The 69,184-nt window shown below is 47.9% G+C and overlaps 5 protein-coding genes across 10 annotated transcripts in view; 3 read left to right on the top strand and 2 right to left on the bottom strand.

Annotated features, from left to right (window-relative positions):
* The window catches only part of Arpc1a (actin related protein 2/3 complex subunit 1A), a 25,488-nt gene extending 17,983 nt beyond the window's left edge, over positions 1-7,505 (top strand). Inside the window, exons 7-10 of the mRNA XM_057765865.1 lie at positions 3,451-3,526; positions 3,696-3,889; positions 5,830-5,920; positions 7,133-7,505. Of these exons, the coding sequence (XP_057621848.1) occupies positions 3,451-3,526; positions 3,696-3,889; positions 5,830-5,920; positions 7,133-7,171 (400 nt within the window). The 3' untranslated portion in view covers positions 7,172-7,505. The remainder of the gene's footprint in view (positions 1-3,450; positions 3,527-3,695; positions 3,890-5,829; positions 5,921-7,132) is intronic.
* Positions 7,506-13,983: 6,478 nt separating this feature from the next.
* On the top strand, positions 13,984-29,275 carry Arpc1b (actin related protein 2/3 complex subunit 1B). 2 transcript variants are annotated; one of them, XM_057763593.1, is made up of 10 exons: positions 13,984-14,075; positions 22,466-22,542; positions 23,286-23,390; positions 24,217-24,439; positions 25,307-25,414; positions 26,320-26,526; positions 26,623-26,698; positions 27,683-27,888; positions 28,315-28,405; positions 28,599-29,275. In XM_057763593.1, exons 2-10 carry the CDS (start codon positions 22,479-22,481, stop codon positions 28,635-28,637), a joined length of 1,119 nt encoding a protein of 372 aa, XP_057619576.1. In that variant the 5' UTR covers positions 13,984-14,075; positions 22,466-22,478; the 3' UTR covers positions 28,638-29,275. The 2 variants fall into 2 exon arrangements, with proteins under 2 accessions (XP_057619576.1, XP_057619577.1); XM_057763594.1 differs by having other exon boundaries at positions 22,421-22,542.
* A 1,229-nt stretch (positions 29,276-30,504) lies between these two features.
* On the bottom strand, positions 30,505-41,128 carry Pdap1 (PDGFA associated protein 1). Its single transcript, XM_057763595.1, has 6 exons — positions 41,005-41,128; positions 37,109-37,200; positions 35,739-35,846; positions 33,229-33,350; positions 31,701-31,852; positions 30,505-30,726 (listed from the first exon to the last, which is right to left on the bottom strand). Exons 1-6 carry the CDS (start codon positions 41,015-41,017, stop codon positions 30,668-30,670), a joined length of 546 nt encoding a protein of 181 aa, XP_057619578.1. The 5' UTR covers positions 41,018-41,128; the 3' UTR covers positions 30,505-30,667.
* Positions 41,129-41,375: 247 nt separating this feature from the next.
* On the top strand, positions 41,376-50,318 carry LOC130870780 (protein BUD31 homolog). Of its 4 annotated transcripts, XM_057763598.1 has the most exons (7): positions 41,376-41,455; positions 42,455-42,591; positions 42,934-43,028; positions 44,096-44,212; positions 47,041-47,163; positions 48,319-48,485; positions 50,096-50,318. In XM_057763598.1, exons 4-7 carry the CDS (start codon positions 44,119-44,121, stop codon positions 50,144-50,146), a joined length of 435 nt encoding a protein of 144 aa, XP_057619581.1. In that variant the 5' UTR covers positions 41,376-41,455; positions 42,455-42,591; positions 42,934-43,028; positions 44,096-44,118; the 3' UTR covers positions 50,147-50,318. The 4 variants fall into 4 exon arrangements, with proteins under 4 accessions (XP_057619581.1, XP_057619580.1, XP_057619582.1 ...); XM_057763597.1 differs by lacking the exon at positions 42,934-43,028 and having other exon boundaries at positions 50,096-50,317; XM_057763599.1 differs by lacking the exons at positions 41,376-41,455; positions 42,934-43,028 and adding an exon at positions 41,468-41,584 and having other exon boundaries at positions 50,096-50,317.
* A 16,312-nt stretch (positions 50,319-66,630) lies between these two features.
* Positions 66,631-69,184, bottom strand: part of Znf655 (zinc finger protein 655) — a 17,363-nt gene continuing 14,809 nt past the window's right edge. For both annotated transcript variants that reach the window (XM_057763744.1, XM_057763743.1), the window contains exon 4: positions 66,631-69,184. This exon is cut by the window's right edge and continues 1,186 nt beyond it. In XM_057763744.1, the coding sequence (XP_057619727.1) occupies positions 68,995-69,184 (190 nt within the window). In that variant the 3' untranslated portion in view covers positions 66,631-68,994.

The following is a 69,184-nucleotide window of genomic DNA, read 5'->3' as shown; positions in this document are numbered from 1 at the left end:
CATTCCATGAAAGCTCTCAGCAGCACACTAAGGCCACTTTCCTAGTATCTTTTGAGCACCCAAACAGCTGTAGCTGCCTTTAAAGTTATAGGCAGGTGGGTGTTAAATACCTGTTGGGAGACTTGAAGGAGTTGGGACTTCCTTCCAGGAACACTTCTTGGTAAAAGTACTGGTAATGTCCCTTTGAAGACCCTCCTGGTGTGCTGTTAATAAGGGTGCCTTTGGAATAGCCAGGTTATTCTGTGTCTTGTGAGCCTTTACCAGGGGAGGTGTGAACAAGTACCTCCTCCCCTGAGGCAGTGTGCATACAGCAACCAAAGGATGATCCTACTGAGGTCCAGCTTCCCAGGCAGTGAGCTTCCTGGGCTTAGGCACAGAGCGTGGGCGACTCCAAAGCAGATAACAACATTCAGCAGTCTCATCTGCCAGGGATGACTTGTCCATAGAGGCATAGATGGGATTCCCCCACTTTACCTAGCCCTCCACACTCAGTAGACTCTAGCCTCTCCCTAGACTACCTGCAGCTAGGGCAGAATTGTATACAGCTAGCTGAGAGGCACAGGATAGAGCAGCTGGGACCCCAGGTGAGGGTCCAGTAACTCTGCCCCCTCCTATGAGGCAGTGCCAACAGGCTTGACCTTGAGGGTCTCTGGAAAATAGTCACAGATTCTCTGATGAAGATGAAGGCTGTTAGGCTTGGAGGACAGCACTAATAAGTCTGTGATTGTTTCCTAATGTCAGTGTTACCTACCATCCTTAAGGGAAATCCCAGTGAGGTATGGTGGCACATACTTAAAGCACTCAGGAGGTAGAGGCAGGAGGATGAGTGCAAGGCCAGCCTGGGTTACGTACTGAGACCCTTTCTCAGTAAATAGGACTGAGTCTGTTGAACCTGCGTGGTATGCACACACCTTCAATTCCTTTCCCTTACACCACCCAAAAAATAGAAAGGCGATCCATTCTTATTCCACACGGTTGGAGAACAATGCTGCCTTCATGCTATTTGGGAAGTCTGCTGGAAGAACCCAAATTGCAATGACTCATTCGTGAGGGAGTCACCCCCTCAGCCTTGAAGCACTATCAGATATGGGAGTAAGTTTGCTCAGTAGCAGAGGAAGAAGCCTGGAGATTCCTCTTAGGAATCCATTTCTTGCTGTGAGCCCTTCCCCATGGTAGCTGAGGAAAGTTCATTGTGACAGTCTCCAGACTGGCCACTCTGTGTCATGGGGGGAGGCACAAAACATGACATTGCAGAGGTGACATTTTCTCTCCTAAGCTGAATTACTATAGGAATTCTTTTGTGAAAGCTCACCCTTGTTAAAAATAATGTTTGGAACTTGCTATGTATCCTGGACTGGTGTCAAGCTTATGATCCTCCTGCCTTAGCCTCACAAATAAATGTAGTTTTTTTTTTTTAAGTATATATTTATTATGTATACAGTGTTCTGTCTGCATGTATGCCTGCAGGCCAGAAGAGGGCACCAGATCTCATTACAGATGGTTGTGAGCCACCATGTGACTGCTGGGAATTGAACTCAGAACCTCTGGAAGAGCAGTCAATGCTCTTACCCTCTGAGCCATCTCTCCAACCCGAAATGTAGTTTTATAAGCTAGGCATGGTGGTACTAGCCTTGAATTCCAGCGTTCAGGAAGCTGAGGCAGGAGGGCCATGAGTTTGAGGCCAGCCAGGGCTATCTTAAAGACTCTCAAAACAGCCGGGCGGTGGTGGCGCACGCCTTTAATCCCAGCACTCGGGAGGCAGAGGCAGGTGAATCTCTGTGAGTTCGAGGCCAGCCTGGTCTACAGAGCTAGTTCCAGGACAGGCTCCAAACCACAGAGAAACCCTGTCTCGAAAAACCAAAAAAAAAAAAAAAAAAAAAAAAAAGGATTCTCAAAACACCAAACATGTGAAACTGGGGAGATGGCTCAGTGGGTAAAGGTGACTGATGACCTGGGTTTGGTCCCTGGAGTCCATCCACTTCGTGGAGGAAGAGACTGACTACCACAAGTTGTCCTGTCACTGCACACATTCTATGATGCACATGCACTCAAATATGCATACATATGTGCGTTCGCATTTAGTCTTTTTACTTTGAGTGGTATTTAATGGCAGTGCTGGTTCTGGATTGGCTGTTGAAGCACTGCGGCTCTCAGCACTTGTTACTGTTGCGTGTCTCCTCTGCACTCATTCTCCCTGGTAAGCTGACTGTTTCAGCTCTGTCCACTCCACCCCTCCCCTTCTCTAGTGTAAATATGCCACAGCTTGAGCTTCTGATAATGTGTTAGTCCTTTAATTCTATAGCTGCTTGATTAAGGGGCCTCCTGAGACACAAGCACTTAGCTGTTCTATGAGGTATGTGGATGTGTTCTGGGACAGGGTCTTTTTGAGCCAGGCTGTCCTCAAGCTCACTATGGCATTTAGACTAGGCTGTCACCCCAGGTCCACCTGCATCTGCCTCCCAAATGCTAGTATTATAGGTGTGTACCAACCACCTTTCCAAAATGCATCCTGTAGTCTGGGGATGTGACTCAGTGGGTAAGAGCCATTTACAAGGATCTGAGTTTAAATTCCCAACACCCATGTAAAAGTCAGTCATGACCATGTGCCTGTGACCACAGCATTGAGGGCAGAGGCAGACAGACCCTGGGAATTTGCTGGCCAGCCTGTAAGCCAAAACATTGAGCTTCTGGTTCAGTGAGAGATCCTTCCTGAGGGTTTCAGACAGAAGAAGATAGAGCAGGACATCAGGTGCCCTGCCCTGGCTGCCACATGTTCCAGCTTTCACGTTTACAGTAGGAACATTTATCAGTAGGTGTTTTTCTGCCACAACTGGTTATGCACATCTGTACACGTGTGTACACACACACACACACACGGCTGTTGAGTGTGAGCTGGCTAAGATGAAGAGTCATCTCATAGTGGTGGCTCTCACAGGGCATGGCTGTCAGCAAGGGTCTCTGTAGTGCCAGCAGCTGACTGCACTCACCAGCAGGAATGACGGCAAGAGCTGTGGTGGGTAAGAAAGGAAAAGCCATTGTAGGCAGAGGCAATGGTCAGAGCCAAGGTTTGAGGACTTAAAACCTTGGATGGACAAGGCAGAAAGGAAGGACTCCTTGGGGGCCATGAATAGCAATGCCTTAGCAACGGGCAGGGCAAAGGCTAGAGAGAGCCAGTCCTTGACTTTTATCTGATTGATTGATAGAGAGCTAGGGGTCAAACCAGGGCCTTGCAAGTGTTATATTCCCAGCCTCAAGGCCTCAGTTCCTGAAGGTCACTTTGGGGTCACCTCATGTTTAAGATTCCTGCAAGGAGAGGTCAGGGGGCTCTTTTTAGAGAAGTGTTGGCTGGTACAGCAGAAACCACTGTGAGAATGGGGTCTTTGTTGTCCTCTGTCTGTGAAGAAGCCATGGGCTGTGGTTCCCCAGTGTAACAAGTGTTCTTGTGTTCAGGGTTTCTACTCTGAAAACGGAGTTCCTGCCACTGCTGAGTGTGTCGTTCGTCTCAGAGAACAGCGTTGTGGCCGCTGTAAGTATCTGTTGTCCTTGCAGTGTGCCACGTGCATCTCCAAGCCAGGAATAATGCATGCTCTGTGACAGGCACAGAGCACACTCCTTCAGAGAAAGAGTGACTGGGAGCACTCTTCTGGGGTTGGCAGTGGGCAGGGCTCTCTGGACTGACTGACCTTCCATTTCAGGGCCACGACTGCTGCCCGATGCTATTTAACTATGACGACCGTGGCTGTTTGACCTTTGTGTCCAAGCTAGATGTCCCAAAACAGAGCATCCAGCGCAACATGTCTGCCATGGAACGCTTCCGCAACATGGACAAGAGAGCCACAACTGAGGACCGCAACACAGCCTTGGAGACGCTGCACCAGAACAGCATCACGTAGGTGTCACCAGTTGCCTGGAGCCAGGACACTGGGCTTCTGTAAAGAGGTGGCTGGCCAAGGTGCCCACTCCTTGTCATTTCATTACAGAAGCCCTCTGTGCTGCAGGCCCCAGCTCCCTGAAGGAATGAGGGCAGTGCTAAGCCTGTGCTTCCCACCTAAGGGCTTATTGTAACAGAGAAGAGTTGGCTGGACGTGGTACCCAGGCCTTTAATCCCTCCGTTAGGAGGCAGAGGCAGGTGTGAATCTGTGAATTCAAGACCAGACTGGTCTACATAGCCTACATAGTGAGTTCCAGGAGAGCCAAGACTGCATGGTGAAACCCTGTCTCAGCAACAAAAAGTGAGCTGCCACCACCTCATCATTGTGCCTTCAAGATGCTGTTAGCACCAGGCATGCAGAAGGAGGAGTGTGACCCCTATCAGAGAAGGCCTGGCTGGCTAGTAGTCTCCCAATGTGTGTGGGAGGTAGGTTCATGCTGGGCATGGTGGCACAGACCTGTAGTCCCAATACCTTGGGAGGCTGAGGCAAGAGTGCCAACAAGATGGCTCAGTGGATAAAGGTGCTTGCTGCCAAGCCTGACAGATTGAGTATGCTCCCAGAACCTACATGGCGAAAGGAGAGCACTGACTCCCGGAAGTTGTCCTCTGCCATCCATGCACACAGGCAGCTAGCTGAAGAAATAGTAACGGGTGGAAAGCCATCCCCAGCTCCTAGGCTGCACACGTAGTCCTTTGCTGTAGTGTACTGTGTCCTTAGAGGGCAGACTCTCGTCTGGACATTTGAGATGGGAGAGAAGCTGCATCTTGGAAGGTTTCCACATGATTAGCTCACGCAGGTTGTTTCCCTTATCTGCTGGGCTCTGCTGGAATCTGGAGGAGTGACTGCCTGCTGCTGGCGTTGTGATGAGTCAATTTATTTGTGTATTCTTTGGTGTTTAGGACTTGGGACTGCACTCAGGACCTAAGACTTGCTAGGCAAGCACTCCACCACCAAGGCACAGCACCTGCCCTTATAAAGACAGATTTAAAATGCAAGGGAGGCGTTGGGCCTTGTGCCCTGGCTGTCCTGGAAGGTTGATTTGAAAGGGCTTGTTGGAGACCAGTTGGCTTCAGTCCTGCTCTGGTCACGCCTGTATCTGAAAAATCAAAACAGTTCCTTACATCTGCATCACTACTGAGTCCCTGCCCTGTTGTACCATCACATGCTGTGAGGCCACTGTCTCTCCTTCTGGTCTCCTCTTTCAACTTTTGCCTTTCTCTGACGTTCAGTAACAAAATCCCCCCCCCCACACACACACACACAACCTATACAGCACCTTGGCTGGCCTGGAGCTTGCTTTGTATACCAGGCTGGTCTGTAATTCACATATCTGATGACCTCTGTCTTTTGAGTGCTAGGATTAAAGGCATGTGCCAACATGTGCGCCCCCCCCCCCCATTTTTGACATAGGATTTCATGTAGCTTAGGTTGGTCTCAGACTCACTAAATAGGCTGGGGTAGGGGATTGGGGGGAATAGGTGGGTAGAGGATTGCTGTGTTACTGAGGATGGCCTTAAACTTATCTTCTACCTCTACCTTCCAAGTGCTAGGTAGGGTACATAGGCATAGGCATGTACCAACATACACAATTGATGTTAATGGTGATCCAACCAGGACCTCTGCCAACTGAGCCACATCTCAAGCTAGTAAGGGCCCTCACCTCCTCCTGTTTTGAGACAGGGTCTTGCTATGTCACTTTGATGAATCTTGAATTTGAGCCCAACTATCTTTGGGATATTTTCTGACTCTGACTGTTATGGCCCAATGCCGATGGACATGTTACTATTTGAGAGTAAGAAGTAAGTGCATTTCCTTTAGTGGACCTTACAGTAAGTGAAGAGGATTGGGCTCACTTCCACACAGACCTCACAATCTCTTGATTTTGCTTTTCTTTTAGTCAGGTGTCTATTTATGAGGTGGACAAACAAGACTGTCGAAAATTTTGCACTACTGGCATCGATGGAGCCATGACAATTTGGGATTTCAAGGTATTTCTTCTTGATACTGGTTTATGCAGCATTGGGAGTGGAACCCAGGGCCTCAGACTTGTTAGGAGAGCTCTCTTCTACTGTACTACCCTAGCCCTTGATTTCCAAGTGTTTCTACTCTACATGATTGTGCTCAAACTCTTCCTAAAAGAAAGATTTCTTCCTTCAGTGTATGGAAGCAGCACTGGCCCCAGATCTTTAAGCATGAGGGGGACCACCATTCCTAGTGGGTGGTTGATGTCTCCTAAATAGTATTTGATTTCAAGAAACCTTGAATGCCATCGTTGAGACAGGCCCTGGGCTGGCCACTAGCTTACATTTCTATGTGTAGACTGATTTTCATAGTTTACAGAAATTTATTTAATAAATACAACTAGCATGGAGCTCATTCCTGTAATACCTACACTTGGGAAGCTGAGGTAGAAGGATTGTTTTGAATTTGATGCCAGTCTGTGCTAGAGAATAAGACCTTGCTCCCCCAACCCCCAAATAATGCAGTGAGCTGAGAAGATGGAACACACACACAACCACACACAGCATGTATGGTAGTACAAGAATAGTATAGGGGTCTAGAGTGATGGCTTGGCAGTTCACCACCAAATGTAACTCTAGTTCTAGCATCCAGTGCCCTCTTCTGACCTCCACAGACATCAGGCACACATGTGACAAATATACATGCATTCAGGCAAACTTTATACACATAAAAATACATAAGTGAATCTTTGAAAAAAAGTACGTAGTGATGCACATTTTTAATCCCAGCACTCAGGAGTCAGAAGCAGGTGGATCTCTGTGAATTTGAATTCAGCTTGGCCTGGTCTACAGAGCGAGTTCAGGACAGCCAGTACTACACAGAGAAACCCTGTATCAAAAAAAAAAAAAAAGAAAGAAAGAAGGGAGGGAGGGAGGGGGGGAGGAGAGAGAGAGAGAGAGAGAGAGAGAGAGAGAGAGAGAGAGAGAGAGAGAAAGAAAGAAAGAAAGAAAGAAAGAAAGAAAGAAAGAAAGAAAGAAAGAAAGAAAGGAGTGAGATGGTGTGAGCCCATTGGGAACAGAGATGTCCAGGCCTGGGGAACCAGCCTGGAGCCAAGGTCTGGAGAGTACAGGATGAGGAAGGTCGGCTTGTGTACCTGCCAGGGAGGGGTGCAGCAGTGTGGCACCTCAGGAAACGGGCAGCAAATCCTCAGGACTGACCAATGTTCTGCTTTTCTCAAGACTCTGGAGTCTTCCATCCAGGGCCTCCGGATAATGTGAAGCTGCGTGAGCCTCTGCCACCCAGCACGAGGAACAGACGGGGCTGCGCACACTCTGCCGTTGGCATGCTGGTGAGGACCGCCGGCCCATGGAAACACTGTCAAACTATCAAGCAACTAGCGTGTGTTCGTGTGGATGTTGTGGGTGAAGTGTGGGTTTAAAGACAGCAGGGGTTTCTTTTTTGTTTTTTCTTTTCATTTTGTTTTGATTTTGCTATCTCATTCCATTTTTGACCAAAGCTTCTCTTTAAGTAGTTTATTATGGAAGATTGTCACACTAACTTAAAGGGTAAGGGAAGTGTGTATTGTCTGCTAAAAAATTAAAAACCCAAGTGCGCAAATGTGTTTTTTTTTTTTTTTTTCCCTTTCATACTATTTGTGGTGTTAGTGGGACAGATCCATCTTCATTAGGTTAGTTCATTTTTAGGGTCAGGCCCTAGACTTCAGGTCCCAAAACTGCACTGTCCTCTACAACGTTCAACCAGGGAGAAGTAGTTATTGAGGGCTGAGACAGGAGGATTGCAAGTTCAAGGCACAGAAACAGTGTATCATGTCTCACAGGAGATAGAGTTGTCTGTTCTGGAAACACAGCATTCCTTCCGCAAATTGGTGCCCAGGACCCTATACTGGATAGCTGAAGAGCCGTGGAGCATCCCTCTTCCTCTGCTGGGCAGAGCCAGTTAGAGGCTGCTCTGGAGACTGTGGCTTAGCCAGGCTCTTTCCTGTGCTCCACCCATGAGCAGAGAAAAAGGAGCCGCTGCCATCTTGGCTTAGAGATCCCTGTGTCCAGCCTGAGCTATTTCCATCCTAACTCAGTATCACATTTGATGGGGCAAAACTAAGGATCATTCTAGATGCAAATCTAAATGAGTGGCAGGATCACTTGTGGGGTGGAGGCAGGAGGATTGCCACAAATTTGAGACTGCTCTGGTCTACATAGGTTCTGGGCCAGCCAAGACTACATATTAAGATCCTGTCTCCCAACACCAAAATCAGTGAATGAATCTGGAGCACTATAATGTGACCATCTCTTCATTCCACTGCACAGGGCAAACCAGATAGGCAACTAAACATGGTCTCATGTAGCCCAGGCTGGCCTGGAACTCCCTATGCAAGCAGGAATAACCTTGAAGAACTGTCGTTTACACCTCCAGAGTTGTAAGGTGTGCTGGTGGTGCTGAGAATGGAATCTAGGACCCTGTGTGTGCCAGGCCAGCACTCTTCCAACTGGACCATAGCCCCAGGCCTCTGGGCGGCAGTTTGCTCTCTGTTGGGGACTGGTTAGCAAGGGTCTAAGAATGTTAAGAAATTTGAAAGAAAATGACCCTTTTGATGGCGCATGGCAGACCTTACTATCTCCAAGAGAGGGTGTGGCAGCAGCACCTGAGAGCTGGCCTGTTGGCCCTGTCTCAGTCACCCCTGACATCAGGAACTCCTCCGTCAACACAGCCTTGTGTGCTTGAATATGCCAAGGTAGGTGCTGAGTGCGCACAAGACCTCTATAGTTGCTGTTCCTGTTACACTTGAGGGCTGACAAAACTCATGTGCACCGGAGGAAGTGAATTACCAGAACCCCAGCAGTAACCACTATACATGCTCCCCACTGGGCAAGGCTAGGCATCCTCCTGCCTCAGCCTCCCGAGTGCTGGGGGTATAGGTGCTCACCACCACACCAGGCTCTGAACCTTCCTAAGGAACACACTTTGAAAGGTTTCATTCTAGACCTGAGTTTCTCAATTGTCAGTGTACTGTTCTGACTGAGAAGGTGGGTGTGCAGGTGAGTGCCCTTGAGAGCTGGGCTGGGATGCCATGGCTGCAGGTGGTCATGCCCCCTCTGGACCTTTGGCCTTGGGTAGCCAGAAGTTTCCCTTCTCTTCTGCTGACAGTTTTCTGACCGCAATCGCTTGCTCTGACCCTTGAAACAAAAGGGAGGTTAAATGGAGCTGCTGTGGAAGGCCTCCCACTACCTTCTTGGCCAGTCCGGTCCACTGCGCAGGAGGCAGCAAGGCAGGTGGGGGTGGGGTGAGAGCCAGCACGTGCTAATGGAAGATGCTGTAGCAGCCCCACCCGCTCCCTCTTCCTAAGTGCGCATGAGGCTGCATTTTTTGGAAACCAGAGATGCAGAAAAAATAGAGCAGGTCATCATCATTCCCAAGGCACTGTGCAGATTCCTGGAAGAGACAGAAAGCTGCCCAAGATGGAGTCTCCTGAGCTCCTCCCCACCAAAGGCTTGCTTCATTTAAGGTCCTAAAGTTCCCCCTCTGGTGCCCATGTCAGGATAACCCCAGCACCAGGGAGCTTGAGGCAGGAGGATTTTGAATTCTGAGACAGGCTGAGACCCTGAGGTGGAAGGTGGGGAAAGGGGAGGGGAGGGGAGAACAAGCCTCCTATTGCTTTGCAGTCTGAAAGTTCGTTTCTGTGTTTTTGTTTGTTTATTTTATATTGGGGGCGTGCATGCCACAGTGCATACGCCGAGGTCATAGGACAACTGGCAGAAGTCATTACCATCTGCACCACCTGGTTTTAATGGCTATGATAAATGACAAGAACAAAAAAAAGGGGCTGGGAAGATGGCGGAGTGCTTGTTTTGCAAGGATCTGAGTTCCAGCCCCAGAAGTCGCTTTAAAAAAAAAAAAGGCCAGGTGTGGTGATGCACACCTTTAATCTCAGCACAGAGACAGAGGCACAGGGATCTCGGTGTGTTTGAGGCCAGACTAGTCTACATAATGAGTTCCAGGAAGCCGGGCGATGGTGGCACACGCCTTTAATCCCAGCACTCGGGAGGCAGAGGCAGGCAGATCTCTGTGAGTTCGAGACCAGCCTGGTCTACAGAGCTAGTTCCAGGACAGGCACTAAAACCACAGAGAAACCCTGTCTCGAAAAGCAAAACAAAAAAAAAAAAAAAATGAGTTCCAGGACTGCCAGGGCTATGTAGAGAGACCCTGTCTTGGGAGAGAGAGAGGGCGGGCTCGGTGGTTAAGTGCATTTGACTTCTCTTGCAGAGGACCTGAGTTTAGTTCCCAGCGGCAGCTCACAACCATCTGTGACTTCACTTCAGGGGATCTGATGCCCTCTTCAATCCTGGTGTGTACTGTATACATGTGGTGCACATACATGCAAGCAAAACACCTATACATATAAAAGTAATCTAAATATAAAAAAGCAGGGCTGGAGAGACGGATCAGGGGTTAAGAGCACTGGTTGCTCTTCTAGAGGACCTAAGTTCAATTCCCAACACCACATGGTAGTTAACAACCATCTATAATAAGAACTGGCGCCCTCTTCTGGTATGCAGGTGGAACACTGTATACATAATAAATGTTAAGAAAAATAAATAAAAGCTATCTGGGCATGGTAGCACACATCTTTAATCCTAGCACTCAGGAGGCAGAGGCAGGCAGATCTCTGTGAGTGCAGGCCAGCTAGGGCTACACTGTGAGAACCTGTCTCAAAAAATAACAAACAAAAGCCGACTTAGTGGCATGTACCTATAATCCCTCCACTGGGAGGTGAAAACATTCCTGGGGTGCAAAGGCCTGCCAACCTAACACTCAGTGAATTCCAGGCCAGGGAGAACCTCAAAACAAGCTGTCTGAGGGAGGCTGACGCCTGGCATCTGTGCACGAGCACACACACGCACGCTCACACACGCGTACACATGCACAATCTGCTTTGATCCATCACTTCGACCCCTGATCACTCAGCTCCAGGCAGAGTGTGACGGCACAGAGAGTGTAGTGGAGCCCAATTGCTCACCACACAGCAGGTAGGAAGCAGAGTGAGAGCCAGCAGGTGAGGATGGACTCTTCTAGGCACTTCCCCGGTGACTTTGTTCTCGTGTTCTGGCTGCTAGCATTGAATTCAGCTAAGAACAGTGGACTCACCTTCCTGATCCAATCACATCTCAGTAGCGCTATCAGCAGGAGACCCTTTAACAGAAGGCTTCAGAAGTTGCTTAATATCTAGTATTTCCTTCCAGGATGCAGGGGTCAGAGGCAGAGCCTGAAAGCCTCACTTTGCAGATGTGGAAACTGAGGCAGAGCAAGGGTTAAGTGGCAGAACCAGAATTCTTTTTTTTTTTTTTTTTTTTTTTTGATTTTTCGAGACAGGGTTTCTCCGTGGCTTTTGGTTCCTGTCCTGGAACTAGCTCTTGTAGACCAGGCTGGTCTCGAACTCACAGAGATCCGCCTGCCTCTGCCTCCCGAGTGCTGGGATTAAAGGCGTGCGCCACCACCGCCCGGCTGCAGAACCAGAATTCTATTCCGTTTTCTAGCACAGCTTTATCATCTCCTCATTTTCTGGATGGTGCTGAGTGAATCCGACCAGCAGCTTCTCCAGGAGGGTCTGAGGATGGGAGAGCCAGTGACACGAACACGGCTGCTGCAGCACAAATGAGTTTCTTCATCCCATCAGACTACCTCAGCTCAGGTCCATTTCCAGAGCAGGAAGAAACAGTCCTCAGGGATTCATAAAAACCTGCAAGCTGCCGGGCGGTGGTGGCGCACGCCTTTAATCCCAGCACTCGGGAGGCAGAGGCAGGCGGATCTCTGTGAGTTCGAGGCCAGCCTGGTCTACAAGAGCTAGTTCCAGGACAGGAACCAAAAGCCACGGAGAAACCCTGTCTCGAAAAATCAAAAAAAAAAAAAAAAAAAAAAAAAAAACCTGCAAGCTGACTCAAAGCAGATAGGGGCCGGGGTGTGGCCCAGTGGTAGAGCCCCTGCTTAGAATCCCCCAGTGAGAGGTCGGGTGTGGCTCAGTGGTAGAGCCCCTGCCTAAAATCCCCCAGTGAGGGGCTGGGGTGTGGCTCCATGCATGTGCAAAGCCTTAGGTTCCTTACCCAACACCACCAGAGAGAGAGAGAGAGAGAGAGAGAGAGAGAGAGAGAGAGCTTGGTCCATGCCTCTCAACTCTCCTGAAGGCAGCTTGAACTCAAACTGACTAGAGTTTACCGGAGCTCTGGTTTTCTCCGTGGGATTGCCTTGTTCTGTGTTCTGCTTTGAGGTCTCATCTCCTCTTCCAGGCTCCTGTCCTTCGCTCATACAGCTCACCCAGAAAGGGCTTCTCTGCAGTGGGTCACTATCTAGAGTGGCTTGGCTTTACTTTGTTCATCCACTAAAGACGCTGGGTCATTTTAGGTCACTAGTTCAGGACAGAGGATGCCACAAGCTTACAGAGTCAGATCACTCAAGGCCTCCTGGGGCCATTTCCAGGCTTTTACCCTGGGCTCTTACTGAGCTGAGCAGGAACAACAGAACGGAAGCCAGGGAAATACTGTCCCATGGGAAGAATGTCACTGGTGCAGTGTTTTTTCCTAGCCAAACCAAAGAAACCTGACTTTGCCAAGGCTAAGGAAACAAACCTACAGGAACAGCAAGGTGGGGACCCAGGATGAGGGTTCCTCTCTTGGTGACAGGAGCAGTCACTCATGAAAATCTGAGCTAAATTTTCTGGTGGCACAGGGAGAATGGAGGCAGGAGAATCACAAGTTCAAGGCCTGCCTGCCTGAGTTCAAGTCCAGCCCCAGAAATTTAAGGAGACAATGGAAAAAGTGAAAACTGGGGATGTAGCTCAACAGTAGAATGCTTGCTGACTGTGTAGGGTCCTGAGTTTGAATCCCAAACCACAGTAAAAAAAAAAAAAAAAGAAAAAGAGTCACTGGGCTTGGGCTGTGGGAACCACTCCGAACTTAATTTTCTTTTTATTTCACCAGACATAGTGCTTTGATCTCAGAACTCAGAGGCAGAGACAGGTGGATCTCGTGAGTTTGAGGCCAGCCTGGTCTAAAAGTGAGTTCCAGGACAGCCAGGGTTACACAGAAAAACCCTTTCTTGAAAAACAAAAACAAAAGCAAAAAAGTATTACACATATTGATTTACTCTGTGTGTGTGTGTGTGTGTGTGTATTTACACTATAGTGCACTATGGCATGTGTGAAGGTCAGAGGACAACCTGAATGAGTTTATTTTCTCTTTCTACCTTGTGGTTTCTCGGGATCCAATTGAATTGGTCCTTAGGTTTGGTGGGAAGCACCTTTGCCATCTGAGCTATCTTGATTGCCCCTTTGCTTTTTTGAGGCAGGGTCTCGAGTAACCCAGGCTGGTCTTGAACTAGTTATGCAGCCAGTGATGAACTTGAACCTGATCAGGTGTGCGTCGCCACAGGCTTAAGCACCTCTAACCATGATTGCCATTCCTTGAGGAAGTGCTCAGGATCTTCTAAGTGTAAACGATGCCAGAATTAGTGACACAGGATACTGCTGGGAGTCTAGGGAGGGTCTCTCACAGGGTGGAGGGCAAAGTGACCCCAGAAACCACCCGCCTGGATGACCCTGGAGCACCCCCTGGGTGGCTTCAAGGCAGCCCAGGTAACTTGCAGGAGTGAAGTGTGACAGAGCAAGAAGTCACCTGGGGTGGAGGTGCTCCCCTGCCTGGACACCAGCGACTCTGCTACTTTGGGACACTGAGGATCTGCGGGGCGAGGCCTCTAGTTGGGTGCCAGGGGTGGCTCCCAAAGTGCGAGGGGCGGAGGCACGCAGGGGTCACTAAGTTCCGGGGTGCCTGCGTGTGGTCTGAAAGTCTCTGCATTCTTGGTGACCCGAGCTCGGGCTCCCCTCTCTCCCAGCCTCAGTTTCCCCACGCAGAAAGTAGTTAGGAGAGACAACCTGCGCTCTCCAAGCGAATCTTGAACTGAGCAGGACTTTACTGCGGTCAAACGGGCTTCTTACCTCGAGGGGTGGGCGTGCCCTGTGATCTGGCCACAGCCGCCCGGGTCCCGCCCCCGGTCCCTGCGGGGCTGTGCCCGGAGGCCCCGCCCCCCGCCCACGAGGAAGTGGCTGCTGCGCTACGCGGGTCTCAGAGCCGGTTCGGCGCGTCGACTGTCCAGAGTCCGCGGCCGGGGCGCCCCGAGGTGAGGGGCGTGGGATGATCGCGCGGTGTGTGTGGGGTGTAAGGCCATCTAGAAGTCAGGGGATTTGAAGCTATGTTCGACGGTGAGGGGGATGGGGGTAAGAGGAATGAAGGGCCGAGTGCTTGGGGGCCTTGATGGGACTCCCGGCGAGAGTGGGACTGGAGAGGAGCTATTGGGGGCGGCGTTCTGGGGATGCAGGGCGCGGTGGGAGAAACCGCAGAAATTCCCCGCGCACTCGACGCCATCAAGGCGGCACAGCCCCAGCCCTCGCGCCCCCTCTCCACTTTCCTGGGTCAGCTTTTAGATCCCAGTTCCCCGTGTCGCCCCGTTACTTCGGGTGCAGGGCCCCACGCCCAGCCACTTCCCCCTTGGTCCGCAGCCTTCCGGGTTGTTGCGACCGGGAAATGAGCTGGCGCCCCCGCCCCGCCTCATCCCTCCGCCCCCAGTGACCATGCCCACCCCACTAGGATTCAGGGCTTCAGGTCTCACCCTGTACGGGGCGAGCGGACCCCTGCAGCACGAAAGTAGCCCAGCCGGCCACTCGGGACTGGGCAGGTCCAATTGGACTCCCGGGAATCCCAAACTGGGAGTTAGCCCAGGTGCTGGCCTTAGAACTTGTTCCCTCAGGCAGCTCCAGTCTGGGGCGGCGTGGTCGCTGTCGCGGGCGAGCCACCCAGCCTCTGTGGAGCTCAACTTGTCTTGCCTGGAAAATGGGGACCATCCAGATCCGGAGGCTTAGCGGCCAGATGTGGCCAACACAGTTGGCAGTGTGCCTGCCTCTTGCTGCCGACCTCATTCCTGCACCCGGCTTAACCTGGCCTTGTGTGGCTGTAGGGTGGGGTGGGGTCCCAAGCTGCAGCCCTGCCGGGTGGCTTTGAGAGGAATTAAGAAACAGATTTACCAGGCAGGCAGACTTCGGTTATAAGAGAATGTGTGGAGCTGGGATGGCGCATAAAAGCACTAACCGTTCAAGTGTGAAGACCTAGTTCGAATCTCCAGCATCTACAAGAAGCTGGGGGTATGTCTGTAATCCTAACGTTCCTATTGTGGGGATAATATAGCCGAGGTCTCACCCTGTACACACCCCAGAGTGTAATGTAAAGTTCTGTGTGAACGAAATTTTCTGGCGATCCTTTTTTGCTTTGGGTTTTTGTTTTTTAGACAGGGTCTCATTATGTAGACCAGAAAGGCCTCGAACTCTTAGAGCTCTGCTTACCTCTGCTTCCCCAGTGCTGAGATTAAAGGTGAACACACATTTGCATCATTTAAAAGAAATTACCTCCACATGGGTGTTTTGGTCCCAGGGTCTCAACAATTGTTAGGCAAGTGCATTATCAATGAGCCACACCGTCCAGCGCCCTCCCCCCCCCCCTTCCGCAGTGATGTGTGAGCTTTTCCACTCTCATTGGTCTGTATGTGTGCGCGCGTTCCTAATCAGGGCACCTTTTCAGCCCCTGTTCTGTCCCTTCTTATATGAGTTATTGGAATTTGGAGTTAGCACATCAAGCTTCAAATACACAGAACACATGAACAGCTGAGGATCTCTTCACAGCCCTGCCAGCACTGAATTTTATGTGTTTTGGGGGCGTTTTGTTTTGATTATTGTAAAACTAATGTTTTACAGTATTTTATTTTAAAATTATTTTAATCTGTGTTGCTGGATTTGACTTTGCCTAGCTCTGTAAGACTTCAAGTGCAGCCCAGAGGAGGAGGAACTGGGGGTTTCGAGGGCTGCTCACACCACCCAGGCTCCAACCCACAACAGGAAGTTGAGTAAGGCTTAGCACCATAAAAAAGAAAAATAAAATGCTGCTGACTGCCCCGAGCAAGCGAGCGCCTGAGCTGGGCGGGGACTTCCTGGATTGCCTGTGGAGCCAAGGTTCTTGCTGCAGGCAAACTGTGGATTCAAGGAAACAGCCAAGAAAAGTCAACTGAGCAAGGCAGAACCAACAGGCTGTGTCTGTGGGCGGAGGATATCTAGCCAGGATGGAGAGAGCTAGAGTGTGTGTGTGTGTGTGTGTGTGTGTGTGTGTGTGTAGGTAGGTAGGTAGGTAGATAGATACGTTAGAGGACAGGAGTTGGTTCCCTCCTTCCACTATTCAGGGGATCAGGCTTAGGTCATCAGACTGGGCAGCAAGCACCTTTACCTGCTGAGCCATCTTGCCAGCCCCTATTATTTATTTATCCGAGACAGGTTCTCACTATGAAATCCAAGCTGGCTTCAAACTCATGATCCTCAGCCTCCTGAGTGCCGGTATCTCAGTGTGGCACCACACCCTCTTTTATTTAACCCAGCACTCTTAGAAGGAATTCTGAGACCCAAGACCTGGAAGAGTGTCCTTGTCTGCACGGCAGCTGAGGATGTGCGGGAGGGGAGCTGTCTCAGCCCTCCCCAGCCACAGGAGATGGCCTAGGGTAAAGGCTTCTGTCTGATTTTTCTCACCAGTCGTTTCATTAGGAGAACATAGCTCCCCTCCCCCCATTGTTGATGCATTGCTGTGATGCAGCAGACTATGTTCCCTGCCTCACCATCCCTCAAGACAGACGGCAACACCGGAGTGGAAGGCATTCATTTAGCAATGGCTAAAAAGTATTCCTGGAGGGCTAGGGTGTGGCTCAGTGGTAGTGCACCTGCCTAGAATGCACACGACTTTGGGTTCCATCGCAATACTGTGAAAGGGGAAAAACCTGAAGCTAGCCTCAAATTCATAATCCTCCTGCCTCAGTCTCTAGACTACAAGTGTGTTCCACCAGGAACAGTTTAAGAATTCATGTCTAGCTCAATGATGGTGGCACACACCTTTAATCCCAGCACTTGGGAGGCAGAGGCAGGCGGATCTTTGAGTTTGAGGCCAGCCTGGTGTACAGAGCAAGTTCCAGGACAGCTAGGACTACACAGAGAAACCCTGTTTCAAAGAACAAAAAATAATTAAAAATTCCTATCTAAGAAATTAGGGTCCTGTCAAAGACCCTAGTTCATGTTCTTGGGCATTCTCAGGATAAAAACAACTCGCCTTGAAGACCCAAAGACCATTCCGTGCCCCTGCTCGTAACTCAGAGGGAAACAGACCTTTCCTCAGGATGACATGCCACTGTCCCTCCCTTGCCCTACGCAGCCCTGGGTCTGCTGGCAGGGAGTAATCCTGCATGGGCAGGGCTCCTGGGTGAATAGAGAGACCCACTCCCTCAGTCTCCCCCAGTTTCCAGGGCAGTAACAGAGCAGGAGCCCCCTCATAGCCACCCTCCACAGCTCCCTTTGACAGACGGATGAGTCTAGCTCAGCAATAGAGCACACAGGTCCTGGGGTTCATCCCCAGCAGCACCAAAATAAGTAAGTTAACCCCCTCTTCCACCTCTTAAATACCAAAGTTACAGTTGTATCACCCCACTCCACTCCTGATTGCGTTTCTGTTGCGTTTGGGTTTTTTTTTGGAACAGTGTTTCTTTGTTTAGCTCTGACTGGCCTGGAACACACTATGTCGACCAAGCTGGCCTTGAAACTCACAGAGATCCCCCTGCCTCTGTCATGAGTGCTAGGTTTTAAGGGGGGGGGGTGTCACCAAACACAGCTTTTGGGTACTTTTTACACCAAGGTGGATGGCAGGCAGTGGATGACGCTCTCACAGTCCCTTTTGTAGGTCTGGGGTCTTGCTAGTTTGCTTGCTTTCAGAAGCTGTAAGAAGAGGGAAATGGGTCTTCCCTTTCCCCATTTGGTTTTTGGCTCTCTCCTGTTCCCTTTTAGGGTGTTGGTGCTGTCAGAAGTCCTGTTCGAGTGTCATTGGTTGGTGGATGTGTCCTCATTTACCAGTCACCTGTGCCTATGGTTAGCGTTACCAGCTTTTTACTGCTCCTCCACACAACCTTTAGGTTCCGGGAAACTGGGGCCAGGGCTCCTCCAGTTGTCTGTCTTAAATTACCCACGAGGATACCCAGAGCCTGCTGCTGCGGGTGGTAGAGAGATGGGGTGATGCTCCTACAGCCCTGGACTTCTGGCTGCCACGGGGGAGATGGCCATCAACTTCCACTGGAGTTAGGGGCCAACTAGAGCTCAACTGGGCTTTGGAGCAGGCTTCCTCTGCTGATCTTTTTGTTTTTTGAGACAGTCTCTGTGTAGCAGTCCTGGCTGTCCTGGAATTCCCTCAGTAGACTAGGCTGGCCTCGAATTCAGAGATCTGCCTGCCTCTGCCTCCCGAGTGCTGGGATTAAAAGTGTGCGCCACCACCGCCCGGCTGTCTTGTTTTTTTTTTTAAGGGAAGATCAGTGAGGATTTATATAATTACTGACAGGGTAGCCCTGGTTTCCAACACTTGAGTGTGTCTCCTTTCAGGGCGCATATCCTCTGTGAAGTCTTTTGTAGTGAAGGGAGCCCTAAAAGACTGACAGAATCACCAGCGACAGTGTCTTGGTCCAAACTGGAGTTTCTACTTTAAAACAAAACAAAACAAAAACCCAAAAAACAACTTTTAATTGTGTGTTATCTCTATGTGGGTATGTACATGTGACTGTAGTACCTACAGAGGCCAGGAGAGGGCGATGGGTCCCTCAGCAGGAGTTATAGCTCCTTGTGACATCTGATGTGGGTCTTCGGAACCAAACTCTGGTCCTCTACAGGAGTAGATGAACCGCTAAACCATCTTTCATCCCTCTTCTACTTTTTTGATAGGTAGCAGATGTACTCAGGAGATAAATAAGATGGACTCTTTTGACAGAAGACACTCAGCATAACTGTTTCTACTTGTTTTTTTTTTTTTTTTTTTTTTTTTTTTTTGGTTTTTCAAGACAGGGTTTCTCTGTGGTTTTGGAGCCTGTCCTGGAACTAGCTCTTGTAGACCAGGCTGGTCTCGAACTCACAGAGATCCGCCTGCCTCTGCCTCCCAAGTGCTGGGATTAAAGGCGTGCGCCACCACCGCCCGGCTCTGTTTCTACTTGTTTAAATGTGAATAGAATCTTTATCTCTATTGTGATAGCTCTGCCCTCCACTCATATGTTTTTTTTTAAAAAATATTTATTTATCTATTATTTATACAATATTCTGTCTGCGTGTATGCCTGCAGGCCAGAAGAAGGCACCAGACCTCATTACAGATGGTTGTGAGTTACCATGTGGTTGCTGGGAATTGAACTCAGGACCTTTGGAAGAGCAGGCAATGCTCTTAACCGCTGAGCCATCTCTCCAGCCCCCATATGTTTCTTAATATTTATTTAAACATATCATGCTGGTCATGGTGGTGCACGCCTTTGATCCCAGCACATGGGGCAGGTAAGTGGAAGGTGGGCAGATCTCTGAGTTTGAGGAGAGCCTGGTCTATGTAGTAAGTTTCAAGTTTGCCAGAACTACACAGTGAGACCCAGCCTAAAAAAAAAAAAAAATTAAGCTGGGTGGTGGCGGTGCACACTTTTAATCCCAGCACTCAGAAGACAGAGGCAGATGGATTCTCTGAGTTCGAGGCCAGCCTGGTCTGGTCTACTGAACAAGTTCCAGGACAGCCAGGGCTACACAAAGAAACCCTGTCTTGAGAGGTGGGGATGGAAGAAAGAAAAATAAAAGCAAACAACGAGATTCAATACCCCCAGTGAGCTTTTGATTCTATGCCTATACTCTCCTTTCCGCTCGGGGAAATCCCCTTCTAGCCTGCAGGCTGAGATGAGGGCTTCAAGGTTGTACTTCCCAATTCCTCCCTTATCCTAATGCCTAGGAGATCAGGGAGGTAGGGTCGGCTGCTGTAGCAGGGGCCCTGTGATTGATCTATAAAAAGAATAGGTATGTATGCTAAGTGTGCCTTGCAAGCCTGAGGACCAGAGTTTGAGCTCCAGAACTTCTGTGAAAAAGCTGGGTGTGGTGTTGGAGAGGGCTCACAGCAAACTGTAATTCCAGTTCCAGGGAATCAGACGCCCTCTCCTGGCCATTTTGGGCTTTGCACTTGTGTCCTTCCACTTCACATAATTAGAAACAACAACAACAACAAAAAAAACCAGCAGGGTATATGGTGGTGCATGCCTTTAACTCCTCTGGGAGGCAGAGGTAGACAGATCTCTATGAGTTCGAGGCCAGCTTGCTCTACAGTGATGCCAGTTTTGAGGAGAGAGACAGGTGGTTTCCTGTCTCTGAGAAGCAAGATGGATGAAATCTACAGATGACGCCTGGCCTGTGTGCAAGGCTTTGAGTCCTTCCGTCTAGCCCGGGCCATGTGTGCAACACACCACTCGCTGGACACAAGTTTTCTGAGAGTTCACTGGGTCCCCATTCTGGGCATGGGGAGCCAGATAGAGTCCTGGTTTCTGCTGGGATATGTGTCCTGCCACCCCAGGAACTGTCTAGAATGTTCCTGTTGTGTCTGGAAACAAGAGGTTTTCACCAGCTAAGCAGGCCATGGGCAGGGATTATCAAGGAGTACACTGTGGAAGGTTCATGATGCAGCTGAGCCCAGATGAACTGACAAAGGGAGTAGGCGCGAGGCGTGTGTGTGTGTGTGTGTGTGTGTGTGTAGGTGTCTGAGTGAAGAGTATTACAGGCTGAGCAAACAGCTAGTGAAGAGGCCCGAGGCAGGAGCATGCCCATGTGGCTGAGGGTTAGCTTGTAGGGTCAGAGAAGGTATGTCTTAGTGAATAAATTGAGGCTGGGCATCATGCATATCTTGGAACAAAAGCATGGTTTGTCGCCTGGCTTCAACGTACCTTAAAAAAAAATGTATCTACTTACTAGATTGTGTGTTTATGCTTGTGCCAGGCATGCATGTGGAGGTTACAGAACAACCTGAGGTTCTCCCGTTCCATCATGTAGGTCCCAGGGATTGAACTCTGGTCGTCAGATTTGGTGGCAGTGCCTTTACCCACTAAATACATCCATCTAGACTGACGGACCCCTTCCTGACCACCCCCGCTGTGCTGCATCTTCTGTTGGTATTGGACAGCATCTCTTGTAGTCCAGCCTGGGATTCACTATGCTGAGGGCTTTGAATTTGCGATTATTCCCCTGCCTTTGCCTCTTGTCACCACACCCAGTTTATGTGGTCCTCATGAATGCTAGGCCAGCCCTCTGCCAACTGAGCTACATCCCCAGCCCTGTTTGTTTTCTGAGACAAGTTCTGGGTAGCCCAGGGTGGCCTTGAACTCATGACCACCCTGACTTAATCTTACCGTGGCTGGAATTACAGGCATGTGCTGTCAGGCCGCAGAGGGGTGAGGGCGGGGTGGGCAGGGTTACTGTTGTCTTATGCTGATGAGGAAATGAGGTTCAGAGACAGCAGGTGGAATGCTCTGGGTCACACGGCTGGCAAACAGGGCCATGATGCCCGTCCACTCTGGATCCCTCCTGACTCTGGGGAGATGACTGCGGGATAGGCGGAACAGGGCTTGGGGGCAGTGACTTCTGGGTATTTGGGGATGGGTATCTTAGTGGAGAGAGAATAGAGGGGACAACAGAGAAGCTCTGAGGCATGAAAACGTGGATAGGAGTGGCACATCTAGCAGGATGTCTGAGAAGCATGGTGAGTGCCCAGGGGGAGGCCAGGCAGGACTGGTAGGGAGCTGGAGGCTGGCCTCAGAGACCTCTGAACCCAAGTGGGGATGGGGGTGGGGAAGCCCTAGAATGTCATCTGTTTTATCTGCCTGGCCTGCTTTGTGCAAGGCTTGGGAAGGGAGGACCAGGGCACTGACAGGCCTAACTGCTGTGAGCTAGGCTCTGTTTGAAGTGGATTATGGGACTCTTTAATTTTTATGACGTGTGTGTGTGTATGCTGTGAAGAAACTAAGGTGATTGATGACAAGCCTGTTGGTTCAGGGTCCCAGCCCCAACTCACATAGTGTCATTGCCTTCAATCCCAAGCTCTGTTCCAAACCCATCTTTTGTTCTCTAGAGCCCAGGACATTTGTGACACCTGCTTTTTTGGGATGAGGGACACTGGGGCTCAAGGAGAGGGTGTAGCATGCTTGGCCAGTCAGGAGACTAGGGTGACCCAAGCTGCTTCTCTACCTGTTGTAATATGAGCGGCGGGGCTGCGTCCCCGGCACCCAGCCGCCCGCATGGCTAGCTTATGCCCCGAAATAATTACATGGAAACTGTATTCTTTTAATCACTGCCTGGCCCATTAGTTCCAGCCTCTTATTGACTAGCTCTTACATATTGATCTAACCCATTTCTAATATTCTGTGTAGCCCATGAGCTGGCTTACCAGGAAAGATCTTAACCTGCGTCTGTGTCTGGTGGGCGAATCATGGCGACTCCCTGACTCGGCTTCTTTCTCCCAGCATTCTGTTCTGTTTACTCCGCCTATCTAATTTTCTGTCCTATCAGGGCCAAGCAGTTTTCTTTATTAATTGAAAGTAATTCCTCCATCATCTACCAAGACAGGGCACAGCTGACGCGCATTCTGTCCCCTCCCCTGGGTCCAGGAGACAAGTGACTATGGCCTACCACAGCTTCCTGGTGGAGCCCATTAGCTGCCATGCCTGGAACAAGGACCGTACACGTGAGTGCTCACTTCTGCAAGGGTGGCCTCTTGAACTGGGATTAGTTGGGATGAGTTGGGGACAATGGGGTGACAGAGCAGTGAAACAGCTTTGAGGGGTAGGGTGCAGTCAGAATCCACACCTTGGGCCTCTGTGCTTAAGGCAAGTGCTTGCTCCTGGAATGGGGTCAAGAACTGAAGAGCAAGCGTGGGGGGTGGGGGGCGGCAGGTAGAAAAGGAGATGTTGGCATATTGGGTGGACAGTGGTTTAACAGCCTGGATCTCCTGGAACAGTCTGGAGGGTAGTGGAAAGAATTAGGATGAACAGCACAAAGGACAGGGTGTGGTGGTACACACCTGTCATCCCAAAATTTAAGAGGCTGAGGCAGGGGGGTTATAAGTTTGAGGCCAGGCTGAGCTACATAGTGATACCTTTCTCCTTTCTCCAAGCAACAAAATGGGTCAGTGGGATGGCTCCGCATTGCTTGCCAAGCCCAATCAGTTTGCTATCCAGGACCCACGTAGTGGAAGGAAAGAACTCACTGCTCTCAGTTGCCCTTTGACCTCCACTCACGTACTGTGCATTCCCATCCGTACACACATGCACGGCTGTGGGATGATGAATGAGCAGCTCCAGGGTCCTGAAATTGCTGTGGGGAAGTTCAGGGGATGGGTCCAGGCATGGGGTGGCCCAGCAGGACATGAAGTGGGAAGGGTGGGCACCCATGCCACTGCCTCCCTAAAATTATGCCTCTCTCCTACAGAGATCGCCATCTGCCCCAACAACCATGAGGTACACATCTATGAGAAGAGTGGTGCCAAGTGGAACAAGGTTCACGAGCTTAAGGAGCACAACGGGCAGGTGACAGGTGGGTGAGGACCCCCTCTAGAGGAGGCAAAGGGACAGAGCAGGTCCAGGCAGAGCTAACTACTCACTCGCTCTATTAGTGGGAGTAGTCTGGGTTGCAGAGAAAACCACCCTCTTCAAACTGACTTAGGGACCATAAAGACGGCTCAGTTGATAAAGGGACTTACTTGAGTTTCATCCCCAGACCTCACAAGGAAAAGAACCAGTTGCTGCACGTTGTCCTCTGACCGCCACAGACTACTGTATACAAATACAAAATAAATACATTTCTAAAATTAAAAGTCAAATTGGTGCCAGGCAATGGTGGCGTCTTTAATCCCAGCACTTGGGAGGCAGACGCTGGTTGATCTCTGAGTTCAAGGCCAAGCCTGGGCTACAGAGGGAGTTCCAGGACAGGCTCCTAAGCTACAGAGAAACCCTGTCTCGAAAAACCAAAACCAAACAAAAAGTCAAATTGGCTTCAGTGGTAAAAAGATTGTAGACTTCCCAAGAGGCTAGATCCAGCAGCTCAGTATTACTAGGACGTATCTCTTGGCTTTATCTCCAGAATGTCTGGGATTATCTTGTGGAAATTGGTAGTCCCCTAATAAGCTTCAGTAGTCACCCCTAGAGTGTGTTAGGGGAGGGGGATGCTAGTGAGTGGAGATGTGGCTCAGCAGTCGGGCACTTGCATAGAATTCGCCAGTCGGGCAGGGGGCTAGAGGCATGTCTTGGTAGTAGCATACTTGTTAGTCAGAGCAAGGCACTGGGCACCATAGTTACACGGCTAGGCATGGCCACTGTAGCTTGGGTGGCTTTAGCTTGTGTCCTCTGACCCTGTCCTGCAGGTATCGACTGGGCTCCTGAGAGTAACCGCATTGTGACCTGCGGCACAGACCGCAATGCCTATGTGTGGACACTGAAGGGCCGCACATGGAAACCCACACTGGTCATCCTGCGGATCAACCGAGCTGCCCGCTGTGTGCGCTGGGCCCCCAATGAGAACAAGTTCGCGGTGGGCAGTGGCTCCCGTGTCATCTCCATCTGTTACTTTGAGCAGGAGAATGACTGGTGGGTGCTTTGTTGGGGCCAGGGGAGGCTGGGGGTGGGAGAGTCCAGGGTGGGGTAGGGGTGCTGCTGGAGCTTGAGACTGCAGGGGTGCAAGGTCAAAATGGCCCCAGAATGAAGCAAATGAAACACGAAGACTCTTGCTCCCATGACTCCAGGGAAATCTGTCCCGAGTCTCACTGGGGAGGCAGATGGTCTTTACTGTGGTCCCACAGCTCTGACTTGACACAGAGCACACCAGTGCTACTTCGGGGGACACTCCAAGCCCTTTGCACACACTGCCACCCACAAACACCAAGCCCGATGGTTTCAAGTTCAGTGTAGAGCCAGGGTGACCCTGAACTTGTGGTCCTCCTGCCTCTGCCTCCCTAGTCCTGGGATGACAGGCATGCACTACCATGCCTGATTTATGCAGGGACAGGAATGGAATGGAAGACTCCATGAATGCTGGACAAACATTCCACCATTTGAACTACATCTCCAGCCCTAGGGAATTAAAACCTAGGGTCTCCTGCATGCGAGATAAAAGCTCTGCCACCGAACCACATTGCAAGCCCTAGTTTTGGTTGAGACAGCATCTTGCTAGCTAAGGCTGCCCTTGAATTCAACTCTCTAGTATTTGTGTGCACCAGATGCCTGTGCCAGCTAGTGTCGGAGGACAAGGACAGCTTTGAGTCTGGAAAACCAGAATTCAAATCCCACCCTAGCCACAGAATCATGTGATCTACAGTTGGTGGTGGCAAGTTCTCACCTCAAAGGAACCCAGTACATCACTGCCTGGAGTAGGCACTCAAGTGTTGATGCAGTAATGTCCCCGGACACTGCTGTCCATGTCACCCACCTGCCTGCCTTTCTCACCCATGTGTGTAGGTGGGTGTGCAAGCACATCAAAAAACCCATCCGCTCCACCGTCCTCAGCCTTGACTGGCACCCCAACAACGTGCTCCTGGCTGCTGGCTCCTGTGACTTCAAGTGCAGGTAAGCTGGACATCCACCTGAGACGGAACCCTAGCCGAGCAATAGTAGGGACTGAAGGACGGCCGAAGAGCCTCAAGCGCTTCCTCCTAGACCAACTCCTGTGCTACCAGCCAGGCCCCCGGGGATCCCCGGGGCATCAGACAGGATTTTCACCCTCTTGGCCTGCTAGCACCCCAGGATAGAGTCTTAGCAAAACTTGTCCCTTGCTGTCTCTTGAATGTCAGCAGGATCCCCCCATACAGCTGTCCTGATTTCTACTGAAGGAGAAATGGTGTTTACTAAGGTACAAATGACTGATAACCTGGTTATTTTTTACTTACAGCCCTATAAACTCTCTTGGTCACTGAACCCAAATTCCTCCCAAATCTCTGAATTCTCACCTGGGAAACGAGGCCTATAATTTCCTGATCCAGGGCCCGGAGATTGTGGCTTCCCACCAGGCTTTAGGTTGATAGCTAAGGAGCTGGTCTGTTGGCCCCACCCGCTTTTGTTTTCACGAACCAGTGCCTTGCTGTTATAGCTCAGGCTGTCCTCAAACTTATGGTCTTCTATTAAGGGTGTTAAACTGGTGGATCAAGAAGAGTTTAATATGTGTGGGAATGGTGTTGTGGGGCCAAGAGGAGGGCAGAATTGGAGCACAGGAGCTGTTATAGCCACAGTCTAGTCTGGCAGGGACATCCCCTAGAGCCATCTGTAACAGTTATGAACAAGTCACCTTTCATGTTAGGGTCTCATGGGTGCTGGGAAGTCACAGGACTCTGAACTAGGCCTCCCATCCTGGCCCCATCTTGGTATATAGAAGGCAGAGGCTCAAGCCTGAATACAGCAGTCCTGCAGAGTCAGATCTGGGACCCACAGACTTAGAGGAGAATCCCCTTCTCAGGCCCCTTTGTTTTCTCCAACAGGATCTTCTCTGCCTATATCAAGGAGGTAGAGGAGCGGCCAGCCCCGACACCATGGGGCTCTAAGATGCCCTTTGGGGAGCTGATGTTTGAGTCGAGCAGCAGTTGTGGCTGGGTGCATGGCGTCTGCTTCTCGGCCAATGGGAGCCGTGTGGCTTGGGTCAGCCATGACAGCACTGTGTGTCTGGCAGATGCTGACAAGAAGATGGCGTGAGTATGGGAACAGAGGTTGTGGGGAGGACAGTGGTAACTAAAGCACAGAGCAGCAGTGAAAGGGACAGCATGGCTGACCCATTTCTCTTTCAGTGTTGCGACCCTGGCCTCGGAAACCCTGCCACTCCTGGCCATCACCTTCATCACAGAAAATAGTCTAGTGGCAGCGGTAAGTGGCCTTTGGGGACACAAGGGCAGAGGCCATTAAGTAGTCCCTGTCACTCGTCCTTCCCTCCCGCATCCGTATGTTATGTACACCTGTCTGGGTTATGCTGTACTAACAAAATTTCCCAGCTGTGTGGCATGACAAAAGGGTATTTTTGACAGGGTCTCACTATGTTGCCTAAGCTAGTCTTCCCTCAGTTCTCCAGGCTTGCCTTTAATTCTGTAACCCAGGCAGGCCAGCCTCCTGAGTAACTGGGATTGCACGTTCTTGCTGGCACATCTATCCAGTGTGGGTGCTGGGGGGGGGGGGCAACTCTGACTCTGAAGGAGACTTCATTTCCAATGCTTCCCCAGCTGTCTTGAGTGTCCTAGTGAGTCCTGGAATCGTGCCCTAACATCTTTGCTTACACTGACCAGTGCAAATGACAGGGTCATACTTAACTGGAAAGGCAGGCCTGTGGCCTATGGGATTGCTCTGGGAGTGAAAGCACTTGCTGCCCACTCTGATGATTCCAAGTTCAATTCCTAGATCCCACACAGTGAAAGGAGAAAACCAACTCTCATAGGTTGTCTTCTGACCTCAACATGCACCCACGCCAAATTAGAAGCAGGCCTGCGGGAATGAACTAAGAGTCACCAAGTGTCCCGAAAGCTACTGTCCCTTCTGCCCACTATTCTATTAATATGGTGGTTGCCAAGTTTGCTTTCTACCTGGAGGGTCACCCAGCTAGGATGGAGGTCTACCCAATGAAAGGGCCCCAGACATGCCTTGCATACTGGAGGAAAGGCAGCCTTCTTAACTGTGCCTACTTGATACATCTGAGGCTGAGGTCCCTCTCTCTGGGTCTTGGTCTATCTCCCAGCTGGGGCATTGGTCTCCTGGTAGCCAGATGCCCTCATGGTCATGTTCCACCTCAAACCTCAGTTTCCCTGTTTTAAGAGTCCCTACCTCAAATGATGTTTCAATGGTACTCCTGTCCGTTCTCAGGGCCACGACTGCTTTCCTGTGCTGTTTACCTATGACAGTGCTGCGGGGACATTGAGCTTTGGTGGTCGGCTGGACGTGCCCAAGCAGAGCTCCCAGCGTGGCCTGACAGCCCGCGAACGCTTCCAAAACCTGGACAAGAAGGCCAGCTCTGAGGGTGGTGCAGCCACGGGCGCTGGCCTAGACTCACTGCACAAGAACAGTGTCAGGTGCTTCTGCAGACACTGGAGAACACTAGGCTGGGATGGGAGCCAGGGGGAGGTGGGGCTGAAACAGCACAGTGCTGGAGGAGGTACTAGGAGGAAGCAGGCTGCACTCAAATAGTAGGAACTCTCTTAGCAGTCAGCCTAGCTTTACTTGTGTGACTGGCAGGACTTGCATGTTGTAGTGACTGGTGAGCTTCCTGGGAGCGGGTCCCTTCCTAGATTCCTTCCAAGTGTGAGAGACCCTCCAAAACCCCAGAGCCACAGGGATCTACCCTGTAGCATACTAGGAATCAGGGACTCTGCATTCTCTATACATTCAGGCTTGTCCTTGTCTAGGCCTCAAGGTTCTTGTTCTTTGTAGTTTTCATGGGAATAGGTCTGGGCACTTGTGGCCAGCAAGCCAAGCCTCTAAACCCAATATTCCTACAGTCAAATCTCGGTGCTCAGTGGAGGCAAGGCCAAGTGCTCGCAGTTCTGCACCACAGGCATGGATGGTGGCATGAGCATCTGGGATGTGAAGGTAAAGCTGCCCCTGCACCCCTCCCTCTTTTCTCCTGGCAGCTGCCCTGGGCCGGGGAATAATTTCCTGACCTATGTGGTTGCATGCCCTTCGGTTGAGATTAGGACTCTGCCCTCTTTTGTGCTGGGACTGAGATGGGTGTGGGGTGTCTGCAGGACAGTGGAGAACCATCCTGTCCATTCTCTACTTGCAGAGCTTGGAGTCAGCCTTGAAGGACCTGAAGATCAAATGAGCGGTGGAGTGCCACCCTCATCCCAGCTGCTGGGAAAGAAGGAAAGGGGCTGGGGAGGCTAAGTGTTGCTTTGCTGAATGCTTCTAGGGTGCCAGTACTTAAGAAGGGAGAAGACAGGTAGGAACTTTCCTACCTATTTAAGGAATATGTTAAAGAAATGCTTTTACTTACTGCTTAAAAAACAAAGAAAAGAAAAAGCCCCTAAGCACAATGCTGGTCATGAATCGCTTCAGAATATGGGGTAATAAACACACCAACTGGACAGGCCTGTCTGTGTCTCAAAGAAGCTGTATGAGTGTGGACTGCTGGAAAAAATACTGACCTTCTCTCCTGACTGTGCTTCAAGTCAGATTCTAACAAATGTACACATTGCTCCGGATCATAATGGAAATCTTTTATAATGTGGGCAGCTGATTTTTGGCAAATGCTCATTGGTTTTTATACAGTCTCCTATTTCTATTTTAGCCTGAGACCTTTTGTCACATGCTTTGGGTTACCAGCATCTGAGCTGGCAAATTCCATCAAGGATTTCCTAATGGGGAAAAACCATCATTCTGTAAGACATTACCCCACGCCATACAAGCTCTTGATTCAACTCAGGTCTCAGGAGTTTGCATGACAGTCAGATTCTATGCTGAAGGCCATTCATGGTTCTCCTTCAGATGGGCAAAAGGCTCCACCAACCCTCAACCACACTCTGCTAAATAGCTACCACCTTCTTTGGCCCTAAGAGAGACTTCATTTGGGAGCCAAACTTGAATCTGGGCTACAGGATTCCCCTCTAGAGGCTATTAATTAGACTTGGGCCCAAGGGTGTATGTTAGAGATCACTAGGAAATGGACTCAATGCCATACCATCATGTTGCTTGATCCTCTGGCAACCGCACCATCCCTATTTGTACCCCGACACACCCGTAGACGCCGCCCTCCAAGCTCCCTGATCTCGGGGATGCACAAAGGACAATGCCATTCAGGTGAAGCATCCTGCTCAGATGGGGACTGGACATGAGCCTTTCACCGGTCCTGAATGCACAAGTAACTCACTGGCTGTGTTACGTACGTCTGCTTCTTCAACGGCCATAATGCTAAGTATCAAGTTGGTAGCTTAGGCTGTGGTGAGTACTGGGCATTACCTTTGAGAGATTTCCTCTAGCAGAGGATTAGGAAATCGACAGGCAGGCAGTACCTGGAAGCCCACAGGGGAAGCTCAGCACTGCTCTTGTCTGCTGTAGGTTGAGTACTCTATTCTGATACTGAGATCTAGGCCCTGCACCTTGCGTGGTGGCTGTTTTCCCAGGTAGGCATGTGCCCTGAACCCTGCTGGTACCTGCCATGAGCAAAATTAGGGTACAGAGGCCAGAAGACGAGTTGTCATACAAGGATTATGATAATGTTTAATCTGCCAAATATACAAGTTGAATTTAAGGAGCGTGTCTTGTCTGGGTGATGCACAGTAACCAGAGGTTTCTTGAAATGATCAATGGGTAGGGTTAAAAATGGCTACTAGACCTGACCAGGTGAATGGAAAGGGGGCAGAACAGGTCAGAGAGGAGAGGCTTCATTGGACGGAACTGGCCAGGCACAAACCTCGGACCCTTAGGGGCATGGGCTTCCTGACAGCCCCTGAGTGAGCACCCAGACAACAGTCTGGGCTGGTTGTCATCAACTCCCACAGCAGCTGCCTGCTGGTACTAATTCTCCCCCCCTCCCGTGCAATCTACCGGACAAATGGAATCTCTTTACCCCACTTCCCAGGCACCCCTTAAAAACAGCAAAAACATTCAAATGGTTATGTATGAAATGCTGTCCTGCATCTTTCTGTCTCAAAGATAGCAGCTTGCCCCTCCCCCCAGCCCACCCCCCCCACATCCCCTGAACAATTTCTGTGCCAAGATGAAGAGGAGGCCCCGGGCCGTGGGGGCTCCTGGCCATGAGGGGCTGCTGCAGCGGCGCCAGGGCACAGGGTGGGTGAGACATGGCAGAGGTCCTGGCGGCACGGCCCAGTTCCCTGGCATCTCCCACAGGCCAGCTTACTTATTCAGGGAGAGTGACTGCATTCGTTTTCCTGACAAAGTTGCGTCATCTTTTGCTGAAGGATTGGAAGGGAAAGGTGGGGATTAGAACACAGCAAAAACAACTCCCACATCCCTCTGAATCACAGGGCTTCGGGACCAAGGCCTCAGAAAACATTTTGTGCAAACTGGCTAACAGATAGGAAGAGAGCCAAAGGATCCAGGCTGCCACCTGAGGGAGAGGATTTCTGCTAAGGTCACATGGCCCAGATTCCTGTTATACTTGAACGGCCGTCACTGCCCTATCAAACGCTTCCTGTCCATTCAGGCCCACCAACATATGGTCTGGTGACTACTGAGAACTTCTGGCATCCTTGGCAGAACCCTGCAATTCTAAGCTTCATGTATGTCTAATGTCTTAAGTCAGCAACAATACCTAGCTACATGTCAAGTTCTAACTTGCTTAGAGTTTGGGAAGCCGAATGAGTTACGATAACTAAGCATAGGAAAGGGATGGATGCCCCAATGAGTTCACAGTTCTAGGTGTCAGTTTCCTAGTAATTCAGTAAATAGGAAAGAGAGCTAAGGGTGCTCATAGCCATCCTTGCCTCCTTTCCCATGGAAGGTCTCAAGTAAAGTGTTTCCCTATACTAGACACCCCAAGGCCTGTGAGAACCTAGATAACCTTTAGATGGCCAGGTGAGGAGTGGACACAGGTATGATGCCTGGCATCTTTTTCTTTTATATATAGCTCCACCATCTCAAGCCCCTGAAAGGATGGTGGCAACTTCAAAGACTTGAGCTGCCTCTCAAATGCTGCCTGCTGCTGAAGTCAGTGACTGTTAGATAATGCTCTACTGATCCCAACCCTCATCTACTCCATGATGGTGGGCAAGAGTATCTATCTCCCCCAGAGATCGCATGGCTTTACTGGGTCACATGGTGATCAGGCAGCTGTCATTCCTTAGCCCCTCCCATGTCAGACAGGGTTCAGGGTCCTACCTAGAACGAAGCAGGTAACTGCACCCAGAGCCAACAGACCTGGACCTACCTTTCCTCTCCTCTTCTTTCTTTCTTGCTGCTTCCTCCCGCTGTTTCCGGATGATTGCCAGCCGGGCAAGATCAGCCTTGGCCTGCTCTGTTTTCCCAGCCAAATGCATCTTCATGTAGCGCTCTTTTGCTTTCTGCTTTTCGATTTCTTCTCTGTTTGTATAAAATGTTGTCATGGGCTAGACATGGGAGTAAGCACTCAGGTGCAAAGGAAAAGGAGGGTACGCTCTGGTTCCAAGTGTCTCTGTGGACACCCCCCAAACAAACAAGGAGAGGGAATGGGCCCAGAAGGCAAACCTGTGAGAACCTTGGCACAAGGGACAATGCCTTGTCGTAGAGACAAAGCTGATGTCTGAAAACTTGAGTTTAGTGGCCAAAATGAGAACGTGGAACTCAAACGGAGTGCACTGTGTTTCAGACAAGATAATCATAACCAAAAAGGTACAGGGCAGGGAATACAAGCCACAAATGATGGGAAAGAGACAGAACCTGTCTTCAGGGCAGTCTTACAGTAGTTTATGTGTACCTCCCAAGCAGGTTAACCCCCTCAGGTGGGGCGTGAGAACAAAAGCAGGATTCCTTGGGACAAGGGTGTGGTCAGTAATCAACTGTCTAAATAGAGTACTAAAGGCCATCAATCTCTGTGTGGTTCTGACTAGGAGGGCTGTCTAACACATGAGAACACAGGGTTTCATTTGCACTGAAACCTTGGAGGAGTCAAATAGCAAAGGAGGAAAGAGCCTTGCCTGGCAGGAGCAGCAGAGGGGCTTTCTGGAGGCCTTCCCAGTCCACAAGGCTGGGTAGTAATAGGAAGCAAAGCATGGGGGCCTGCTTCAAGGGGATGGATGAGAAACTCAGCCAGCTAGGGCTCGATGGGGAAATACTACACTCAGGAGACTAGACAAGACACCTACTATGGAGGTGTGGAGATAGCACAATTGGGTCAGCAGGTTCACCCTGACAGGGATGTGCCAGACTGAAATGTCTCTTGGCTATTCAGGACTAACTAAGCTGCTTCAAGGTTCTGCAGGGCCCCTTCAGTGAAGGCCAGGTACTGGCAGCATGCTGGCTTTCATGATCATCAGTTCTGCATCTCTGTTGGGCAGAGATGCAAGTTTTTGATTTGGGCCCAAAGAGGAAAGTAACCTATCCATGGCTGCTCGATGAAGTGGCAGAACCCTAGTGGGCACTAGAGCCTTTCTGCTCTGAAAAGAACAGCCCAGCCTGCTGGGTTTCTCTGAGTCAATCACAAAAAGGAAACTAATGGAGGGGTATAGAAACAGAGTCCTCCACAGCCCCAATGACACCCAAACCCCCTCTCTGAGGAGTTTGGAAACATGTTCTTTAGTCATCCTGGGATTTGCACAGGTGGTAGGCTGGAATCCTAGCAGCTTTCAGTCTGTTAAAAGGCCAGAGGTTGTCTACTCTTGGGAAGTCAATGAGGCTGTAGGTGTGGCTAGAACACAGAGTGCCTACTTTGGGGCCCTAGTGTGTGTGCTTAGGTTGCAGGTCCACGCAGCAGACATTACCGTTCTCTCCTTGAAAGCTCCTTTGGCCCATCCAGATCCAGTTGTGTGACCTTCTTGGTTGTTTGCGCCACCCGGTTGGGGTTTTCAATGTCAATGAGCCCTTCCACACCTTTTCGCTTTTGCTAAGATGGAGCAGGAATATTAGAGGTTAGGTCTTGGGGTGCCTCAGAAGGCCAGCCCACCACCTCCCAAGAGCCCATCAGGATGGGAACAGCACTTTAGAGTACCTCAGCAGTCTGGGAGGGGCAAGGAAAATGAGTGCATACAATCAAAGCCCAGCCTGTGTCAGGTCCCAGCATCCTGGCAGCTCAGGCTTCAGTAAGTTGCCCAAGATCAACAGAGAGCAGTACTGTTCTATTTCAATCTGTCTCTAGAAGCAGCTTCCCATGCAATTCTAAGCCTGATTTTCCCTATAATGATCACATGCTGGGTTCTAGGGCAGGGTGAGCCATGGTGTTGCAATTCCTGCCCATCTCAGCTTTGAGTAGGAAATATGACACCAGGATGAAGGAGCTTTTTGGATCACATGTCTAAGGAGCTAAGCCATCCTATCTGGAGAGGCCAAAGAAACGAAACAAGTTTTACAGTAGGTTTACTTAATCACGAGCTTTATCAAAACTAGTTTTTCTCCTCAAAATAACCAGGAAGAAATTCCAAGTGTCTACATTCAACTTGAATACCTCTTTCTATAACATGCAGCCATTCATGACAGCTTGACCTGTGAACAACCCTCACCATGATAGGCTGAATGGGGTAAAGGTGGTTGCTGCAAAGCTTAATGTTTGATCACAAGGACCTACGCTTTCTGCAGTTTGTCTGACCACACATACACTATGGCATGCTTGTACACCCATGATAACCCTCCTCACCATAAATAATTTTTTTTAATTTTTTTATTTTTTTGGTTTTTCGAGACAGGGTTTCTCTGTGGCTTTGGAGCCTGTCCTGGAACTAGCTCTTGTAGACCAGGCTGGTCTTGAACTCACAGAGATCTGCCTGCCTCTGCCTCCCAAGTGCTGGGATTAAAGGCGTGCGCCACCACCGCCCGGCTACCATAAATAAATTTTAAAACATAAAGAAAACCTGGATATCCCTCTTCTACTTTCAAGACATTCACAGTTGCCCCCGCCCAGTCCCTATGCAGTAAAGCCAATATCCTTCTGTAACTATAGAGATGCCCTTGACCACTAACTCACAGCTCGCGTTTCTGCTCTTCAAACATACAGAGCTTGTTCTCATCCCAGGGCCTTTCCACTTACTAGTCTGTCAACTGCTCTGCCTAGCATCTGTTGTTTGTCTGCTTGTTTTAACCTGGCTTGTCATAAGCCACCTTACTAGCACAATGCCAGTTCAAGTATCCTCTCTCACATCGATTCATAGGATTTCTCAGTTTGAATTTACTTTATTTTCACTACATGTTCCTATTAGATTATGAGTCCTTAAGAACAAGAACTTTTAGCCAGGCAGTTATGGCACACACCTTTTAATCCCAGCACTCAGGAAGCTAAGGCAGGTAGATCTCAGTGAGTTCAAGACTAGGTCTACAAGACCTAGTTTCAGAGAAACCCTGTCTCAAAACAAAACAAAACAAAAAAACAAAACCAAAAATCAAAAAAACAAAAAACACCAAAACAAAACAAAAAAACCCAAAAAACCAAAAAAAACACCAAAACCAACCAACCAAACAAACAAAAAAACCCCACCAAAACAAAAACCCAAAACCAAACCAAAAAACAACAGTGTTTGAGCTGGGTGGTGTCAGCACACGGATCTCTGAGTTCAAGGCCAGCCTGGTCTAGAGTGAGTTCTAGGACAGGCTCCAAAAAACAAACCGGGCGGTGGTGGCGCACACCTTTAATCCCAGCACTCGGAAGGCAGATCTCTGTGAGTTCGAGACCAGCATGGTCTACAAGAGCTAGTTCCAGGACAGGTTCCAAAACCACAGAGAAACCCTGTCTCAAAAAAACCAAAAAACACCAAAAAAACAAAACAAAACAAAAAACTCTGTCTTGAACCCCACCCCCTCAAAAATCATCATCAAGAGCTTTTGGTAATCAATGTGTCCTCAAAATCTGTAGATGTCCTGTCACTTCACACACAGGCAGCAGAGACAGGATAGATTACAGGTTACATAGCAAGTTTGAGGCCAAGTCAGGATACATGAGACCCTGACTCAAAACAAAACAAAAACAAGAGGGCCAGAGATAGCTAGGCGGGTAAAGAACTTGCCTTGCAAGCCTGACAACTTGACTTTGATCTCTGGAACTCACATCAAAGTGGAAGGGGAGTTGACTCCACAGCCAGTCTCTGACTTCCTATGCCAGCATGGTATGTATGTATGTTTCTCCAATTAAAAACCTAACAAACTGGGCATGGTGGTACATGCTCATAAACCAAGCACTTTAGGAGGTGGAGACAGAATCATCAGGAGATCATAACCGGGCTAGGTCATGTGAGACCGTGTCCTACCTGCCCATAGAATGGGTGTGGCCTGCAGTCTCCAGACTCACCTGGTAGTCATCATCCTCATCTTCACTCTCATCTGAATCTAGAGACTTCTTCTCTTTTTTGGGGTCACCTGAAGCCCCATCTCCACCTTCTTCTTGTTCATCTTCTTCCTGTTTCAGAAATGGACAACCTGCAGAATCAAAAATGCAAAACAGACCCCCGAGAATGTAACACCCACGACTACCCCCTCACTATGGACCGTCACATTAAATCCTTGGAAAGCTCAGGCCAACTATGACAAGGGTCCTAATTCTGTGACCCCAGTAACTCAGCATCATTGACCAGAGACCAGTCCTTTAGTCCAGCAAAGCCTCTAATACAGCCACAAAAGACCTCGATTCTCTTCATAGCCACCTTGGTCAGTTCAGGAAGCAGCCGATCTCACAAGGTGAGAAAGATTCAGATGTGGGCTGAAAACTATGCCTGCTCAGTTGGTACCTGCAGCATGCAGCTGCCAAAGTGACTTTCCTGGTTTTATGCTCCCACAATCATGCCTGCCCACAAACTCCCTTTAGCACCCAATGCCCAAGACCACATCTTGACAGGCTAACTGCTTCTACTCTTTCTGTCTCAAGACTCCCCCTCCAAATCACCTGGAAGAGTCCACATTATGACTTATGCCTGTAATTTCAGCACACAGCAATAAGGCAGAAAGATTGCCAAGAGAGTGCAAAGTCAGCCTGGGTCACATAGTGAGATTCTGTCCCTAAAACCAAATTTAAAAAGCACCAATAAAAACCTTACGTCCATCCTCTCTGAACACCTACCCATACATTCTCCAAGGTCCCATGCAAATGCCAGCAACTCCACAAAGCCCTACCAGATTCCCCAGCTAGATATGGCTCCTCCCTTTCTCAGGGTTGGGGTAGGAGAGGGGGCTGTCTGTACCCTTAGGCCCTTAATCAAGGTGTAGGTATTAAGTATTACAGGAGATGCAATGAATAGTGGACTGGACAGGGTATCCTGGGCCCAGAGGAAAGACAACTTCTAGTTCAGCTTGGACTGGAGGAGGACAGGCGACACTAGTAGGAGTCACAGGAGCAGTGATGCTGGACAAGGTCAAGAGCAATGCTGAGGGTGTGGGAAGGCGGCCCTCCCTATGTGGTTCCAGGAAATCAGAGCTGTAGATGGACAGTGGCGGGTAGAGGGAAAGCCTCTACAAGGAAGGCACATAGGGCCAAGAGTGGAGGCCACGAAGGCAACTGCTACAAAGTGGACGCAAAGTCCCTTCTTATTGGTCCAATCACACCTGCCACCTGCTGCCCTTCCCACCCCATGTGATGACTCTTCCTGGAGAACAGTCCTCTCCTGTCCTCCCCAGTAGCCAGAAGCAAGGGACCACGCAGGCCCACTGGATCAGACATGTACTCACGTTGGCCTTCTGCTTCTCAGCCTGCAGCTGGGCATCGATCTCCTCAGGGCTTGTATACTGTCTCACCCGGCCTTTGTGGCCTCCCTTTCTACCTGCACAAAGATCAGTTCAGGAAGCTGAGAGAGAAGGCTGCCATTTTTGCACTGACCCCAGGAGGCTGTATGCTTGGGAAAAAGGGAACTTCACCTACCCCCACCAAGTACAGTGTTCCCCAAAAAAACACAAGTAGTAGCTTATGACACCTGATGCACAAATCGCCGGATGTAGGTTCCTAACAAGACCTGAGGTGAAGAAAGTAAGGAGGAGTCTGACTGAATCCTGTTTTCTTAAAATCCAAATATGGCTGGGTATAGTGGCGTACACCTTTAGTCCTTGCAGTCCAGACTGCAGAGGCAGGGAAGATATAGACAGACCTTTCAAGTTCTAGGCTAGCCTGGTCTACATATGGAGTTGCTTGCCAGGCAGGGTACATAGTGAGAAACCAAGTAGAGAAGCATAAAACATGTATGCCTTTTCTGGCATAACAAAGCTTTTTACGTTAATATCACTATGTCACAGCTCATCTGATCCTTAGAACAAAGGTACAATACAAAAGCCATTGCTGGTTTTCTACCACAGGGAAGGAGACTGACTTACTGTCAAGCAAAGTGCAAAAGAGGAAGAATTCTGAAGCCTAATACCAATCTAGCTTTATCACTTCCTAGATGTGTGGCTCTATGGGCAGGTATACACTTTCCTAAAGCCTCAGGTTTTTTTTTTCCCCAAAAAGGCTGCCATGGAAATAAACTGGTTACCATTCAAAAAGCAGCAGGGCTGGGCATGGTAATACATGCCTTTAATCCCTGCACTGAGTTCTGGGGCAGCCAGGGCTGTTACATAGAGAAACCTTGCCTCAAAAAAAAAAAAAAAAAAAAAAAAAAAAAGGAGGGGCTGGAGAGATGGCTCAGTGGTTAAGAACACTGACTGCTTTTCCAGAGGACCCGGGTTCAATTCCCACCACCCACATGGCAGCTCACAACTGTCTAAAGATCCAGTTGCAGGGGATCTGACACCTTCACACCAATGCACATAAAATAAAAAGTTAAATAAACCTTAAAGAAAAAAAGCAACTGGAATTGTGAGTGGCACTGGATAAGACACAAAATGTCTGCTAATCTGTTCTAATACCCTGCTTAGTAGAAAAACATAAGGTACCACTGGCGCCGTAAGTGAACTGTCACCAATAGCAGCAGAAAGAATAAATATTCCATGTTTATCTTGGTGATATGAAGAGAACACTTACAGGTAAAAGCCCAAAATAGTCAGGTGATTGTGGCACACACCTTTAATCCCAGTACTTGGGAGCCAGAGGCAGGCAGATCTCTGTGAGTTAGTTTAAGGCCAGCCTGGCCTACAGAGAGAGTGCCAAGACAGGCTCCAAAGCTACAGAGAAACCCTGTCTCAAAAAAAAAAAAAAAAAAAAAAAAAACCAAACAACAACAACAACAAAAAAACAACCCCAAAATATACCAGCAGAGATTCTGTGTTCATTCTGTGCTCAGAATTAAACTAAACTAGCAAATGGGGCTGGAGATGGCTCAGCAGTTAGGAGCACTAGCTGCCAGACAGTCCTGTTTGGTTCCCAGCACCTACATGGCAGCTCAAAATCATCTCTAACTCCAGTTCCAGTGTGTTCCAATGTCCTCTCCTGACTCTCTGGGCACTGTACTCACATGGTGCATTTACATACATGCAGACAAAAACGCCTCACTCATACAAGAAAAATTAAACTGGCAAAATTAATGTTGAATACAGATCCAACAACAGCAGTCTAACACTGACTTGGACTATCTGTGACAATTCATCTAAGAGGTTACGTTCCGTACTCTGATGCTCTAGGAGAACACTAGCCCAGCTCCTGCTGAAGCTCATCTTACAGCTGGGTGGCAGCTCCTGGGCAACATGACCTCTCTGGATTTCCCAAAGCCCCTTGCTGTGAGTAGAGAATCTGTAATTAGTCAGCCAGAACCACTCCAAGCTCTAGAGAACACTGCAGAGACACTGATTTCCTAGACAGCAGCTGCAGAGCTGTAATTGGGCTGCCACAACCCACACCACCCATTTTTAATGACTACCTGAGTTCCCAAGGGTATCTAGGTGTGTTCATGAAAGGTCTATTGTGAGATACCAAGCTTGCCATTCAAAACAGCTAGGTGGTGGTACACACACCTTTAATCCCAGCACCCAGGAGGCAGAGGCAGGTGGATCTCTGTGAGTTCAATCTGGTCTACAAAGAGCTCCAAAGGACAGGCTCCGAAGTTACAGAGATACCCCCCCCCCAACAAAAACAAACTAAACAAATGGGAAAAAAAGCCCCCGAAAACCTCTTCTTGCCTTCTTAATATTCCAGGCAGTGGTAACAACTCAAAACAGGTCATTATAGGACCTTATTCCCTACACTTCTCTATGGGATACTGACCTTAGCTTGGTTCACAGTATGAAGAAAAAGAACTTGTCTCTTGCTCTTGGGGAATTTTTCTTAAAAAATATTTTTTATAGTTGTATCATATTAACCCAAGCCTTGTCTGCCTGCAGGGCTTTCCACGAATCAAAAGACTAAATGAATTAGGCAGTATTTCATATTTAGGACTGAGAAACTGGAATCTGCAACCTCGGAGTAAAGAGTTCTGGAGCTGGAAAAGTTCCTTTGCCTCTCACAGATGAGACCGAGGAACAAAAGACAGTGAGTGTTCTTCCAGACACAGAATAAATCGGAAGAGAACTAGGTTTAGCCGCACTTGGCTCTGTAAAGCCCAATGTCTGCATATTGACAGGAAGCAATTTAGGCTTGAAAAAGCTCCAGGCAGATGTTCCTGTAGGGTGACTGAATTAACTGGCTTAACACGTGAGCTCCCGCCGGGCGGTGGTGGCACACGCCTTTAATCCCAGCACTCGGGAGGCAGAGGCAGGCGGATCTCTGGGAGTTCGAGGCCAGCCTGGTCTACAAGAGCTAGTTCCGGGACGGGCACCAAAGCTACAGAGAAACCCTGTTTCGAAAAACCAGAAAAAACAAAACAAAACAAAACACGTGAGCTCCCAACATTAACAGAACATCTGTTCAGTGCCAAGAGCTAGCCAGGTCCTTAGTGCGATCTCTTCTATCGTCCCCAACTCAATTCACACCCGTGTAGTTCAGGTCTTGTTTGAGGCTACAGAATTAGGATGTGATATATCTGGTATGCAAACCCCCGATTCTACTGTCTTTTGGGGGCTTGTCTGGGCATTTAGGGACCACGGGGCACCAGACTGAGTACGGGGGGCCCCCTAGTTTAGGCCTCGAAACGGAACAAGAGGTAGAGATATAATCAATGCCTCCCCTTTTGGCAACGACAAAACTGAGACACAAAGAAAGTTAGGCGACATCCTTAACGGCTACCGTGCAAGGAGAGAGTCAAAGCAAGGTGGGCCAGAATCCACATCATTAAGTCAAGGTCTTATTATGAGGCAGGCGTGGCCGAGTTGGAGCCCCACAGAAGCCACACTTTCTGCTCGAGGCGGACAGGCTCCGCACCAGCGCGGGACACGGTGACTCAGTCTCCGGCTGGCCAAGTGGGAGGACAATTCCAGACGCTCGCCAGACTCCGAGGACCGACTCCTGGGTCCCCTTTTCCTCGGGGGCGAGGACCTAACGCCGGGGAAATTCCTTAAAATCCTCGATGGCGAGGCTCTCGACCGCTGCGATCCTGTTTCCCAGGCAGGACAATTGAGCGTCGAGGCCCACGCTGGGCTGTGAGGCGGCGGGGATGGCCTCCTTCGGCGCGGATCTCCTAGAGGTCCGCGGCCTGAGGGGACAGTGGCAGCCCACCCACGGCAGCCCCTAGCGAAGTCACGCGAACCACGCGCGCCCACTCCCTCACCTCCTTTGGGCATCTCGGCTCTGGCTGCTGCAGCGGCGGCGGCGCCTCGAACTGACACCGGAACCGGAAATGCCTTGGGATCGACTTCTTCCGTCCAGGGCAGCGCCTACCCGCACGCCGCTGCCGCTGCGAGGAACGGGGACCTCACCGAGGCCGGGATGTCTTGCGAGTTGCCTGATTTTCTGGCCCGACCGCGTGCTGCCTGGCAACCGCGCTCCCCGGGATCCAGGTCCGGGCAGACGCGTAGTTGTGCCGGTCACCCCCACAGAAAGTGAAAAGAAAGGGGTCGTAGGACTTCCGAACTTCTACAAAGGCAGTGTTTGGACACCTAGGATGACGCAATCTTAGCGTGGGGTGGGCGGGGTCCCGCGAGGGCCTTATTATGAAGAGTTTCTCACCCGGGCGGAAGTCGTCAATAAAGCAGCGGCGGCCGTAGGTGCTTGGTCTTCCGGTGAGTGTTTCTTTCCTCTGTTCTCGAGTACTGTCTCTTTGGCAACGGTTACGGCCAAGGCGATCTTAGCTGCGTAAGCGGCTGAGGCTGGAGTCCCTGATAAATGGAGTCTTTATCGTTCTACACAGGGTATGGAGGATTTGAGGCGCTTTCTTTCTCAGTGCCCCCCCCCATCGTTTTCGCTTCCTGGACCGTTTTCTAAATACTGCCTGTTTCTCAGATGCTGGTCTCTGAATTTCCCCCACTGTTTTGTCAGTAACATCCCTCTCGTTCACCTCTTCTCCCGAACTCTGTAAACCGCCCAACAACTCTTTCCTCCTGATACGTTCACCTTCTCGTTTTACCTTTCTCCTGACCCGAGAGTCTCCCCGGTTGAATTCTCCTGGGTCGGGAGAACGTAATTCTGTGCTGAGGCTGCGCGCCCTGGGAAGGACTCGGACCCCATCCACCTCTTCACTTTAGTGCTGGGAGAACCAGTGCAAAGACCACTGATGGGGAAGTCTGCCAGTTCTCGGCTGTGTGACCAACCCTGAGTCCACCTCACTGTTTTGAATTCATTTGTAAGACTGTTAAGGAGAGGTGTGTGTGGGGGGGGCGTGATTGTAAAGCTCACTCACCACACACTGGGTGGGAGGGCACACATTTGGAAGACAGGAGTCGGTTGTACTTAATAATAAGTACAACCAGTAATAAGTGGCCAGGATTCTCTTTGCCAGCTAGAAAGCTGAATGCAATTTGAAAGGATGCTTTTTGCCTTTTAGGTGATTTAAAGGCTTGGTGGCTCATGCCTTTAATCCCAGGAAGCAGAGGCATGTGGATCTCTGAATTTAAGGCAGGCATGGTCTACATTCCAGGACAGCCAGGGCTACACAGTGAAACCCTGTCTTCAACACACTCACACACACACACACAAAAAGGAAAAGCAATTTTTCTATTATAATATGAATGATTTGGCCGTTTATTATGTGTAATCTATTGCTTTCTGCTCTCGTTTTTCAGATGAGACAGAGGACCAAAGAAGAAAAGTGATCTTCCCAAAGTCACAGAATATTGGTGAATCAGGTCAAGAACACAGGATTGTAACTGCAAAGTCCAGGGAGAGATTTTTATATATTCTCATAGGAAAGAGATCGAGGGTATTGTGCATTTCATATCTATGTTTCCCCCTTTAAAACTGCCACCCCTTAGATCCTTCACTTAAAGACTTTAATTGTAATTGACTTGCAATCTATTTTTAATAATGATCCCATAAGGTATATCTTTTTTTTTTTTTTTTTTTTTTTTTTTTTTTGTGGTTTTGGAGCCTGTCCTGGAACTAGCTCTTGTAGACCAGGCTGGTCTCGAACTCACAGAGATCCGCCTGCCTCTGCCTCCCAAGTGCTGGGATTAAAGGCGTGCGCCACCACCGCCCGGCAAGGTATATCTTATTATACTTACTTTTACAGGTGAGAAAGTGAAAACTTTTTTTTCTTTTTAAGACATACTGTCACATCTAGATTACTAGATTGGCGTCAAACTCACCATATATCCAAAGCTGGCCTTGAACGCCTCCTGATTCTTCTGCCTCCAACCTGTAAGTGTGTACGACCATTCACATCTAAAGGCTACGTAGCTGTCTGGGGCCTTCTGAAGAATAATCTACTGTGACATACTTTTGGTTTTGGATGCAAGCCAAAGTAACAAAACAAATAGCTAGAGAGAAGGGAGGAAGTAGATGGCAAAGTGTCTAGGCAGAAATCTACTGGGGAAGCTGCTTTAAGGCTTCCAACTGGAGTGAGTGCCCAGTAGAGTTCTGGCCATACTGTCCATCAGATGAGATTCCAAGCAAAAAAAAAAAAAAAAATTTGAGATAATGACATCAGATCTGCTGCTCACAACATCCAGCAGAAACTGACTGGAAAAACTGAAGCAGTCAGCTCAAGTTCCCGTGGCTGAAGTTCCAGGTTCTCATTTCTACTGTAGACATTTTTTTTTCTTTTTCTTCTTTTTTTTTAAAATATTTATTATTTATTACGTATACAATATTCTGTCTGTGTGTATGCCGAAGGCCAGAAGAGGGCACCAGACCTTATTGCAGATGGTTGTGAGCCACCATGTGGTTGCTGGGAATTGAACTCAGGACCTTTGGAAGAGCAGGCAATGCTCTTAACCGCTGAGCCATCTCTCCAGCCCCCTACTGTAGACGCTTATATATGGTGAGATAACAGTACTAACTGTTGGAAATAGAGTACCTTCCAGCAGATTCCAAGGCCATGGAGTTTTCACTCTCGGTCTGTTTTGCTGTTCTCAATCCTCCCTATGTAGAGTTAGGGAGTTTTTGGGGGGTGTAGCCCAAGCCCAGATAAAGAACTGGGGAGGATACTGAGATACATATGCTTGGCTCTGAAATAGGGGGTGGAGAGCCAACTTCTAGAGGCGCTCAGAAAACACATATACATGACTTACTGACATAACATACAGTACACTTTCTGGGCTTGATGGATGTGTAAAGCACACAGAGCTGTAGTGTGAACTCAGGAGTCTGGATAGGAGTCCGTCCCTTCATGGCGCTACTTAACTGCTCTTGCTGCTTTGCGTAAAGGATGGCTGCCAAAGGCCTTTGGCAGTCCGAGACTTAGAAAGCTCTTGACTTTCTTCTAGATCTTTACAACTCTTGCTGGAAAATGCCCAAAGTCAAAAGAAGCCGGAAAGCTCCTCCAGATGGTTGGGAATTGATCGAACCAACACTGGATGAACTAGATCAAAAGATGAGGGAAGGTAAGTGGTAGTGTTCCTAACTGGGTGGCTTGGATGTAGGAGGCTCAGGTGCCTCCGATACACAGACAACTGTGAGAAGAGGTTCACTGTCAACTGGTCCAGTTCTGTTTACTTATCGGCTCAGAATGCTTGAAAGTTCTGAAATAGGATTATTAGCGTGCGTATTTCTGAGAGAAAGATTGAGTGTCTTTTTCACTTCAAGTGTTGTCTTGGATACAGGGTCTCACTGTATAAATTTTTTTCATTACTTTTGACACAGTGTCTACATAGATCAGTAGATCAGGCTGGCCCCAAGCTCATGGAGAGCTGTCTGCCTGTGCCTCCCTAGCACAGATATTAAAGGTATAGCAAAATGCCCGACTTCCCCCCCCCCCACACTCTTATCTCTCTCTTTCTCTATCTCTCTCTCTCTTTCCTTCTTTCCTTCCTTCCTTTCTCTTTTTCTTTTAAGATTTATTTTAGAGCCGGGCGGTGGTGGCGCACGCCTTTAATCCCAGCACTAGGGAGGCAGAGGCAGGTGGATCTCTGTCAGTTCGAGGCCAGCCTGGTCTACAAGAGGTAGTTCCAGGACAGGAACCAAAAGCTACGGAGAAACCCTGTCTCGAAAAAAAAAAAATCCAAAAAAAAAAAAAAAAAAAGATTTCTTTTAGGGGCTGGAGAGATGGCTCAGCGATTAAGAGCATTGGCTGCTCTTCCAGAGGTCCTGAGTTCAATTCCCAGCAACCACATGGTGGCTCACAGCAATCTATAATGAGATCTGGTGCCCTCTTCTGATCTGTAGGCACAATTGTATACATAATAAATACTAAATCTGAAAAAAGATTTATTTTACATTGGGGGAGAAGGGGGTATATACATGAGAGTACAGGAGGCTGGTGGAGAGTGTCAGATCCCCTAAAGCTGGTGTTACAGGTAGTTGTAGCTACCCTGACATGGGTGCTGGGAACAGCCCCATTATAAAGCATCTTTTACCCCCACCCCCCTTTTGCCCCTTTGAGAGTCCTTGTAGTGGCCTGGGGCTCTGAAAATCTTTGTCCCTGGGTCCTTGCACCATGTAGCGGTTTCTGCACCACAACCCCGCTGTGGAATCCTGGCAGTCAGCTTGTCTCTGGACATTTTATCTGACCTCTAGTATATGCTAGCCTTTGGTGAGCACAGCTTGTCCTAGTTTGGTTGCTGTTACTGTGATAAACACCCTGACCAAAAGCAACAAAGGGAAGGAAAGGGTTTATTTGGCTTACAATTCCAGGTTAGCGTCTATCATTGAGGGGATGTCAAGACTGGAACTAAAACAATACACACCCATAGTCAAAGAGCAGAGAACAGGGCTGGAGAAATAACTCAGTGATTAAGCACGTGCGACTCTTGCTGAGGACCCAGGTTCATTTCCCAACACCCACATGTCTGCTCACATCAGTTTATAACTCCATTTCCAGGGATCCAGCACCTCTTCTGACATCTATGAGCACTGGGTACATACATACATGTAGGCCAAACACTCATATATAAATGATCTTAGAAACTTTTTTTTTTTTTTTTTTTTTTTGGTTTTCCGAGACAGGGTTTCTCTGTGGTTTTGGAGCCTGGCCTGGAACTAGCTCTTGTAGACCAGGCTGGTCTCGAACTCACAGAGATCCGCCTGCCTCTGCCTCCCAAGTGCTGGGATTAAAGACGTGCGCCACCACCGCCCGGCTTCTAAGAAACTTTTTTTAAAAAATGGTAAAAGAACACATGGTACTTGCTCACACACAAGTTCAACTAGCTTTCTTTACTCTCAGACAGTTCAGGACACACACACACACACACCAAGAATGGTGCCTCTATTCAGAGTAGATCTTCTATCTCAGTTGGGCTAACTTGATCTAGCTCATTACTCAAATAAGGCCCCTTAGGGGATTCTAAGTCTGCCAAGATGAATAAAAGACATCTTGCTGTATGACTACTTGCTTGTTATTTGTGTGGTGTGAGAGTGGCTTTTGCACAAACGTGTACTGCAGAGCATGGTAGAGGTTAGAGGACAACTTACCGGAGTCAGTTCTCTCCACCCTGAGGATTCCAGGGATCAGTCTCATAGTAGTTTTTATCCCACCACCCGGAATTGCTATTTCATGTTTTGCTTCATGTGTACCATGTTTGTGCCTAGTGTTTGCAAAGGCTGAAAGAGGGACGCTGGATCCCTGGAACTGGAGTTACAACATAAGCCGCCACCTAGGTACTGGGAATTGAACCTGGGTTTTCTGCAAAAACAGCCAATGCTCTTGACCACTGAGCCACCTTTCCAGCCCCCTTCAGATTGCTATTTAAAACAATCTTTGAAATACCTGTTTACATAAAACCACAGAGAAACCCTGTCTCGAAAAACCAAAAAAAAAAAAAAAAAAAGAAATACCTGTTTACAGCTGATGTGATCATTGCTATTGAGGTCATACCTATAGCAATAATTTCTAAGCCACTGTTAACTCTGCTTTCTCTTTTCACAGCTGGTTGTTCAGTGCTCAGAACTTGTAGTAGTCAAGCTTGCTATGTATGGGTCAAGAGATTTCTTGGCACAACTCTAAAAGTAAAGGAAATTTAGAGTGGATGCAAAAGAGTCTGTATTCATCCTGCTTCAGTGTGTTCCTAAACTCATGGTAACTCTAGACATTCCCTACCCCGTTCTCCCAGCAGGGCTTGAGGATTCCAGTTTTGTCCACTCTTGTCATTGTCCGTTGTTTTCATTACTATCCCCACGGGTATAAAATAATCATAGCTGTAGTTAAGGAAGCAAACATGCTGCGTGCCATGCAGACTGACTGTCTCCTAAATATATACATGTTTTTTCTCTCCAGCTGAAACTGAACCCCATGAGGGAAAGAGAAAAGTGGAATCTCTGTGGCCTATTTTCAGAATCCATCACCAGAAAACGCGATATATATTTGACCTGTTTTATAAGCGGAAAGCCATTAGTAGAGGTAAGTGTGACTGGCTAAATACCTTGGCCTTTAAAAAGCTATTGCTACTCTGTTCACATACCTGTGGAGGCAAGTGCATTCCAAGGATTCAGTGTGGAGGATGTGGGAGAATCTTCAGGAACTGGTTCTCTCCTTTTGCCATGTGGGCCTGGGGCATTGAACTCAGTTCATTAGGCCTGTATGGAAAGCATTCTTGGCCTCTGAGGAAACTTGTTGACCTTTTGTATTTGAATAGTTTTGAGATATATATAGTGGTTCATAAAAAGCTGGCTGTCACCAGGCCTTTAATCCCAGCAGTTTGGGAGGCAGGGGCAGGTGGTTGTCTGAATTCAAGGCTAGCTAGATCTACATAGCAAATTGTAGGAGATTGAGGGGCTGCACAGAGAACCCTATCTCAAAACAGGTGAAAAAGCTGAGTGCTGAGACCCATAGTTTCAGCACTTGGAAAGCAGAAGCAGGAAAACTGTTGGGACTCCAGGCAAGCCTTGACTGTTGTGTGATATCCTGACTCCAAAAACAAAACTAAAAACAATGGTTCTTATCTTTGCAAACCCAGCAAGCAGCAGTTTAGTGATGAAGAAATTTGTGTGTTTTCTTTTTTGAAACAAGGTTATACCAGTGTAGCCTTGGCTTGCCTGGAGCTTACATAGACCTTACTGACCTTAAAATAACAATGTTCTGGGCTGGACAGATGGCTCAGAGGTTAAGAGCATTGCCTGCTCTACCAAAGGTCCTGAGTTCAATTCCCAGCAACCACATAGTGGCTCACAACCATTTGTAATGGGGTCTGGTGCCCTCTTCTGGCCAGCAGGCATACACACAGAATATTGTATACATAATAAATAAATATTTAAAAACAAACAAACAATGTTCTACCTACCTCTGTCAAATTCTGCGATTAAAGACCCCCCACTTAAATTTTTTTTTTTTTCCTTTTTGATTTCGAGGCAGGGTCTCTGTCGTCATAACTCTCCTGGAACTTATTTTGTAGACCAGGCTGGCCTCAAACTCAGAGAAATCTTTCTGTCTCTGCCTCCCAAGTGTTGGAATCAAAGGCTTAGGCCACCATACCCAGTGTAATTTTCCTTTTTAGTCTATGATGGAGGCAGGTTTATTGTGCCATGTTCTGATGCCTTGTCCCTCCCTTTCTGACAGAACTCTATGAATACTGCATTAAAGAAGGCTATGCAGACAAAAACCTAATTGCCAAGTGGAAAAAGCAGGGCTACGAGAATTTATGCTGCCTACGCTGCATTCAGACCAGGGACACCAACTTTGGGACGAACTGCATTTGCCGGGTTCCGAAAAGCAAGCTGGAAGTGGTAATGCCTGATGGCTGGACGGGGAATTATTTTCTGTTTAAAGCTCTGCTTTAGTTGGCCATAATGGGTATTTTGGGAAGGAATTTTGTCACTGGAAATCTGTCTGCCATCCCTCCCAAGAGTGAGTCCTTCTGATCAGGATCCTTCCTAGTGAGATGTAAGATTGGTCTCAACACTACCTGTGGTCAATAACTGGACCAAGCCTCTTTTCTTAGGCGGTAGCTCTGAGGTGACGGAAGGGCTACATTGGCGTGGCTAGTAGGCAACCTATCCCTTTCTCTCTGGCCTCATGGTGACAGTCTCTGGGTATCCTCATGGTGACAGTCTCTGGGTATCCTCATGGTGACAGTCTCTGGGTATCCTCATGGTGACAGTCTCTGGGTATCCTCATGGTGACAGTCTCTGGGTATCCTCATGGTGACAGTCTCTGGGTATCCTCATGATGACAGTCTCTGGGTATCTTCTGTCAGAACTTTGTTCCAAAGCAAGGAGTGGTGACTCACTTTAATCCCAGCACTTGGGAGGTTGAGACCAGCCTGGACTAGTGCTGAGATCGTGTTTCATAATGATGATGATGATGATGATGATTTCAAAGCTAGGCACCTGGCAGTGGTGCTGGGGTATAGTGGCTGAACTCCAGTTTCCAGACCCTTGAAATGGAATACCAGGACATCAGACCAGGGCCACCCACTGAGCTTTCATTCAGTGCAGATGGCCTCAGCTCAGCAGCCAGTTCTATCTGCCCTCTGTGCCAAGACTGGGGCTCTGGTGTGGATGTGCCAAGCCATGCCTAGTGGTTGATGGCTGCTTGCCAAGAGGAGGCTCTTGGTGTCCCAGCCTCTGGATTGTTCCTCAGTTGGCAGAGGGCTGTCTAGCATGCATGAGGCCCTGGTTCCATCTCCAGCACTCCATAGAACCAGATGTGGTAGTGCACATCTGTAGACTAAGCTGTGAAATGTAGGGTCATTCATTATGAGACCTGTCTCAAAGATTTAGCAAAACTTTACCAGAAAACTTTATTTGCTTAAAATGGGCTCTTGGACTCCAGAAAAAGAAGGTCAAGACAGCATTTCACCAGTCCCCCAGCCAGCCACTATGCCCCGGGACAATTCTGTTGTGGCCACAGGAACTTGAGTGCATACCTTTTGCCCAGTGTCCTCAAGAACTCTGGCCTAAGCCCTCTAGGCAGTATCAGGCCCACCAGGAGAAAAAAAATGGCTGGCTTACATCAGGTGGTCACACACCTTTAATCCTTTAAGCAGAGACAGCAGGATCTCTGAGTTCAAGGCCAACCTGGTCTACAGAGCAAATTCTAGGCCATCAAGGATTGCTACAGAGAGAAACCCTGTCTCAGAAAAAAAAAAAAAAAGAGGGAGGCACTGGCTTACAGAGATTCTTTGTGGCGGTGGTAGGTGTGTCTTGCCTTAATCACACACAGACGTGTAACTTTCGGCTAGTGGTAGCTGTTTCCATTTTCCCAAAGGAGCTAAAATAGCCCAATGGAAGTGTGTAGGGACAGGGACTGTTCCACCAGCATCCTGTACAGCACTTTCAGTCGGTATGTGCAGGGTTGTAGCAGTGTATACAAATGTCCCCGTCTTCTGTTACAGGGTCGCATCATCGAGTGCACGCACTGCGGCTGCAGAGGTTGCTCTGGCTGACACCCATGACTCTGCTCTATTCTGGACTTTGGACTTTGTTGGTTCCTACCTGCTGGGCCACCCCCTTCTGGAGCAGCTCTTCTCAGAGTGGTGCCCAGAGAAGAGACCCAGAGGGAACATGGGCTCTAGAGGTGAAGGCTTTCCAATCCCTGAAATCTGTAAAAATAAAACCATTAGACCTCTTGGCTATATTCATTCTTTCAGAGCATCAGGCTGTGGGCTGCAGGAAAAGGGCACAGTCGTGGCTCAGTGTCATAGCCAGTCTGTGAGCAGAAGCTTACACTTTCTCAGCAGTGATGTGGAGGGCAACATGGGCCCAGTATTTTGTCCTCATGCCTATGCCTGCAGAACGCTGCGGTGTCTCTAGGAAGGCGACACCAGCACACTCTCTGCTTTTAAATGGAAGGAGCTCTTGGGCTCCACCAGCACTGTGAACACTGGGAGCTTGTCGCAGCAGCATGCTTCATCACTTGTCCCTAAGGCCTCCTCGGACACCAACATTCCCAGTGGTGTCTTGGTTCCCCTTGGGCTTGGTCCAGAACTCCTGCCAGGGGTGGGAGGCTTCCTCTGCTGGCATCACTGTCAGCCAGTGCTTATAATAAGCTCGGAAGCCATCAATCTTCTTCAAGTAGGTGTTATTCCCTTTGTACTGTAATTAGAAATGAACAGAACTACGTCAAGGTGAGTGACATACAGGGACAGAAGCTTCACCATGAGACCCATCACTCTGTACAATGAATACGGAATACACTAAGAAAAGCAGGGAGTTCAGAAACGTTCTCAGGCAATCCAAGCCACTGCCTCTCTCCCAAAGCTAACCCAGCAGCTGACCTCTGCTCTGCCTTCAAGGAGACTACAGTGGACAGGATAGAAAAATGGACATTAGATTCACTGCTGTATTGCGGGGCAGAACAAACTGCCCTTGGCCTAAAAGCCATCAATTCTAAGGGCACAGCAGCGCTCCTAAACCCGTGGAGGTCACCTCAGCCCCACAGCTAGAATTGAGGCATCCCACCGGTTCTGCGTCTTTTGCTGAGCTGCTCCCATCCTGACCTATAACCTTGGACCACTGCAGCATCCACTTGTAGGGAGGATAGGTATGAAGAGTCTGAAACAGCTGGCAGGGGTTATCCAGGAAAAATAGGCCAAACCAAAAAAAGAGGAAAACCCCATTAATTACAAGTTTAAAAGTTTGATTAAAAAGATTAAGTTCGGGGCTGGAGAGATGGCTCAGAGGTTAAGAGCATTACCTGCTCTTCCAAAGGTCCTGAGTTCAATTCCCAGCAACCACATGGTGGCTCTCAACCATCTGTAAAGAGGTCTGGCGCCCTCTTCTGGCCTTCAGGCACACACAGAATATTGTATACATAATAAATAAATAAAATTAAAAAAAAAAAGATTAAGTTCAATTCAGGTGTGGAGATACATGCCTTTAATCCCAGTACTTGAGAGGGAGAGGCAGGTAGATATCTTAAGTTTCAGACCAGTTAAATCTACAAAACAAGTTCCAGGACATCCAAGGCTACACAGAGAAACCCTGTCTCAGTAATAAGCAATAGATTAAGTGCTGAGGAAATGCTCAATGGTAAAGTGTTTGGTATGCAAACAGGACAAATTCACTCTAGTACCCATGCCTTGTGAGATAATCCCTGTGCTAGGGAGATGAGACAGGCAACAAGACAGCAAGTCTAGCCAAACATTAGCTCCAGTGTCAGTGAGACGCTCTCAGAAACTAACTCCGAGAGTGACAGAAGACTTCAGTTGCACCTAATGCCCCTCTCTATGCATTTAGCAACGAGACCATCTCCTGATAAGATACTTACAACATGGAACTGAAGAAAGTCTAGGGGCCAGCCTGAGTTACCTGAGACTGCCTCAAAATGAAAAGTGGGCTGGAGAGATGGCTATGTGGCTAAAGTACTGTTTTTCCAGAGGACCTGAGTTCACCTCCTAGCATCCACACCAGGCAGCTCACAGCCACTTGTTGGCTCCAGGGTACTCAATGCGGCTCAGGGCCTTGGGGTTCTCTTAAGGAAAGCTACTGAACAACTTTCAGAAAGGAAATGAACGTCAAACCCCAAAGGCCGAAACCAGAGATGGCAGCAGCTAAGGCAATGGTGAGCACTGTAAGGTTGGCACACATACCCGGTCAAAGGTGGGAGGGTACTCAGCAGCAAACTCTAGCTGATGGATGATCACTTCATTCACTGGGACGCTGTTCTGCCTCATGTCCTTCAGGATATCAATGAGATAGGTATAGTCCAGCTTCTTGAGGGCCGCGTTGATCAGAGTGCTGTAGATGTGGGTGTTAGGGGCCATCTGGGATTTCTAGAACGTGGACATCACATGGTCAGCAGGATGATGGTGGCTGCTAGGACAAGGGAGTCTGCTAGGCCCGATCCACAGACAGGTCTGCTCCACAGACTAGGCACCAGAAACAAGACGGGTGGAACCATACAGCAACAGCTGGCTGTCAAACCCCACACAAAAGCAACTTTGCCCTGTCACTTCAACCCTGAAAAATCTGGAAGAAGGACTGCTTTCTGTCTGGCAACAGACAGGAAACGAGGTGTAAAATACCTCCACACTCTCACTTTTGGCTGCAGCTTACTGCTTAAAGGGTCATCACCACAAGGTGGGGGGCAGTCTATAACAGCCAGCATTAGTTGGGGGGTAGAATGTGGGAACACAACTTGGTCCTTATAGAAGTGGCCGCTGCTGGGGTCGGCTGGAATTGAATGAGCATCAGAGCGGCCAGAGCTGAAAACCACTCTCTGCTCTCCAAGCTTCTAGTCCATCTCTCCTCTGGCCAGAGCTCCCATCCCTCCGGGGTGTTAGGGCTCAGCCTCATTCACATCGTTCCACTGGAACCAACAGTCCCTTCAAGATGGGAACACATTCTGTTCCACAATACCTCACAGAATCTGCTCATTCCCACAGGGGGTCACGGCCATTCCTGCTCCATACTCCTTTGATCCTGCTGGGTCCTATTTTCTCCACAACTTTCTTCTTGAGAACTCCCTGGGTTTTCTTCCAGAACCAGAGGCATCCACCTTGGCTGTTGACTTGTGGAATAGTCTCCGGGAGGGGTTTTTGTCAGGGTCCCAAAGCTCTCTTTGTCCTCCTTCCCCTCTTGAGGGACCACAGTGCTGAGCTTATTGGAGTCAGAGCAGAGGCTGCCCATGTTCTGGCTCCCCTGGCCCAGGGGCAGGAAGGAAGAAGAGCTGCAGAAGGCTGCCGACACCTGCCAATGTGGCCATGCCGGCCTCGGCTGTGCCAGTCCCTCCTTGCCTCCTGTCCATCGGGTGGATCCAAGAAGATCCCAGTGTTGGAGGACAGACAGTCCTACGGGGGTGGGGGCCAGAAGAGACGGGAAAGTCTCATGAGGTCTATCGCTGGCCTTCTTGTGCCTGAAATGAAGAAAAATAAGGAAGTTCCATCGGCCTCTGTGTGGAAACTGGGAATAAGAGAGAAGTGCAGATACTAGGGTGGCTCTGAGTTAGGAAGTCTGGGCTGGGGATGAGAAGTAGGAGACGGGCCGTATTTACACTCTCAGCAATCAGAACAAGGTCATCCTCGGCTACCTATCAACTTCAAGGGCAGCCTGGGCTTCTTGGGATTGTCTCAAAAGAGTAAGAGAGAGCGCCAGGTGTGGTAGGTAGCCCACACAGTTAATCCAAGCACATGGGAGGCAGAGTTCCAAGTTAGTCAGGGCTACAGAGATCCCCTGTCTCGAAAACACAACAACAAAGAGGGCCTGAGCCTGTCTCCGCAGATAAAGGAGCTTTTTGCCATACCTGATGACCTGAGTTTGGTCCCTGAATCTACTTGGTAGAAGCTGTGGTGTGAGCTGTTCTCTGACCTGTGCACAAACACTGTGCAATGCACACATGTAAATGCACACATAAACATGTTTCAAAAATGCACAGGAGTGCAGGGTAGCCTCTGCTGTAAATAAGACAAGGCTATATGAGACACTGTCTCAAAAAACCAGAAGCAAACCGAAAAAGAAAGTCTCAGGCAGGCCTGAGATTCTTGGTCCTCAGCAGCCTCAGGCAGGACTACAACAAACAAAGTGGGCTGAGAGTGTAGCCTTCACGAGGTCCTAGGTTCAATCCTCAGTATTTAAAAAAAATACACATAGGGGGCCGAGCAGTGGTGGAGCACACGTTTAATCATTTAATCCCAGTGCTTGGTAGGCAGGGACAGGTGGATCTCTGTGAGGTTAAGACCAGCCTGGTTTTCAGAGCCAGTTCCAGGACAGACTCCAAAAGCTACAGAGAAATCCTGTCTCAAACAAACAAACAAACAAACAAACAAACAAAAAAGCCTGCTCCCGTGCTTAGGAGAACTGGAGAGGTAAGTGGCCACATGGCCAGACAGTCTGAAGTGCCGCTCTCCGGGACAGTCCAGGGGGTACTGAATCCAGGCCCTCTCCAATTCCCTAAGCTTTTCTGGCCATCCATTAGTGTGTGTCCCTGCTGCTGGATTTCTTTACCCCATCCCACCCCACCCCCAAGCCTTCCTTTTCATCTGTGAGGTCCTTGGATCCAGCAATACAGCCTGCTCAGGGCTGAGGGGACCGGAGAGCCAGCGGGGAGTGTTCCAGACGCTGGGCCTTCTTTCTCTCAGCCCACCCTGCACCCAAGCTGCCTTTTTGTCTGCAATGTACTTGGAACCCTGCAAGAGACCCTGTTCCCATGCTGAGGGTAACCGGAGAAGTGAGTAAACTGCCACAAGGCTGGACAGCCTGAAGTGCCACTCTCTGGGACAGTTTCAGGGGCACTGAATCCAGGCCCCTTCCAATTCCCTAAGCCTTTCTAGCCATCCAACCGGGTGTGTCCCTGCTGCTGGCTTTCTTTACCCCATCCTACCCTCCCCCCAAACCTGCAGTTTTTCTCTGTGAGATCCTTGGAACCCCCAACACAGTCTGCTTCAGGGCTGAGGGGACCTAAGAAAGGGCAGAACAAGAAAAACTTAGCCACAGCAAAGATTGTACCAAGACGCCCCAAGACTCTGCTGGTCTCATTTGAAAAAGAGATGGGCAGGCGACAATACAAGAATTTCTCCAGCCGGGCGGTGGTGGTGCATGCCTTTAATCCCAGCACTTGGGAGGCAGAGGCAGGCGGATCTCTGTGAGTTCGAGGCCAGCCTGGTCTACAAAGGGAGTTCCAGGACAGGCTCCAAAGCTACAGAGAAACCCTGTCTCGAAAAAAAAAAAAAAATTCCTCCAACATCCTTAAAAGCAACATGGTAACACCAGAATCCAATAAACATGCAATAGGAAGACTTGAGCATCCTAACCCAGAAGAAGTAGAAGAAAACAACTTTAAATGTAATCTTATGAAAATGATGGAGACCTCTAAAGAGGAAGTAAAAAACTTTCTTAAAGAAATGGAAGAGGCCGGGCAGTGGTGGCGCACGCCTTTAATCCCAGCACTTGGGAGGCAGAGGCAGGCGGATCTCTGTCAGTTTGAGACCAGCCTGGTCTACAAGAGCTAGTTCCAGGACAGGCTCCAAAACCACAGAGAAACCCTGTCTCGAAAAACCAAAAAAAAAAAAAAAAAAGAAATAGAAGAGGAGACTGGAGAGATGGCCAGTGGTTAAGAGCACTGACTGCTCTCCCAGAGGTCCTGAGTTCAATTCCCAGCAACCACATGGTGGCTCACAGCCATCTATAATGAGACCTGGCGCCCCCTTCTGGCTTGCAGGCACACATGGAAGGAATGTTGTACACATAATAAACATATAAATATTTGTTTTTTTAAAAAAGAAAGAAATGGAAGAGGGGGGCTGAAGAGATGGCTCAGTGGTTAAGAACACTGGCTGCTCTTCCTGAGGTCCTGAGTTCAATTCCCAGCAACTACATGGTGGCTCACAACCATCTGTATTGAGATCTGGTGCCCTCTTCTGGCATGTGGGCATACATGGAGGCAGAATGTTAGATACATAATAAATAAATAAATCTTTAAAAAAAAAAAGAAATGGAAGAGAAGACAAACAAAATGTTAAAACAAATTAAGAAATTCCTCAAAGATATCCAAGGCACCCAAAATAAAGCAATCAAACAAGTAAAGGAAACAGTTCAAGACTTGAGGACCCAAATGGAGGAAATAAAGAAAGCACAAACTAAGGGACGGCTGGATATGGAAAATCTGGGTAAATGAACAGAAACTACAGAGACAAGTATAACCAACAGAATACAAGAGATAGAAGAAAGAATCTCAGGCACTGAAGATACTATAGAGGAAATAGACTCATTGATCAAAGAAAACATTAAATCCAACAAATTATTAACACAAAACATCCAGGAAATCTGGGCACCATGAAAAGACCAAACCTAAGAATAATAAGGGTAGAAGAAGGAAAAGAACTCCAGTTCAAAGACCCAGAAAATATATTCAACAAAATTATAGAAGAAAACTTTTCCAACCTAAAAAAGGATATCCCTATGAAGATACAAGAAGCTTACAGAACACCAAATAGACTGGATCAAAAAACCCCATCCTTATTTATGGTGGTTACAGTCTAGGGTCTTGTGAATGCCTTTGGCCTTTTCCCACTCTTCTGGTTTTTTTTTGTTTGTTTGTTATGCTTTGCTTTTTCTCATTTTGGGGCACAGTTACAATAAGTTTCCCTGGCAAACTATGAACTTGGAATTTGGGACCCTCCTACTTCTGTCTCAAAACTATGTGGGATTACAGACTTAACAGGTTGAGCAGCACTCTTTGCTTTCTAAAATTCTTACATTTTGTGTGTGTGTGTGTGTGTGTGTGGTGTGTGTGTGTGTGTGTGTGTGTGTGAGAGAGAGAGAGAGAGAGAGAGAGAGAGAGAGAGAGAGAGAGAGAGAGAGAGAAAGAGAGAGAGCCGTATCATGAAGCACATGTGGAGGACAACTTAGAGAATTTGATTCACTCCTTCCACAGTATGTGCTCCAGAGTAAAGTCAGGTTGTCAGGTCTGGCAACAAATGTCTTTATCCCCTGAACCATCCTGCCAGGCCAGTCTTTTTTCTCAATGCATATCAACTGTATAAAATGTGTTGCCTTAATGACATTCTCACGCACGTGAACAATGTACTTTGACAGTTTTCACTTTCTGTCACCCTCTTTTTGTTGTTGTTGTTTTGGGTTGTTTGTTTGAAAAACTTTCTCTGTGTAATAGCCCCGGCTGTCCTAGAACTTTCTCTGTAGACCAGGTTGGCCTCAAACTTGCTTTTGCCTCCCAAGTGCTGGTACCACTGCTTAGCTATTGTCTCTTTCCTCCCTTCTGTTGGATAGAATACTGCCCAATACTCTCTTCTACATTCATGTCATCTCTCCTTCACATCTTTTTCCCACAGATCAGAGAAACAACTCCATGCACACCTCTCTTCCAGAATTTGTCCTACTTTGTATCAGGTGCTCGCCAGTTCCTTCCATTTTCCTGCACCGGACATGATTCTGCTCATCTCTGTCTTAGTTACTGTTACATTGTTCTGAATAGACACCATGACCCAGACAATTCTCTTTTTTGAAAGCACTTATTTAATCAGGGGCTTGCTTTCAGTTTCAGAGGCTTGGTCCATTATCAACGTAGTGGGGAGCATGGCAGGCATGGTGCTGGGGAAGTTGTAGAGAGCTACATCCTGATCCATAGGTAGAGAGAGTGAGGCTAGGCCTGTGTGGCAGTTTACAACCTCAGAGTCCAAACCCAGTGACACACTGCCTCCAACAAGGCCACACCTCCCAGTCCTTCTAAGCCTTTCAAATAGAGCCACTCCCTAGTGACTAAGCATTCATGCACGAACCCATGGAACCACTTGTGAGGAGTGGCTGGCGGGCTGCTTCCTGCCACCCGGTTAGCTTTACCCGAAATAATTACACGGAAACTGTATTCTTTTGAACACTGCCTGGCCCATTAGTTTTAGCCTCTCATTGGCTAGCTCTTACATATTGATCTAACCCATTTCTAATATTCTGTGTAGCACCACGAGCTGGCTTACCAGGAAAGATCTTAACCTGCGTCTGTCTGGAGTGGGAGAATCATGGCGACTGCCTGACTCGGCTTCTTTCTCCCAGCATTCTGTTCTGTTTCCTCCGTCCACCTAAGGGTTGGCCTATCAAATGGGCCAAGGCAGTTTCTTTATTAATTAACAAATGAAAGCAACAGATTAGAAAGAAATCACTCCCACATCAACCACTCTTATTCAAGCCACCATAATCTCCATCAGTAACTCAGAAAGTTTGGGTTTGTGTGTGTGACAGGGTTCTCTCTATAGCTCAGGCTGAACTGGAATGAGCTATGTAGGCCAGGCTGGACTTGAACTCACAGAGACCCATCTGTCCCTACCTCTTGAGTGCTGGTAGCAAGGGCATGCACCACCACACCCAGTATAACTCATAAGATTTAAAATGCCAGGATCACAGAGCTGGATCTGGAGTTCAGTTGGATAAAGACCTTGTATGCATAAGGCCCTGGGTTCAATCCCTAAACCAACCAAGGCTGCAAATACATTAATCCTCAGGAGGTAAAGACAGGAGGTAAAGACATTCAAGGTCACTCACTGCTATGTAATAAGTTTTAGGTGAGCCTGGTCTACATAAGATACTGTCTCAAATAAAAATGAGTCACAGAACTAGATAGATTGTTTAATCTCTTTACAGAGGTCCTGAGAGTTGGATACCAAGCCCTCATGGCAGCTCACAATTACCTATTACTCCATCTACAAGGGTGTCTGATGTCTCTGGTCTCTGCAGGTACCTTCACTCACATGCACACTCAGTTATACATAATTTAAAATAATAAAGAATCTTTTTAAAAAAATTGAGGCAGGGTCTGGCTGGGCACCTTCCCCTCCCCTCTAGTCAGTTCACATTCAAAGAACAGTAAGAAGAGGCAGTGAATGAACCACTATGGATGGGAAGATCTGTGTGTCAGAAGCATACGGCAGGACTCGGCAGTGCATCACACTCAGTTTGGTAGTGGTCAGGCAGCAGAGATCTTCACTGACATCACTGAGGGGAGCCAGGTCACAGAGCCCAGAAGGGTTATCTACCCACTTTGGGTCCCATTCCCCGAATATCATCAGCCTCCAGACTCAGGCCCTAACACTAAGCTGCTCTAAGGAAAGGACTGTCTTCCTCACCCCCACATCCTTCGAAATTTCTCAGGGAAACATTCTGGTTGGCCCAGCTAGGGTCACAAATTTCATTCCACTCTAGCCAAAGAGATTAGCTATGAACCAGGTGGCTGAAGTGAGCTACACTCTGGTGACCAGGGAGCTAGGATCACCTAAGAAGGCAGCACTTCAAACCTTAGACCCAGGGAAGAATAAGCAGAATGTTCTTTTCTTTTTTTATTGACTCTGTGTGCACCTGTGGGAGGGAATGCACGCATCCATGCAGGTGTCTTCCTTGATAATTGCCATCATGGTGATTATCATCATCATTTGAGACAGAATCTCTCATCACGCAGAGACCAGACATTTGCCGGCTCTACCTTCTCAGCACTGGGATTAAAGGTGTGCACCACCACACCTGGCTCTACCTTATTTTTTGAGACAAAGCCTCTCACTGAATATGGATCTCAGCAATTCTGCTAGAGTGGCTGAGCAGTGAGCTCCAGGTGCTAGGATTACAGATGTGCCTCACTACACCTGCTTTTCACATGGGAGCTGAGGATCAGGCTTGGGCAGGTCCTCAGACTTCAGCAGCAAGCACTTTATCCACTGAATCCTCTCCCTAGTCTCAGATCTGATTTTTTAAAAACCGCATGTGAATGTATGAACTGTGTGTGGCATGTGTGTGACTGCATGTGCACAACTGGCACAGCACTCATGTGGAGATCAGAGGATAACCTGGATGTCAGTCTTAGCCTTCCATCTTGTAGGAAGCAGAGGGTTAGCTGACTGGTGAGCTTCTGGGGACTCCCCTCTATCCACTAAGGTTAGAGACTGACTGCTATGTCCAGCTTTGCTTTTATGGGGTTCTAGGGATTGGAACTCAGGCTTTCACACACGCACAGCAAGGGCTTTACCCTCTGGGCCCTATCCCTGAGCCCTGATCCGATTCTTTAAATTGTGTTTAAAAGTACTTGAGGCCAGGCATGATAGCAAATGCCTAAAATCAAAGCACTAAGGTGGAGGCAGGAGGATCAAGAGTTCAAGGTCATCCTAGACCATACAAGACCCTATCTCAAAACAAAAGAATTAAGAAGGAAATAGAGTACCCTCCTAGATACCCAGAATAAATATATTTTAGCTACTTAATTAGTCTTATGTTTGTGAATATGGATATATCTACCTGTGGGAAGAGGACATCAGATTCCCTGGAGCTGTAATTGTAAGCTGCTTGATGTGGGTTCCAAGGACTGACTCCATGTCATCCAGAAGAGCAGCCATTGACCTTTGACCACTGAGCCATCTCTCCAGGCCTTTAGAATAGCTGTGACACCACCACACCCAACAGAAGAACTTTCAGAAACTCTCTGGCTTTTTAAAAAATTTATAATGCATAATTTATTCAGAGACAGGATTTTTTTTTTTCTGAGACAAGGTTTCTCTGTCTGGTCCAGGCTGGCCTTGAACTCAGAGAGATCTGCCAGCCTATACCTTCGGAGTGCTGGGATTAAATGCATTCACCACCACCGTATGGTACAGTGTGATTTTTTAAAAACTAGGACAGTGGTGGCGCATGCCTTTAATCCCAGCTCTCGGGAGGCAGAGGCAGGTGGATTTCTGTGAGTTCGAGACCAGCCTGGTCTACAGAGCTAGTTACAGGACAGGCTCCAAAGCCGCAAAGAAACCCTGTCTCGGAAAACAAAACAAATAATAATAATAAAATAAAAACTATTTGTTTTAAACTCTGTGTAGTTGTATGTGTGTATGTCCTCTGTGCCTGTGTCACACACAGTACACACATGAAGGTCAGAGGACAATCTGAGGAATGTTTCCCTCTACCACAGGGTCTCAGAGATGGAACACAGGTTTTCAGACTCGGCAGCAAGTGCCTTTACCCACTGAGTTAACTGGCCAGCACTGCTTTTGGCTTTTAAACAAGGTCTTATGTAGCCCACTGTTGCAGGAGGGGGCGGCCCCGTTTGTCCTGGCTGCCCAGCTAGCTTACACCCAAAATAATCACACAGAAACTGTATTCATTAAAACACTGCTTGGCCCATTAACTCTAGTTTTTTATTGGCTAACTCTTACATCTTAATTTAACCCATTTCTATTAATCTGTGTATTGCCACGCGCCACTGGCTTACCAGGGAAGATTTAGCATGTCTGACTGTGGCAGATCCATGGCGGCTCTCTAACTCTGACTTCTTTCTCCCAGAATTTAGTTCCGTCTTCCCTGCCTACCTAAGTTTGCCCAAATGGCTAAGGACACCTGAGGCCAAGGGACAGGGCAGTGTGGAATGGCCCCATTCCCACCTCCAGAAGTCCTCCATCAAGGCTAACACTGCCCAGGCCTAGCACCGTCTCACCTTACCCAGCTCCTGGCAGATGATGCTCAGCTTTGTCACTGTCAGGACCTGGGCCACTATTCATAGGGCAAAATCTGTGTGCCCTTCCGGGTTCCCTCTAGGAGGCTCAGAGGTCTAACTCGGTGGTGGATTGTCCAGAATGGGATGTTTTGAGTGTCCACTGTCAACACCTATGGACTCTATACCCACCCATCTTCACGTCAGCGGACAGAGTTTGGTTTGGAGTCGGCTTCTTCTTCGTCATGGCCTCAAGTGCACCCCTCAGTTCTCCCCTGAATTCCCCACATACCAACCTGTCTAGATGATCACAAAGCCAAGCCAACCCCTGTAGGCTGAACTCCATCCAACAGTCCTTCATCCAGCCCCTCCAAGACCTTTAGAAGGAGTTCCAGTGAGTGAAATAGGAAACAAAAAAGAGGAAGAAGAAAAACCCTTAGAACAAGGCAGAAATCATACTTCTTAGTAATGAAGCAAGGGAGAAAAGGGGAGAGGAAAGTGAATTGTTCATATTTATTATTTATTATGCAGAAACAGCAGCACCAGTTGTTGGACACTTAAGCTGACCTGTCACTAATCCTCATGCACCTCTTTCCTATTTTCTGTGCCTAGCTAGTCACAATGAAGAACACAAACGTAGGGTTTGAACCACACATCAAACCAGAGCCCAAACATCTAACTAGACTCATGATGGGCCATGGAAGACTGGGTAAAACAAGATGAGGAATCTTATATTTTACACCTCAAGTTGACAATTTTTTAAAAGATTTATGTATTTATTATGTATATAGCATTCTGCCTACATGTATGCCTACACACCAGAAGAGGGCACCAGATTTCATCATAGATGGTTATGAGCCACCATGTGGTTGCTGGGAATTGAACTCAGGACCTCTAGAAGAGCAGCCAGTGCTCTTAACCTCTGAGCCACCTCCCCAGTCCTCAAGTTGATAATTTAAAAACATGTATAAAATATAAAGGGATCATTTTTGAAGAATAGAAGAAAAAGTCAGCAAATTAATTTCAGTGCTCATTACTTTTGCTTTGGTTTGGTTCATTAAAAAAATCTATTGTAATCTTAAATGATTAGCTTGTATTCTGAAGGGGGACACAAACTTTGAGACAGATGCCAGTTTGGTGACTCAAACAGCAAACAGTTCCTACTATTCTCTAGTCAGGTCTCCAAATTTAGGGTTTCCATCCTCTACACAATTCAAATTTCCACAGCTAGATGTTTATTCATTTTTTTTAAAACTTCTGTAAATTGGTTTTCATACCTGTATGTATATTAACAGGGGGAATCTTAATTCTATATTTACTTAAGTGTGTGATGGACAGCAAATGTATCAGAACACACGTGTTGAGACCAGAGGACACCATTTTGTTCTTTTTTTTGGTTTTTTGAGACAGGGTTTCTCTGTGGTTTTGGAGCCTGTCCTGGAACTAGCTCTTGTAGACCAGGCTGGTCTCGAACTCAGAGATCCGCCTGCCTCTGCCTCCCGAGTGCTGGGATTAAAGGTGTGCGCCACCAACGCCTGGCCTTTGTTCTTTTCTTTCTCTTTCTTTTTTCTCTTTCTTTTCTTTCTTTCTTTCTTTCTTCCTTCCTTCCTTCCTTCCTTCCTTTCATTTATTTATTTTTTTTTTAATTTTTTTTTTTTTTTGTTTTTTTTTTTTTTTTTGGTTTTTCGAGACAGGGTTTCTCTGTGGTTTTGGAGCCTGTCCCGGAACTAGCTCTTGTAGACCAGGCTGGTCTCGAACTCACAGAGATCCGCCTGCCTCTGCCTCCCAAGTGCTGGGATTAAAGGCGTGCGCCACCACCGCCCGGCCCCTTTCATTTATTTAATATGTATACAATGTTCTGTGTGTATGCCTGCAGGCCAGAAGAGGGCACCAGACCCCATTACAGATGGTTGTGAGCCACCATGTGGTTGCTGGAAATTGAACTCAGGACCTTTGGAAGATCAGGCAATGCTTTTAACCTCTGAGCCATCTCTCCAGCCCCTGAGGACACCATTTTGGAGGTGGTTCTTTCCGTACACTTTTCTGTGGGTTCTGGGGTTAGAACTTATGTCATCAGGCTTTTGCAGCATCTTTATACTGAACCATTCTCCTGGCACAATTTTGGAAGTTTTAAAATACATTCTCGTGTATATGTGTGTATGTACTTAGATGTACTGAGGAGCCCAGACTGTAAAACCCCCAGAGCTAGAATTAGCCTGAAGGTATAGGCCACTTGACATGGCTGCTGGGACTTGAATTCAGGTCCTGGCATACACGGTGGCACCTACCTTTAATTCTAGCAGAATCAGGTGGATCTTTGTGATTTCGAGGTCAGCTCAGTCTACATAGTGAATTGCTGGACACCCAGGACTACATAGTAAAACCCTGACTAGAAAAAACACAAAAATAACAGAAAAGATTTAATAAACTTTTTGTGTGTATGGTGTTTTGCCTCTATGTATGTCTGTGCAGCACACATTTGCAGTGCCCACAGAAGCCAGGTGTCAGATCCCCAGGAACTAGTTACACCTGTGAGCCACCATGTGAGTGATGGAAACTGAATATAGTTACTATGAAAGAGGAACGAGTGCTCTTAATACATTGAGCCATCTCCCAAGCTGCATTTTTAAGAATTTAATTACTTTTTTGGAAATTGAAATTTCAACGTGCCTATACACAGCAGGAATCTGGAGTCCATGGATGGAACCAGGGTCATCAGACTTGGCAGCAAGCATCCTTACCGGCCAATCCATCTTACTGGCCCCATGAACTTTCTGAGCTCTTGCTATGCGGCCAGTACCCTTTACATTTATCTTTCACTATGCCTTTATTGCGTAGGCAAGTCATATAAAAATCTCAAGTGACGCTTTATACAGTTGAACAAAGCCCATCTATGTCTACCTCCAAAGCACTGTATTAATAACCAGTTCACTTTATCCCATGGATTAATTCACTTGATTAACGGCCACATTGGCTAGCACTAATGTCATACACAGAGCAACTAGGTAAGACGGATGGATGGAGCTACAGTTTCAGGTGTGGGAACGTCATTACGCTTTGCTGAAGTGACTATCTGGGGCATCCTTTTAACTCCCATAAACCCAGGTCAGGTTGAAAATGTAGCTTAGTGGCATAGCATTTGCCGAATGAAACCTGGTTTCACTGCCATATGGAGACTCGGTGTGTTCAGTTGCTCACATCCATTTCCTAGAGTAAGAAATTTCTCCCTTTATAGAATTCCCTTATTCAGGACCTTCAAATGTCATACTCCCACTACTTTCTGGCTGGATTTGAGGCTACCTGACATGAATTCACACCTACAACTGTAAACATGGTCACAGCAGGGGAGGTCATAGGCCCAAGAATCTATTATTGCTGTCTTACAAAATGGTCGTGTTGTCAAAACACTGTGTACATGTATGAAATTCTCAAGGAATAAAAATTGTATTTTTTTTTTTTTTTTTGGTTTTTCGAGACAGGGTTTCTCTAGCTTTGGAGCCTGTCCTGGAACTCCCTTTGTAGCCCAGGCTGGCCTCGAACTCCCAGAGATCCGCCTGCCTCTGCCTCCCGAGTGCTGGGATTAAAGGCGTGCGCCACCACTGCCCGGCTAAAAATCGTATTTTAAAATAAACATTAAAAGTTGATAACAAGGGCTGGAGAGATGGCTTAGCAGATAAGGGCACTTGTGGCTTTCCCAGAGGAAGTTCAATTCTTAACACCCACATGGCAGTTCACAATTGATTCTCTCCAGTTCCAAGGGCTGCAACACTCTCTTCTGGCCTCCACAAGCACTGCATGCACATGATGCACAGACATCACACAAGCAATACTCATAGCACATACACAAAAAATTCTGTCTTTAACCCCAATACTTGAGAGACAGGAAGAGTAGGTACATGAAAGTTCCAGGTCAGCCAGGACAGTATGAGACCTTGGGTTTTTTGTTTAAAGACTTACTCATGTATTTTATGTGTATGAGTGCTGTCTTCATGCACATCAAGAGGGAACTGAATTCCATTACAAATAGCTGTGAGCTACCATGTGGTTGCTGGGAACTGAACTCAGAACCTCCAGAACACTCAGGTACTCTAACCACTGAGGCATTTTTCCAGCCTCCCCAGGACCTTCTCTTTAAAAAGAAACCATTTTCATTGTGGTTTGAGTGAGAATGGCACCATAGAGGTTATATATTTCAATGTCTGGTCGCTAGTTGGTAGACTGTTTAGGAACGATGAGGAGGTGAGGCAGTTTTGCAAGTGTCTCACTAGGGGGTGAGCTTTGAGATTTCAATAGCCCATGAAAGTCAAGTTAGTTCAATTCCTCTGCCTCCCACGTAGATCCGGATGTGAGCTCTCAGCTACTGCTCTAACACCATGCCAGGCCACCCTACAACCATAATCCCTACCATGATAATCATGGACTCACCTTCTGAAACCATAAGCAAGCCTCCAATTAAAGGCTTCCTTCTCTAAATTAGTTGCCTTGGTTATGGTGTCTCTTTAGCGATAAAACACTAACAAATTCATTTCTAAGCTTTGGCCATTCTGCTCCTTTTGTTTAACACACTTTTCCATGGTACTCTACAAGTCTTTCATATACATAGGAATGAAGCTTGCTTACCTATTTTGCTCCAGGTCAAGAGTTCTAGGTCCATCAGCTAGTTTTGGCTAAGATCAAATCTGAAAAGCTGAGAAATGAACAGGAAAAACTGACAGGGCAGGGATGTCTGGGCTGAAAATAGGGAATGGGGGGTGGTAATTCACTGTGTCAAAAATTATTTTCTTAAAAAAAAAGAACATTGGCTGCTCTTACAGAGAACAGGATTTTGATTCTCAGCACTCATGAGGCAGCCCAAAATTATAACTCCAATTTCAGATCTGATGTCCTCTTCTGGCCTCTATGGAGACTCACTTCTTATGAGTCTCACAGAGGAGCTTGCTGCAGGCAAGAAGGTGAGGAATTCCACGTTGCTCAGTGCTTTCAGCTGGGGCCTCCAGGCTTGGTTCAAAACAAGAGTCTAAGAGCATTGAACACACCTTTATTCAAGTAGAAGTACAAAAGCACGTTCCTAACCCAAATGCGTACATGTGATTTTTACAGATTCTGCTACTTAAGGATGAATCAGTCCTCTGCCTCAGTCACCACAGGTGACTATTGGTCTCTATAAGTAAGAGTATACAAGTTTGATAGGGACCAAAAAAACATGCATTTTTTTTCATTTGCTTTTACATTTAGATCAATTTGATATATGCTGATTTCCTTGTCCTGATGAAACACTACACTTGCTGATGGCAAAGAAGTAAAATACAGTGGTAGGACTATCCTAGAGGTTAGCCACAAGGTTTACAGAGTGCAATTTATCTTATATATTGGTTGAGGATCCTAGGGAACATTACAACATCTGAACTATAAAAGCCTCAACTGCTTGATTGACAACTAGAATTTTAAATACTTTTCTTATTCATAAAATGTTATGAATTTTAAGGTGAAAAAAAATGCCTTGACATCATGTAAAGAATCATGAACTCTATGTAGTATAGGGCAGGGACCCTGAACTCAATACCTGTGATCACATCTATAAATCAAAACAGCCATGATCTTTTATATGGCCTGTAGATTCTATTGAAATACAAAAATAAAATCCAGGCACAGGAGCGCATGCCTATAATCCCAGCTACTTGGGAGGCAGGAAGATTGCATGAACCCAGGAATTCAAGACCAGCCTGGGCAATAAAGTACAACTACATCTTAACACAAAGTATGGCAATGCACAAACAACTGTGCACAAAGCCCTAAGCTTCAAAATGCTACCCTGGCTTGATGAGGGGCGTGAAAGGGAGACAGATAAAGAAGCAATCCTAATGGTCACTATTTTACCAGGAACGGACCTGCCACTCTCTTGAAATACTGTCTAGATACATCACTAAGAACAGCCAACATCTTTATTAGAAGGCTGTTTTTCCTTAACAATTTCTCTGATTAGTGTGTTCTTTGTTTCCCTATCAAAAGCAGACCTGAGCATTTTATTGGCCTTCAATATAGGCGTATAAAAAGGTTTCTAACATACACATACATGCAAAGTAGGCACTGAATGAATGTAGCTAGGCCACCAGGAAGTCTTACTAGCTCCCTGATATCCTTGGCATTTCTTCTAGAGGGCTGTGGATGCAAACAAGGCAGCTAAAAACTCGGGCATTACTTGTAAGTGTTTGGGTGCCTGCCACAAACTCAGGAAGACTGAATCCTCCAAAGGTGGATGGCTAATATGGAAATACAACTCTAAAGGAAGCTTTACCACAGAAGAGAAGATCCCACAGAAGAACAGTGTCAGCTAGAGATAAGCTTACAACCAGGACATCATTTAAAGAGTCCTATGAGAATGCAGAAATCAACAGGAAGCCAAGGGTATGGCTATAGAAATAACAGCATGTAGGGTCCTCAGAAAAGAAAGGCCCAAGTCTCCTGTGGAGACTCAACTCCTTGGCACTCAAGCCAAGAACAGAGAAAGCTCACAGAGCTACTGTCAGAAGCATGTCAACATTGGTACAAAAAACAGCATCCTAGGCAAACTGTGAATATGAATCAATTTTAAGGAAAAACATGTTTTAATGTGTATAGGCCAAATTAAACTCACTTAAAATGAGTTCTATAATAAAATACGTGTACCTACTTAGAATACTTACTAAAGGATGCTGTGAGAAAACACGTTCACCAAATATCTTCTGGATTTAGTTATTCTACACTGAAAACACTGGAACTAAATAGGAATAATTACACACAGAAGTAACCATTTTCTCTCCAATACTTTGATACTGGATAAGGCCTAAAACAGAGTGGTAAGTTTCACCGTTTGCATTCTATCAGTCTCAACTGGTGCAGACGTTCTGATCTTACCATTTTTATCATCTTGATTCTCACCTGGTATATTCTGATGACAGATGAACCCCTGCTCACAGATTTGCAATGTGTACTACACCCAAGTGATTTCTTGGGTATTGATTCTTCTATGTGAGCAAGCACTGGGGCATGACTGAGTTTTCTCACATACACACCTATCTTCACAGACTTTCTGCATGGCACAAAGGTGACACTGAACCAACAAGGTAGATGACAGATGGCTTTTTCACATTTGACAGTGGAATTCTACTCCAATACAAATTCCCAACTGGGACTAAGGTATGAAAATAAGCTGAAGAATGTACCATGTCCTATATATTCTAGCACTGACTTACAGAAGTCAATGAAGAGTTTAACATCAAAATACTTCCTAATATTCATCACATTCAGCGGGTTTCTCTCTGGTATGAATTCTGATGCTGTCCAAGGGCCAGAATATGACTGAAGACATTACCAAGTTCAGTACATATGTGACTACTACAGTCTTTCTCACATACTGAATGAGGCCTGAACTTGACTAAATGTCTCCCCAAGTTCATTGCATTCGTAAGGTTTCTCTTTGGTATGGACCCTTTCATGCTGGACAAGGTGTGATCTCTGACTGAAGTTCTCGTCCCATGCATCACAATCAAAGACTCTCTCTCTAACGTGAACTTCTTGCTGCAGAGTAAGATCGGAG

Source organism: Chionomys nivalis, chromosome 3 (assembly GCF_950005125.1).
Source record: "Chionomys nivalis chromosome 3, mChiNiv1.1, whole genome shotgun sequence".
Classification (NCBI taxonomy): Eukaryota; Metazoa; Chordata; class Mammalia; order Rodentia; family Cricetidae; genus Chionomys; species Chionomys nivalis.
This window is presented reverse-complemented; position numbering and strand designations above follow the sequence as displayed.

Excerpts from the sequence above, each read along its gene's own strand:
- Arpc1b (XM_057763593.1), top strand. The coding sequence starts at position 22,479 with ATGGCCTACCACAGCTTCCTGGTGGAGCCCATTAGCTGCCATGCCTGG. Across the intron at positions 23,391-24,216 it reads GCACAACGGGCAGGTGACAG|GTATCGACTGGGCTCCTGAG; the intron begins GTGGGTGAGGAC and ends CCTGTCCTGCAG. Across the intron at positions 27,889-28,314 it reads CTGCACAAGAACAGTGTCAG|TCAAATCTCGGTGCTCAGTG; the intron begins GTGCTTCTGCAG and ends ATATTCCTACAG.
- Pdap1 (XM_057763595.1), bottom strand. Across the intron at positions 35,847-37,108 it reads CTGAGAAGCAGAAGGCCAAC|GAAGAAGATGAACAAGAAGA; the intron begins GTGAGTACATGT and ends TTTCTGAAACAG. Across the intron at positions 31,853-33,228 it reads GAGCTTTCAAGGAGAGAACG|AGAAGAAATCGAAAAGCAGA; the intron begins GTAATGTCTGCT and ends TTATACAAACAG.
- LOC130870780 (XM_057763598.1), top strand. The coding sequence starts at position 44,119 with ATGCCCAAAGTCAAAAGAAGCCGGAAAGCTCCTCCAGATGGTTGGGAA. Across the intron at positions 47,164-48,318 it reads GCGGAAAGCCATTAGTAGAG|AACTCTATGAATACTGCATT; the intron begins GTAAGTGTGACT and ends CCTTTCTGACAG. Across the intron at positions 48,486-50,095 it reads CGAAAAGCAAGCTGGAAGTG|GGTCGCATCATCGAGTGCAC; the intron begins GTAATGCCTGAT and ends CTTCTGTTACAG.